Source organism: Aethalodelphis obliquidens, unplaced genomic scaffold, assembly GCF_003676395.1.
Source record: "Aethalodelphis obliquidens isolate GAN/ISIS:26980383/991018 unplaced genomic scaffold, ASM367639v1 scaffold37, whole genome shotgun sequence".
In the NCBI taxonomy this organism is placed as follows: Eukaryota; Metazoa; Chordata; class Mammalia; order Artiodactyla; family Delphinidae; genus Aethalodelphis; species Aethalodelphis obliquidens.
This window is the reverse complement of record NW_020837981.1, coordinates 15,168,495-15,240,052: the sequence shown is the minus strand read 5'-3', so window position 1 is coordinate 15,240,052 and position 71,558 is coordinate 15,168,495. Positions and strand designations below refer to the sequence as shown.

The following is a 71,558-nucleotide window of genomic DNA, read 5'->3' as shown; positions in this document are numbered from 1 at the left end:
GTCCCTTTTGCTGGGGCTTTTTAGCATGATTGCATTTTGCTGAAATGGTTTGTTGGTGTTCCTTGGGACTTTACGGGCCAATGAGCTCTGGGAGGACTGTGGCTGGTGGCCCCTGGGCCCCGATGCTCTCAGCACAGGACCTGGGTGGAAGAGGTGCTCCACAGGCAGTGCTGAGTCCATGAACACTGCACTGTTTTCCACAAATCCAAGAAGAAAAAAAAAGTGGAAGTCCAACAATAGGGGAATAGTTTATAATTCTGGCACAGGAAGCAGGATAGAACAGTATGTAGCTTTTTGAAAGGGATAATCATGAAAACTAGGCAGGAATATATAAGAATATAAATGGTGGAAAAATATTATCTGGTAATTCTGTTGTGATTGCCTCTGCTCTAAAACATGATGTGTATGTTATGGTTAGGAACTGAAAGGAAAGACAAATGGAAATAGTTGTGCTAAGACAGTGAGATTATGCACAGTGACTATTCAAGGTTTTTCTTAAATTTTAACTGTTGCATCATTATTATAATATAAAAACCAAACCTCTGTGGGAGTGTTCTATGGTAGGCATAACCAGGACTTGGGAGGCCAAAGTCCTTTGCTTGTCCTGGCTAGATGGAACTCCTCCAGGAAGGGTCTGTGTTGTTCATGCCTCACCCTCATGGCCCCGCATCTCGCACACAGTAGGTGCTTGATAAATACTTGCTGAACTAGTGGCTCAGTGGGCAGCTTATTCTAAAGGTTTGGGTTTTTTTTGAAGGTATCCAGAGGTATTTTTTTGGTTGTGCCGGGTCTTAGTTGCAGCAGGCAGGCTCCTTAGTTGCAACATGTGGGCTCCTTAGGTGGGGCAGGCGGGCTCCTTAGTTGCAGCATGTGAACTCTTAGTTGCAGCATGCATATGAGACCTAGTTCCCTGACCAGGGATCGAACCCAGGCCCACCTGCATTGGGAGCGTGGAGTCTTAACCACTGCACCACCGGGGAAGTCCCACCCAGAGGTATTTTGATTGGAGGAGAAAAAGACCTGGGGAAAGAATCACATCTGATCCATACACCACCAATCAAAGGAAGTTTAAGTACTGTAACCTCTTGTTTAGATTGCATGTAAGTTGGTTCTTTTCAGTTAAAATGGTTTAGTAAGCAAATAACCAACTAATTTAATTTTCTTAAACTTTAAGCTTTTTTGTGTATGAATAAAATCACAAAAAGGAGGGAAAAACCCCTTGTCCACATGGGAGCTCATTCTGGCTTCAGAGAACAGCAAGGTGAAAAAGGCCAGCCCTCAGGGAGGAGCGGCTGCCTGACCTCTCCTTTTCACCCAGAACTCGGAGTTGAGAACTGCAAGTTGACCTCCCTCTTGCTCCGAGTGTGGGCCTCTGTGAAGTTGGGAGGTGGGCATTTGCTGCCATTTTCCCTTCCTGAGTCCTGGTGCATATAGGTCCACGACTCTGCCAGCCTCGTTGGGGCCGTCGTGTCAGCACGTTGGGGAGGACTTGGCCTGGGGACAAGGAACTAGTAGGGTGTTTTTGGTTTGGCTTGGCATTTGCTAACTGGTAAAGGTCCTGCCTCTGAATAATCCCTCACTAACCACCCTTGGCTGAAATACAACCACTAATTCATTCTTGAGGGTCGGGTTTTGAGGGCTTCTGCTCAGGCACAGGTCTGGAAATGGAGCCTCTCTGAGCCATTTCTCCAATGGAAAAAGTATGACTAGGTGGCTCAACAGTGGGGGAAATTAACCACTGAATCCAATTGGCGGATATTGGGAGCTATTCATGATGTGACCCCAGCAAGGGAGGCCCAGAGAAATTCTATCTTTTCCAGAGAGTCTATCTGGACTACTAATTTTTTTAAAAATAAATTTATTTATTTATTTTTGGCTGCATTGGGTCTTCGGTGTTGCACATGGGCTTTCTCTAGTTGCGGCGAGCCGGGACAAGTGGGGCTACTCTCCGTTGTGGTAGGCGGGCTTCTCACTGTGATGGCTTCTCGTGTTGCAGAGCACGGGCTCTGGGTGGCACTCAGGCTTCCAACGCGTGGGCTTCAGTAGTTGTGGCACACAGGCTCAGTAGCTGTGGCTCGCAGGCTTTAGAGCGCAGGCTCAGTTGTTGTGGCGCACGGGCTTAGTTGCTCCGTGGCATGTGGGATCTGCCCGGACCAGGGCTCGAACCCATGTCCCCTGCATTGGCAGGCAGATTCTTAACCACTGCACCACCAGGGAAGTCCAATATTTTCTTTTTTAAATATTTATTTATTTATTTATTTTGGCTGTGCCAGGTCTTAGTTGCGGCATGCTGGATCTTCATTGCGGCACGTGGGATCTTTAGTTGGGACATGCGAACTCTTAGTTGTGGCATGTGAACTCTTAGTTGCGGCATGCATGTGGGATCTAGTTCCCTCACCAGGGATCAAACCCGGGCCCCCTGCATTGGGAGTGTGGAGTCTTACCCACTGGACCACCAGGGAAGTTCCGTGGACTACTAATATTAATTAATATATCCAGCCAGTTGGTTACTCAACTAGCAAGACCCTCAAAGAATGGAACACAGCACAGTAAATGACTCACTTCTTACCCATTGTTTTCCAAGCAGTGTACTAAACCCTCTACACATGACAATCTCAATCTTCCCAACAACCCTGTGAGGTGGTTAATATCACTACTCTATAGGAAAAAAAACCAAGGCTCAGAGATGTGATTTGCCCAGTATCATGCAGCTAAATATAGTAATACTAATTAGTAGCTAACAACCATTGAGCACTTACTACTAGAGGGCTTCCTTCTTCAACTCACTTAATCCTCATAATGTCCTTGTGAAGGAGGTAGTAATCCCCCATTTTTAACCAGTGCAGAAGCTGGAGTTCAGGAAGGTTAAAGGCTCCCCAAGGCATTCAGCTAGCAGATGTCAGAGCAGGGATGTGAACACAGGCAGCTCGGCTCAGCTGTGCTCTGAACCCCCATGCTGTGTACAGTTATGTGTTGGATTCAGCTGTGTCTGGTCCACAAAAATATCCTGAGAGCCTGCTCTGTGCCACGCACATATGGCTACCCATATCAGACCCAGTCCCTGCCCTCACCAGCTTCCATGCTGGTGTCATTGCACCCAGATGGTGTGAAGACAGGCCAGAGTGGGGAAAGGGTTGGGACAGCCAGGAGTAGGGCATCCAGAGGACACTGGGCCCAGGCAGAGGGGGGCCCTGCCTCCCGTCTCCCCCTGCTTGCAGAAGGCAATCAGGGGTGACCCTAGCCTCATCCTGTGTGGCTGCCCTGAGATAATAATTATCCTTTTTGGGGGACTGAAGCAAGAGGTTCAGGACCTGCTTATCTCCAGGACTTGGACTTAGTGGGGTCTTGCCTCACACGTCCATCGTTAGTTTTTCCCTATCTCTGCTTCACGTACACACTGCAGAACAGGAGGTGCTGCAGATGGATCCTATCAGAGAAAGCTCCTTCTAATGAGATTTTGAGGCCAGGATTACGAGGCCTTAAACTGCAGTTTCTGAGAGGGAGAAATTGTGCTTGACTAGGTGGTTCTGCCTTGGGAAGGTCTGGAGGGGTGTGACGTGATGTGATTTGTATTGTAACAAGCTGGCTCTGGCCACTGGGTGGTAACAGGATAGCGGGGCCTGTGTCTGGACTCTCTCTCCTCTAAGGTCAGCCCTCTGGGAACCCAACTCAGCCTGGGCTCTGGAAGCCTGCCCTGGATTGGAGGGGTCCCCTCCGTTCTACACCTCTGGACCTCAGCCCCAGCTGATCAAATTCTGTCCTCAGCTTCCTCACCAGAACAATCCTCAGTGGACTGTGACAGAATTAAATGCGTTGATATGTAAAAAGTGCTGAGAGCAATGCCTGCTCATCTTTCACATGTGAGTGATGGTTACTGTAATTACACGTGGCCTGTGACTAGATATGGACAGAAGCCTCAGTCCATCCCAGCTCCCTCCCCTTTACCAGCCAGCCTTGAGCCTCAAGTCTCATCTGTGGGGTGGGGCTGGTCAGGCCAACCTGGCAGAGTTGTGTGAAGATCAGATCTCACACCCACACCCTGCCTGGCACGAGTAGGCCCCACCTCACCCAAGATTTTAAGAAATGGGTTTAAGATTTCTCAGGAAGGTTTTGCTCCTGCTGTTTTTCCTTCCGGAGTTCCCAATTGTCCACCCCTCTCACTGCCACCAACCCCCAAGCTTCCCATCGTCTAGTTCCCAGACCTAGTGTGTCTCCTTGTAGCTTCTGTCTCCACTAAGATTCCCCGCTGTTCCCTATTCCAGTTCTCCACCTCTACCTTTAAGGACTACTACTTCACTCACCACACCCGTATGGTAAGAACGCCTGCTTACTGGGCACTGGCTGGGTGCCTGCCTGGCTTTGTTCTTTATTGCCAGGTGCCAGGTCTTCACATGAATTCAAATGTGCTTGTCTGATCCTTGGTGTTCCTTGGAGGTTGGTGCTATTATCACCCCATTTAAAACGTAGAAAAATTGAGGCACAAGTGACTTAACAACTTGCCTGGATCACAGCTAGGATGTGTCAGGTTTAAACCCAAGCAGTCTCAGTCTAAGCCCCAGCTCCCAACCACTCCATTTTCTTGCCACTGTATGACCCTAATGTTTAGAATCCAGAAGAACTGGGAAAAGGAGCATCATTTTTCTCCTGTGAATGTCAGAGTTTTATTTGTTTGCTTTTTTTTTTTTTTTTGCGATACGCTGGCCTCTCACTGTTGTGGCCTCTCCCGTTGCAGAGCACAGGCGCCGGACACGCAGGCTCGGCGGCCATGGCTCACGGGCCCAGCCGCTCCGCGGCATGTGGGATCCTCCCAGACGGGGGCACGAACCCGTGTCTCCTGCATCGGCAGGCAGACTCTCAACCACTGCACCACCAGGGAAGCCCTGTTTGCTTTTTTTTTTTAATCAAAATTTCTTTCACTCCAGAGTTGGACGTCTCAAATTTCCCCTGGTTATATTCTGCTGGTGTTTCATCTCCTTCTGAGGAGGGTATTCTCTAAATCTCATTGAACACTCTTATACTCAGAAATTGGCATATTTTCTCTTGCTCTGTCACCTGTAGAGATGGAAAACTGCTGATCAGCATGTTCTTTCTCATGCTTGAAAATAGTCTTATGATGTCTCAAAATCTCTCTGAGCAAGAGGGACCTGGCCCCTTTTCCAATGGGCTGGTTTCCTGTCCCCGGCCCTGAGAAAAGTGTTCAGAGTTTACAGCCTCTCCTTCCACTGGTTACGTGCTGAGGGTCACACCTAGGGTGCACATGGGGTCCTCAGAATTTTGTTTTAGCTTAATTTGTTATTTCCATATTCCAGAACATTCAGACAGGAAATAAACGTGGAAAGAAGTAGTGGAAAGAAGTTATCTCTAAGACCTACTCTCCTGTCATTTTTGTACAGATTAGAATTTATTTTGAACCCAAGGGCCTGCCTGTGTGCCGGGCACAGCCCTCACCCTGCGGTTCTTACCGTCTGAGCTGGTGAGCATCAGGAACGGTTTTGAACACTTTCCATTTCACCCAGTATTTGCTGAGCATCTGCTGTGACCAGGGGTTCTTGTGCACACTTGGGGTACATCAGCGAACAAAGATCCCTGTCCCCGTGGAGCTTACATTCTAGTGGAGAAGGCAATTAGTTGATAAATGCTATAGAAAAAAGAAAAGGAAGGGGGCTGGGGTGCAGGGTGTGGGTGAGGAGGCTGCAGTACTGTATTAGATGGGAATCAGGGCCTCCTAAGAAGGTCAGATATGAGTCAAGACTTGAAAAAGGGATTTATCCATGAGGGTATCTGGGAATCCAACATTTCAGGCAGTGGAAATAGCTAAAGCCTCAAAGAAAAAATCTAACACAAACATCAGGAAGGGCCCAACTGAAAGATAAGGAATCTGAGAAAAGGCCAAGGGGAGGGAGGAAGGAGGCCATGCATGCCTATGCTAATTGCACTGTGGCTGCCCCACTGGGTGGGATGATTTACCTGACCCAGGGGACCAGGCTCTGCCCAAACCTCTGGGCCAAGGGAAGTTAGCCTCGATCCAGGCTCTTTCACAACTAGGCCATGGCCTTGAGTAAATCGCATACTCCCTGGGCCTCAGTGGCCACATCTGTCAAAGAAGACAGGCAACATCTAGCGGCTCCCTGGTTTCCTGCTCACCAATCTCCTGAGTGCACTTTATAGTAATAATAGTAATAACAATAATAGTTACAATAATAATGATAATAATAATAAAGTTACAAGATGGCAGTTGCAGCATTTTTCCGGGGTGAATAAGAGAATTATTCTTATTTTTGAGACTTTTTAAAATCAAAAGCAAAACCATCTAACTTCTGTGGTTTCTGAGGAAAAGAAAGGCAAGAGTATGGCCTTTGGTCAGGAAAAAAAATGAGGTGAAAGAGGCAAAAGGCTTCCTCTCACCAGCATTTAACGGTCATCCCTTTGTGGGAAATGGGCTCTGAGGCCCTCTGGGCTGCTCCCTGAGAATATTTCCTTAGCTGAGCTTCAGAACATCCGCAAGCAGCCAACCGTCAGTTTGGGAAGGTTTGGAAAGTATTATGTAAGGTGAAAAAACGGTCTTTGACAAATTAAAAAAAGATAAAACCTGGCAAAGTTTCCTAGCCTTTAGGCTGCAAGGTCTAGAAATGCAAAATTGTGTTCTCACAATTTACTGAGTTGCTAAGAGGGGTTTGAGAACACCGTATTTCCAGACACTTGGTTTTACCCAAACTCCAGGATTCAGGGCCCAGTGTGGGGCTTTCCCTACCCATGACAGACAGGAGTGTTTGGTTTTTTAGTGCTAGGACAGAGTCGGGGTGGAGCTGCTGGGGAAATAGCACTAACAAGGAAAATTCCCCCCAGAAAGTACAGCCGGAGAGCTTATATGAGGGGTCACATAACCGGTACAAGTCAGGGTCTGAAGTCTGATGGCCAAAAGTCAAATCCCGCCTGCATTTATACCTCTCTGTGCCTCAGTTTCATCATCTATATAATAGGTGTAAAAATGATGCCTACTGCACAGGGCAATTATGATGATCAAGTGAATTAACACGATGAAGTCTTTAGAATTATACATATGTCCTAAAGAAAAAGCCAACAGTGGGTGCTTTTTCTTTGGGTTACATAGGTTCTTCCTAACCAACGTCTGAGTGATTTTCATCGAGAACTCCTATTTAGGGACATTTTTGGTGCAAGCACACTGTAGGTCATGCAGCTCTCTCTCTCTCTTTTGTTTTTTTAAATTTTTTTTACAGAAATATTTTATTTTTTTTATTGAATATAGTTGATTTACAATGTTGTGTTAATTACTGCTGTACATCAAAGTGATTCAGATATATATATATATATATATATATATATATATATATATATATATACACACTCTATTTTAAAAATATTCTTTTCCGTTATGGTTTATCATAGTATATTGAATATAGGTTTCTGTGCCTCTCTTCTTTCTAACCAATATTTTTGTTAATCTTAAAAGGGCCTCCATTTTCAAGGCCAGCACTGTCTAATAGAAATATAATGCAAGCCACAAATGCAGGCCACCATATATGATTTCAAGTTTTCTGGTAGCCCCATTTAAAAAAGTGAATGAAACAGGTGAAATTAATTTTAATAATACATTTTAACCTAATATATCTAATATTATTTCAACATATAATATAGAAATTATTAATGAGATTTTATATTCTTTTTCTTAACTATATCTTTGAAATCCAATGTATATTTTACAAATACAGCACATCTCAATTCAGACTAGTCACATTTCAAACACTTAATAGCCACATGTGGCTACCATGATGGACAGTACAGTTCTAAATGACAGGAGGATGGTTCTTGGCAGTGAGCTTGGATGGACTAGTCATTCTGGGCCCTGACTCTCTTCCAGTCACCACTATGATAACCAGAAAGGCCTCTGGGAGGGGTGGTCTTCTGGTCATATGGAACAAGGAGGTTCTTGATGCAAGCCCTAAAAGCCCAACAGTGTGGTTTGAACTGAGATCTATTGAGCAAGCTCTTGCTTGCCCCTAACGGTCTTTTCCTCCCACCCCATTAACCCCATCTTCCACCTCCACCGGTCTTGAGGATTAAAATCTAAAATAAGTTTATTAATGGTTATCATCCTCTATTAAGATGCAAATGTTGGGATAATACCTTCATTGAGTATCACTTGAGACTAAAGTAGTTGAGATAGAGATGAGGATGGGAAGTAGAATGTCTTTTTGGGTTCTGTTTGGAAGCTCTGGCAAGTAGCATCATAGGAAAGCCAGCAATGATAGGAAAGCCTTGCAGAACTAATTCTGCAGGGTCTTGGCCTTTAATGAGCTCTTCCATCATGAGTCACTTAGCTCTAATGGGAACCTCATTAACCAAAGGCAGCAGCTATGAGAGTGAGAGCAGAAACCAGCATTCTGAGCACCTTGGGTTGATATTTTTCTAGGTGAATGAATCCGAATATAAAAACGACATCAGGAGTCCCTTAACATAGGAATTTTGCAAACTTGTTCTGCTCATCCATTCCTAGCATCCCAGAAGAAGGAGAGACCACTCCTTCTCCCCATGGGGAAATGCTCTTTGATTCCATTCAAGGAGATTTCAGTTTTGTCTTTAAAGTAGGATGTGCCTTGGGAAAGGCTGGCTTGATTTCTCTCTTCATCTCTCCCTCTCCCCATTCTTTTGTTTTAGGGTGAATTTGCACATCTTTCCTCCAATCCATTATTATAAGTTTGTTTGAAGGTGGTCTCATTCTCCTATTTCCAAGTTCTTGGAAAGAGTGAAAGGGACCTCACTTCCACCCCCATTAGCCAGTAGTATTATTATCTCTGTGGATATTCTAAAGTCTGAAAAGAAACTCTATTCTTTTTTCATCTGTGATGAGATTGGACTATCTACGTAACCCACAAATGTCCTTTCCCTTCAGCTTTCCTGACTGCTACTTTTCCCCAACATATAGTATTCCCAGCTACGTTGTCTTGAGGAAAATTACTTTTATCAGGCAGTTCCTGAGTGCTGATCACTGACCCAACTTCTTTAGTCTCATTGTGTCCCAACGGAGGTTATCCAAATAATGCTCTCCATTAAAAGTTTTTTTTTAAGTTAACTTTTATCAACAATCAAAATATTTTTATTGGCACTTCCCTGGTGGTGCAGTGGTTAAGAATCTGCCTGTCAATGCAGGGGACACAGGTTCGATCCCTTGTCTGGGAAGATCCCACATGCCGCGGAGGAGCTAAGCCTGTGTGCCACAGCTACTGAGCCTGTACTCTAGACCCCGTGAGCCACAACTACTGAGCCTGCGTGCCTAGAGCCCGTGCTCTGCAACAAGAGAAGCCACTGCAATGAGAAGCCCGCACACTACAGTGAAGAGCAGCCTCCGCTTGCCGCAACTAGAGAAAGCCCGTGCACAGCAACGAAGACCCAATGCAGCCAAACATAACTAACTAACTAACTAAATAATATATATTTTTATTGTTTTTTCCTTGATTACTAATATGATACATAATTGTATTCTACAAAATTTGGCATTGTCTTGAAATGATAAAGGAGAAACATTTGTCATCCTACTGTCTAGAAAGCACCACTGTTAACTTTTTGGAAAGCAACAGTTATTTGAGCTCATTATATTCTATACCAGTCAAAACTATATCCTTGGAATAATCTAGGTGTGAAGATAAGACTAGCACATACAACAAAATAGAAGTATTCAATACAGATTTCATTCATTTATCCATTCATTCATTGCCTTATGGGAATGTACAGAAACATGCTAACCTCATCTAGAAGTTTAGTCCATTTGGAGATGTCATCAAACAAAAGTCATCAAATGTAGAGTATATCACTGATGTCAGAAGAGCAACTGATTCCAGCAGTGGATTCTATCTCTTTGGATGGAGAGTAGGCAGTATCTTTTCATTCTTTAGTGGGGGTTAAAATTTAAGATTCCCAAAAAAAAAAAAAAAAAAAAAAAAAAGTTAAGATTCCCATGGGAAAAATGTTCACTACTTCAATGTAATAACTGTGACCAAATGGTGAAGCTTCTAAAAAGCATTTAACTAAGAGATTTTGTTCATTTTTCATGTTTGTTACCGAGGGCCACCTCCCACCCCACCCCACTCCCGACCCCAGCCAAAAAAAAAGGAACCTAGAGTCTGGCAAAAAATAAGAACCAACTAAAGTGTAGTAACTTAATTGGTAAATGTGGTCCGCCTCAGAAGATTGAAATCAATAGGCCGTTGAAGATCTGGTTGATGTTCTGTGGTTACAAATTAAGGGGCAAGAACTTCTCTCTTCCTTAGTAACCAATAACCTTAAATATAATTGTAGGTAAGTGAGTGGAATTTCGGTATGTGTGTGTTTTGGGGAGTAGGAGTGAAGTTGGTTGTGAAGCCTAGGAAATACCGAGTTTGGGAACTTGGATCGTTTGCTAGTCTGCAGAGGGAGCTCAGAGTCTTCGGGTGGTGAATTGATGGGTGGGTTATAGAATTGGCTGGAATCAACAACAAAGTTAGTTCTGGGGACCCTCGTGGGGCCAGGTAGTGCCACAGGGTAAGGTGTAAAATAAAAGCTGTAAGAGGAGATGAACGGGATCCCAGTGTGCAAGCAAGAGGTATGTGCTACCTGAATTACCAAAGGCAGGACATGGCAGTGCTAATCTCTGGATGGAAGGTGGTAAGGGATTTGTACTTTCCTTTAAGTCCTCTTGCCATCCCTCAACTACCCACTTTTCCATAGTAAACATTTATTAATTTTTAATACAAAATATAATTTAATAAATATATGAAAAATAATTTAGAATAGTATTGATAGATAGAATCTTAGGAAATAGATAAGACTTCAGAAGTCAAATAAGGAAACTCCTTTCCTGATTCATTTTCAGATAATCTTATTCCCCCTAATCATGTGTCTGCTCCCATTCCCTCATGTCTGAAATGTTTCTTAAGAGATTTATTTCCAGTATTTTTGATCCCTGTGAAAATATTCCCAAGAAAAGTAACACATCCCCCTGTTCCCAGTTATTTATATCAATAATATTCAGCAAGTTCCATTGCAACTTTTGGTTCTTCAAAGCCCTATAATTTTGGAATTGGAATGTCATATTCTACTAGACTGTAGTTAGTATTTGAGAAGTTCTTTTATGCCTCTTTTTAAAAATAGAATTTATTTTTTAGAGCATTTTTACGTTCACAGCAAAGTTGAGCAGAAGGTACAGAGATTTCCTACATACCCACTGCCCCTTGTTTTTCTTCTTGTCAAATTGTAGATCCAAACTATGGGAGGAGGGGTGTCCTTCCCCTCCCCTATCTCCAGTCCAAGACTAAAACACTCAAGTTCCCAAACTTTTTTTTAATAAATTTATTTATTTTATTATTTTATTTAATTTATTTATTGTTTCTGCCTGCGTTGGGTCTTTGTTGCTGCGTGTGGGCTTTCTCTAGTTGCAGCAAGCAGGGGCTACTCTTCCTTGTGGTGCGCAGGCTCCTCATTGCGGTGCTTCTCTCGTTGCGGAGCACGGGCTCTAGGCGCACGGGCTTCAGTAGCTGTGGCACGTGGGCTCAGTAGTTGTGGCTCGCGGGCTTTAGAGCACAGGCTCAGTAGTTGTGGCCCATGGGCTTAGTTGCTCTGCAGCATGCGGGATCTTCCCGGACCAGCGATCGAACCCGTGTCCCCTGCATTGGCAGGCGATTCTCAACCACTGCACCACCAGGGAAGCCCCAAGTTCCCAAACTTTTATGTACTTGGCAACACCTGGAGCGGCTTCTGGAGTAGGACTGTGGAAACCTTCAACAAGGGGCACCTGCTCCTGGGAAACTGGATATGCGGCTACAGTGATGAGAAGGGTAGATCAAGGAAAAGAGCTGCTGGGGATGTCTGTGAGCCTGTGCCCTCTCCCAGGGCACTCATCCTATGGGTACCCATCCACTGATACTTGGTGAGAGGTCTAAGAACACAGTGGTAGCTGTTCTCATTGTACCAAAAGCATCAAGATACTTTTATGTCTTAGATACTGTCTTCCCATGCACTGAAGGGAGGGGTGGTAGGAATGAGAGTAGAACCGAAAGAATGGGAAACTCAAAGGATGACTGAGATCCAAGAATAAAGAAGTGGGTTTTTAAAGAAAAGAATTTTTTTTTTCCTGGACTTTCCTTAAAAGTCCTCTTTTAAGTCAGGAGATGTTTTCTTATTTATATGGACTCCAAATAAGATAAACATACCTTTTTAAAAGGTTGATTTTTTAAAGTGTCTTATTATGGAAATTCCAAAAAATATATTAAGGTAGGGAGGCTAGTATAATGAGCCCCCACTTTTCCCATTGTTCAGCTTCAGCAATCAGCAGCCCACTGCTATACCTCTCTCATAGCCCCCTCCTCAAACTGCATTATTCTGAAGCAAATTCCAGTCATTTTATCATTCTAAACAGGAATATTTCAGTACATACCTCTAAAGACCAAAAAGACTAAAAGGAAGACTTCTGATGATTACAAAGCTTAATCTTGTTTCTTCCTCATTCTTCCTCTGTCACTGGACTTTGAACTACGAAACCTGAGTTCTAGACCTGGTTTTGCCACTCACCAGCTGTGGGACCAGCTGCAAGTCCTGTAACCTTTCTGGACTTCTTCTTTTCCCACCTGAGTGGGTGAGGTAGATGATTTCTAAGGTCTCTTCCAGTTCTAGAAATAAAAAAATCATTGGAAAATTCATTCTTTTAGCCTCCAGAGACATGATATAGATTTGGTACAGGATCTATTTCCTGTTTGTTTGGGGTTTTTTGTGCAATGCCCAGCTCAGAGTTAAGACCTTCTCAGTGAGCAGCCAAGAAAGCCTCAGAGGCTGCTGAGTGGCAGAATCTTTAACTGGGAGCTTTAAAAAAGAACTGAGCCTTGGAGCCATCCCTTGGAGTAGTTTTGTGCTGCCCTCAGTATCTCCTCTGACAACCTCAATTTGTCTTAAAAACTGTTCTGCTGACTCGTGATTCTGGGAAGGTTCAAGTGCTCCAAACAGATCCCCCGTTTCCAAAGGCCACCCTGAGACCAATAGCAGGTGAAAGGCAACGTTTACATTGCTTTGGGGCAGGGGGGTAGTTACACTTTTAGGCAACAAGGAACTGATTTCTGTCCTGTTCCAGGATGACCGTTAAGGCTTAAGGATACCCATTTTACAGGCAAATCAACCGAGTGTGAAGTAAAGTAGGTGCATTTAAGGTTGCCTGGTGAATGAAGGACTAAGTCTAGAATGGAATTTGTCTTTTAAAAATACTGAAAACTTGTTGTAGAGAGGCTGAGGTTTAGGGATACATCCTGCTCCTCCACAGTTTGAAGAGGACTAGGGAAATGAAGCTGGAGGAAGACTGTTTGGAAAAAGAAACTTGGTTGTCAGTGTAGCGGAAGCAGAGTAAATGCTTATGAATGTTGCAAATGTTTTTTTAAAAATCACCACGACCAGAGAATTAAAAAAATAAAGTACTCAAATGGGAAGAGCCTCCAAAATTACCATTTTAAAGCACAAACTCTAATCAGATCTGAGACGTTGCAGCAGCCTTGTTGAAGCTATTGACAGGGATTATTGTTTTGGTGCCAGGGTTTTAAATTGGGGGATAGGATTAAAAGGGACCAAAGATGAGGGTTGTTATTTCAAGCTGAAACCAATATTCCATGGTGGGGAACTCACTGGGTTTGTGAGTTTGGGAGTTGGTTACTGCACTTGGAGGAGTCCCCGGACACACGTCCAGCTGGTTCTGAGGAGGGTCAAAATGTGCATTCTTTGTAGCCTTTGTGGACTTGTACCACAGCTACTCAGCGATTAGATCCTGAGGCCCGTCCTTAGCAGGAAATGGTAAAGGAATCAGCAGGAAGGCTAGAACAAGGGAAGGGAAACTCCTCCCTCCTGTCAAAGGACAGGCCAGAGTGAGGATGAAAATGGAAAGTGGGCATTGTAGGGTTAGACGTGTTGAAATGGAGAGAGGTTGAATCTTGACTGGAAGTAAGGGAAAAGTACATGCCCCAAGGACAAGGGCGTGTGATAAACTGTGTTTATTATGTGACTTTAATAAGGAGCCTCTACCTCGTGTTCCTCGGGCCTCAGTCAGCACACAATCCCCAGGACATGGGGAAAATGCTGTTCCTTTACTTTGTTGTTTTGTATTTTCTGAGGTCCAGCAGCCCACTGACAGGACAACCTCCCCTTGTTTTTGATTTCCGGCTTATTCAAGGCCAGAAGACCAAAAGTCAAGTTGAAAAGTTTTACCAGGAGAAAAACATGAAAGTATTTCTTATGAAATCATAAGAAATACTCGGTGTGAAGGAGCAGAGGACTGCAAAATCATTTTTCTGTTTTACCCAGTTCTTTGTAACCAAAAATCCTCACTAGATTCTTGAGGCAGGGGGAAAGCTGGTGAGCCAGTGGGAGAAACTGAGTCCAATTAGAAGAAACTGCTCATTTGAAATCTGACAACACTTTCTTGTAGATTAAAACTCAGTTTTGAAGTTTCACTTCTTGAGCTTGGCTCAGTGAGTTATGCTACTCCTGATGAAAAAGAAAATTAAGAATATTTTATGTTGAAGGGCATCAGTGATGAAAAGGCAGCATGGCAGCATCTAGCTCCCTTATCTCATCAACTGTGCAGCGGGCTCTTAATGTTAGCAATCTCGTGTTTAGATTGTTACCTGAAGAAAGAAAAAACAAAGTGTCCTGAATGCTGATTCTACTCAGCAAGTGGCAAACAACAAAACTTTTGAAAAAGCAGACCTGGGGAGAGTCCACTGCAGTTTCATAATGGGTATGAATAGTTATTTTTCTGCCTTTTTTTTTTTTTTCTAAATCTTTCTGGGGTTTGATGTGGATTTCTTTCTATTTGTTCAGGAAACTGTGACGTGTGTTCTGGGCAGGGTTTGAGGTTTTGGAACCTTTTCTAAAAGGGACAGAGAGCACTCTGCTACACTTCCCTGTCGTGAGGTTGGCGTGCAGACGGTGGAGCTGAAGCAAGTTGGTCATCATGCAGGTGCTCCTCCAGTGCAGTAGGCTTGTCCTGGCTCTCGCCTTCATCCTGATTTTGGGTTCTTCAGTTCAAGGTAAGACCCAGGAATCTTGTCCCCCTATAATCTTCCTTGTAAGTCCTGGGGTCCACACAAATGTTTATATTTGCTTTAAGGTATGGAATGTATTATACTGTGGGAAAGGAGGCCAAAAAAAGAAAAAAAAAAAAAAAAAAAAGGATTTGGGGTAGCTGAACTCCTTGGTGTGAGATTGGTTAAGTTTGGTACCAAAAAAAGTTAAACTCTGAGGGAGGTGTGGCCTTATAAGTTCTTAAAATGATTGAAATGTACTATTTTATTGTCAGATGAAAATTGTTTATAAATTTTTCAACGCTTAAGAAAGGAATATAGAAAATGACCTACCCCTAAGTGTCTACATCAATCCCAAGTTTTAACATAATATGGTAGTGTCATAATTATTGTGACACTGGGAAATACTATTTTTAAAATCAGAGTAAATTTGCGTGTATTTTTTCTCCTTTTTAAAACTTGGTTCTTAGTGAAAATTCAATTATGTTTAGACATAGTTAATGAAAACCATCTCAGATTTTAAAGAGAGGCCAAAGAATTTTAGTAATTGTTTTGTTGCTCAGAGAAACATCACATTGGGAAATTTCTTATTAGGTCTATCATTTAGGGTTGTTTAGTCAGAATGAAACAACTTAAAACCTTTAATGACTAAGAAAATGAAAACAATCAGTTTGTAGGAAAAATACAATTTCTTCTCCTTTGGTAAATATGCGATCATGTCTGAATAAGGCAGAAAGTCATGGCCTGATAAGTAGATGGGAGAATTTATAGTAGAAAAACTAGAGTTCCTCCAAACGGTAAAGGAAATATTGAGTCATGGTGATTGCACATATCCTGGATTTGTTTCTTCGAAGTTACTTCTAGTTGTCTTGTTTTTACTTCTGGTGGAAATGAAATTGTACACATGATCTCAGATACATTCATTATGTATTGGAAATTTATAAAATCACTTTCTTCTTGTTATGCAATTATTGAAGAAAAAACCAGCAAATAATGTTGCTGAAATTTTCCATTCGTCTATTTATTTTTTAAGGTATAAAACATTGTTGAATGTAAGGAACAGGCTTTACTTGGATCTTTTAGGGAAAACCTTCAGCTTGATGAAATAATTCCCTCATGTGCTCTGACAAGATCCAAGCACTCAGGTCCATGTTTGTAGCACAGACTTGAGTGACCTGTTGGTGCTGGGTCTACCCTGACCAGAGCTCTGTGAGTCTTTACATCTTCAAAATTTCCCAGAAATGTCACATTCCCCACTAAGGTTCTATAGGGAAAACTAAAATGAAAACAAAGGCATTCTTTATGTAATAGGTATTCTTCAGAATGTAGTGAAGAAACTATTATAACATTTTATAAAGTACTAGTATTTATGTCATCACCAGGTAGGTTTAGCTCTTTGTTGGGAAAGGAACTAAAAAAGAGAGAATGAATGGACTGAAAAACTAGGGAGTTTCCAAAGGAGAAGTGCAGTTGGTATTGGAATCAAGGGTTAGTGTTCACATCTGAATAAGAAGGGAAATAGATGTCCACCCACAGCTGCGTGTGTGAGTGACATCAGCTCAAGGCTGCAGAGAGGTCACTATTTCATCATACTTCTATGTGATGCCAGATATGATTCTGTAGCATTCTTTCCCCACTTAAAAAAATTTTTTTTCTTAACCCATTGATTTGACTGAACTGATCAACTGCACTAGGCTTTTGGCTTGTTTTTACTGAAACAAAACATCTTAGGTTATTGTATTAGTTTGCTAAGGCTGCCATAACAAAGTACCACAGACTGGGTGGCTTAAACAACAGGAATTTATTTCCTCACAGTTCTGGAGGCTAGAAGTTCAAGATCAAGGTGTCAGCAGGGTTAGTTTCATTCTGAAGCTTCTCTCCTCAGCGTGTAGATGGCCGTCTTGTCTCTGTCTTTACATGGTTCTTTGTGTGTGTCTATGTCCCCATCTCCTCTTCTTGTAAGGAAACCAGTCATACTGGATTAGGGCTCATCTGCATGACCTCATTATGTCTTAATTATCTCTTTCAAGGCCCTGTCTCCAAATACAGTCCCATTCTGAGGTACTGGGGGTTAGAACTTCAACATATTGAATTGGAGGGACACAATTCAGCCCATGTCAGTGACTATAAGTGAAGCTGAAGTAAAGACATGCTGTAAAAGTATGTCTACCAAGTGCAAAGAGATGGAAGTTTGGCAATGTGTGGGAGACCCTGGAGAGGACAGATGGCTAATCAATTTAATGTAGAGCTCCAGGGGATTATTGATGGGGCCTTACTCATCAATTGATGAGGTGACTCTTACTCTTTTATTGCCTCTCTTTCTAAAAGATGCCCATAAAGAGGGAAAATGGAAAATCCATGAGCAGGTGTGGCCAAGGGGGTCATTGCCAGACTATGTTTCCACTCTACACTGCCTCTGAGATCACGATAATGATATTGAGTCCACCTATGTGCGCTGCTGTTTGATTGTAAAGTGATTCACATCCATTCTCGGGTAAAGGATCATCACATTCCCTAGGAGGAGGAATTAACACCAATTTATAGAGGGGAAAATTGGATCTTACATTCATCATTTCATTTGCTCTTTACATCAACCTCTTGCAAAAAATTTATGAGATTTGCCCAAGGCCCATTACAACTAATTAATGGCAGAGCTAGTCATCTGATTTCAAGTTCAGAGTTAACTTTCTACTGCAATTTAGCTGTATTCTAGGTGGATTAGAGATTTTCTTTATTTAAAACAACCTTGCTTTGACTCTAGCCCTTGCTACAAAAACCACTGAGTTGAGGGACAGAGAAGGAGAAATTGAAAGTAAACTTGGAACTTTTTATAGCTTGTCAAACCATACAAGGGTGGGGGAACTTTATTCATCTTGTGGAATTGATTGGCCTGTAGGAAGCAGCTCCAGCTTAGATGGTGACTTCTGTTTGAATGCCACCAAACAATGAATGAGATGGTCTCCCTCCCCCCCTCCCCACAACATGGCAGTTTCCGCTTAAATTTTTCTAGCACACTTGTAGCAAGTCTCCATTAAGAATAGGAAATTAGTAAATTGAGATGATGTTGGAGAAAAATTGATATTACAATACGATATTACTGGGGTAAGTTATTTGCTCTGGTAATGTTTACTTATAGAAAGTATTTGCTAAAGCAAGACTAGTGACTCTGTGTGTATGTGTGAAAGAAATAGGGGCAAAGACAGAGACAGAGAGAGACAAAGACAGACCGAGAAAGGGCGGGGGTAGGCAGTGAGGGAAGTGATTGTAAATAAAAAACATTCTTCTCCCTTGAATCCACCACAAAATTAACCAGGAGATCTGTAAGTGGGGCCTCTTAGGAAGATAATTTTTCTGTCCATGAGCATATTCCCTTTTATTTTTTAAATTACGGTAATCTTAAGATTTCTCTCAAGCAAGACAGAATCAAGATACTCCCACACATCGGGGGCTGGAACTGTTGAATTTTCACATTCTGCCAACACCCTTGAATAAATATGTCAGGAACTTGTTATCTGTAACCGTGTTCTTTATTTTAAAGCAGATTTAAAATCCCCAGTGTGTTGATCATTTTATAATATATAGCAATACAGGACCACTATGTTATGCACCTGAAACTAACATAGTATATTAGGTCAACTATACTTAAAAAAGAAAAACCACCTCGGGACTTCCCTGGTGGTCCAGCGGTTAAGAATCCGCCTTCCAATGCAGAGGAGGTGGGTTCAATCCCTGGTGGGGGAACTAAGATCCCACATGCCGTGGAGCAACTAAGCCCACACACTCTGGAGCCTGCCCACCACAACTAGAGAGAAGCCCGTGTGCCGCAATGAAAGATCCTGTGTGCCGCAGCTAAGTCCCGACACAGCCAAAAATAAAAAAATAAATATTAAGAAAACACCTAAAAAAAAAAAAAAAAGAAAACACCTAATATGATTTTATTTACATGAAACATCCAACTTGCTTAAAAATATAGAGATAAAAAGTAGAGTGATTAGTGGTTACTTAGGGATGAGAAGCATGAGATACAGGAGCTGGCTAGCTAAAGGATAGGGGATTTCTCTGTGATGATAAAATTGTTCTAAATTTGTGGTGATAGTTGCACATACCTATGAATATGCTAAAAACCACTGAATTTTACATTTTAGAAGAGTGATTGTGTGCTATGTTACATACATACCAATAAAACTTTTTTTAATTAAAAAAATAAAATCACCAGTCCCAAACTAGATAAACATTTCTGTGGGGGAGGTGGACTTCTATCTTTGATTTCTTTATCAATTTTGGAATAGCTTTACTGAGATAGATTTCATATACCATACAATTCACCCATTTAAAGTGTACATCGATGGTTTTTTAGTATATTCACAGATACGTGCAACCATCACCATAGTCTATTTTAGAACATTTTCGTCACCCAAAAAAAGAAACCCCTCTTTATAAATTTTAAAAGCTGAGATTCTAAACTCTAGAGGGAATTTGTATTTTAGAAGTTTTCTAATTTACCAGAGTTGTGTTTCTTACACCAGTGAAAAGATGAGATCTTTCACTGAGATGCTTCCTCATTAAACTATTAGTTTTACTTTTCTGTTTAACTTCCTATCTATGCAAGCACTTACTTTGTTTGATATTCAGCCATCCACGACAGTAGAGAAGAATGTCTAGACCTGCTCTGTCTGAAATGGTAGCCACGGGCTTCTTGTGGCTACTAAGCACTTGAAATGTGTGAAATGTGGCGAGTCCAAAATGAGGTATTGTGTAAGTGCAAAATACACACCAGATTTGAAATCTTAGGATGAAAAAAAGTGTAAAATATCCATTAATAACTTATATTGATTATGTTGTGACAATATTTGAATATATTTAAGTAAAATATGTTCAAATTAATGTCACCTCTTTTTTACTTTTTAAAATATGGCTGTTGTAACATCCATACGTGTACGGATGGTTTCTCTTGTTTCTATTGGACCGCGCTGGTCTAGACGGCATGCGGTGTGAAGACATTGCCCTCTGCTGGAGCAGATGTTGAATTTTTACCTGACTCACAATGATGACGCTTCTAAATAACAATTCAGTAGATGCCAAGCTTAAGCTTCTTCAGGAAAGAATCAGAGGAGAAGGAGCTAAAATGTATTAAATACCTACCATGTGCAAAGGCTTGTGCTAGACGTTTCAGATACTTTTATCTTGTTTAAACAGGAACTCTTTGGGATTCTATTATGGGATACTGTGGTGGAACAGAAGTTTAAATTTGGTCTCTCTACAAGCTGTTCACTATCAGAGATAGGTCAATAGGTCATTCTCATTCTCCTCCTCAGCAGAGAAACTAGCATTTAAAGAACTCTGACGGGACTTTCCTGGTGGTCCACCGGTTAAGACTCCGTGCTCCCAATGCAGGGGGCCCGGGATCGATCCCTGGTTGGGGAACTAGATCTCCTATGCCTGTGTCAACTAAGAGTTCACATGCCGCAACTAAGAAGTCCGCATGCTGCAACAAAGATCCCGCATGGCACAATGAAGATCCTTCGTGCTGAAACCAAGACCCAGTGCAGCCAAAATAAATAAACAAATAAATGTTAAAAAAGAAAAGAAAAGAAAAGGGAGAGATTAATTTAAATAAATAAAGAGCTCTGGGCTTCCCTGGTGGCTCAGTGTCCGCCTGCCGATGCAGGGGACGCGGGTTCGTGCCCCGGTCCGGGAAGATCCCACATGCCGCAGAGCAGCTGGGCCTGTGAGCCATGGCCGCCGAGCCTGTGCGTCCGGAGCCTGTGCTCCGCAATGGGAGAGGCCACAACAGTGAGAGGCCCGCGTACCGCAAAAAAAAAAAAAAAAAAAAAAAAGAGCTCTGACCATGGTGCTAGGTACTATTCTACGAGCCTAATATTTATATCTCATTATTAGAGCTACTACTGTCCCCATTTTATGGATGAAGAAATTGAGGTACAGGGAGGTTAAGGTTACACAGCTAGTAAGGGGGAGACATTGTGATGTCAACTTGACATCACAAGTTGATGTCAAGCCTTACCTCCAGCCTCCAAGCAGTGACAAAGCTAACCCATTCTGGATGAGTAGCGTCCCAGACCAGAAACTGTAAGCTATATTCAGGAACTATGGGGAAGATTGTGATAGAATAGTAGTTCTAAAAGAAAGAATGAATGAAAGTAAGACAGACAGAAAGAAAGAAGGAAAACAATGGGAGAACATTTACTTTCTACATTAGAGTCTTTGTTTTGTTTATATTTTTAAAAGAATATTGTTTATTACAGCAATTTAGAAAACAAAGTGAGAAAAAAATCACCAGTCTACCACTATAGTTATTTCTGTGTATTTCCTCCCATTCCTCACGCCCCCCGATATCTATATATGTAGTTGCATTAACAACTGTTATGAATAGAGTGGTATTCTGCTTTTTAAAAAATATTTATTTATTTATTTTTGGCTGTATCAGGTTTTAGTTGCAGCACACAGGATCTTTCGTGTGGCACACGGACTCCTCTCTAGTGGTGGCGCAAAGGCTCCAGCACATGCAGGCTCAGTAGTTGTGGCGCAAGGGCTCTCTAGTTATGGCTTGTGGGCTCATAGTTGCGGCACACGGGCTTAGTTGCCCTGCAGCTCATGGGATCTTAGTTCCCTGACCAGGGATAGAACTTGAGTCCTCTGCATTGGAAGTCCCCTGGACCACGAGGGAAGTCCCCTCTGGACCATGAGGGAAGTCCCCTCTGCTTTTTTTAAACTAATTTTTGAACATAGATTTTCCTATGATGCTATATAGTCTTTTCCATAACTACTGCTTTTTTCCCATTTGTTTAATAGTCTCTCATATGAATGCCTCATAATTAATCTGAGTATTTTCTCTTGTTTTGATTATTTAGTTATTTCCTGTTTCCCTATTTTAAATAATACTAAGGTGAACAGCATCATGAATTCTTTATATATTTTCTCTCTCTTTCTCTCCATATATATGTATATAATGTATATCTTAATGATGTTATTAATAAATTAGCAATGCTGTATTTATAAAATTAATCAGAAATATTAGCTAGGACAAAGTTGAGTGTAAACAGACATAATAGAGTTTCATGAGGAAAGAGGACATTTTGCAAAAGTTCTGTGGTTCTGCAATCTTTTAAGAACAAAGTCCTTGGCCATCCCATTAAGATGTAAAGTGAATTTGACCTCAGTAGAGGCTTCACTTTTCAACCTCTGATAGTTGAGAATAGGACACAACTTGTGCATACTCTCCTAGAAATACAGATACCCAGAGGGAAAAAAAGCAAAACTCCAGGACTTATGGTCTTTGGGAGGGCTGGGTAATGAGATTAGGAGTAAATTTTTTTGTATGTTGGTTTGCTACATTTTTCAAAATTTTCTATAATGAACATACATTCCTTTTCTAAGATAAATTTTATTAAAAATTGCAACAAAAGCAGTCTAGATGTAAGGAATATCTAAATAAACTCTCCATTTCTAGGAGAGCGTACTATAAAAGGTAGAGAGCCCTCTAGAACCTGATTTAAAGTCAGGAAACCATTGACAAGTTGCTGTATGTATCCATTTACATAAAATTCTAGAAAATGCAAACTAATTTATAATGACAGTAAGTAGATTGATGGTTGAGGGGGGCTGGGGGGAGTCAGGAGGAGGGAGGGAGAAGAGCAGGATCACAAAGGGGCACAAGGAAACTCTGGGGGATGTTGAATATGTTCATACCCTTGATTGTGGTGATGGTTCCATTGTGTATCCATTTGTCGAAACAAATTGTGCACTTTAAATATGCACAGCTTATTGAATGTCAAGTCCACCTTAAGAAAGCTGTCAAAAAATAAAAATAATTTTGAATAGATAATACATACGTATGGCTCAAAAATCTAATGATTCAAAAGGATATGCAGTGAAAAGTCAATGCTCTTCCTTCCACTGTCTTCCAGCCACCAATTCCCTCCACAAAGATGATCAGTTTGCTGTGTATCTTTTCAGAGATGTTCTGTGCATATAAGCATATATGTAAATATAATGTGAAAAAACACAAACACACACAAATGGTAACAAACAATTCATAGTGTTCTTTACTTTTTTTAACTTAATAACATACCTTGGAGGGAATTCCCTGGCGGTCCAGTAGTTAGGACTCCAGGCTTTCACTGCCGAGGGATTTTTGAAATCTCTGACTAGATGTGAGGGCAAAGAAAGAGGCCAAGTTTTTAACCTACTTTTCATTCCCAAGAATACCCAAGAATTTCTTTTCAATACCCAAGAATGGCCCTAAAGAACTAGGGCTCTGTAGTATCTCGGGTACCAATTGGTACATGCCTTAACCTTTCTGAGCATGATTCGACTCATCTCTACCAGAACAGGCAGGATTCAGGGTCAGATACAGGTTTGAATCCTGGGTCTTTTACTTAGTACCTGTGCAGCCTCAGTTTTCCTTTGTATAAAATGGAAATAATAGTACAAAGATAATGATAGTTAATATTTTCAAGTGTTTACTGTGTACCTGGCACTATGTTAAGATCTTTACATGCATTTTCTCATTTAATTTTTGTGACCAGCTTATGAAAGAGAGACACTCTTAGTACCTCAGTTTTCTGGTGGGGGCTTGGGGAAGTTAAGGTTTCACAGCTCACCAGTAGCAGAGCTGAGACTTCACTCCAGGCAGCTAATTGCCAAAGCCTGTTCTAACCTTAAACTCTAGGCTACTTTAGAGGGGTGTTGTGAGAAGGACAAATGGTGTGCATAAAGGGCTAGCAAATAGTCGGTGCTCCTGTGATATTAATGATCATAAAACCTGTCCACACCTTACCTACCAAATTTAGAATCTATTTAATTAAAAATTTCTTAGGGACAGAGTGATTAGAAGCTGTGTAAGAGACATTTATTGACCACGTGGGTTCCATGTTTGGGCAGGTTCTCCTGTGCGGAAAGCCAGATACCAGTGGGTACGCTGCAATCCTGACAGCAATTCTGCAAACTGCATTGATGAAAAGGGACCAGAGTTCGATCTACTTCCAGGTGAATACAACAGAATCCTACCTCCAAGGACTGACCCTTTTTCGTAAGTGGACTTTCTTGATTTTACTTTCACCATCCGCTGCTGAGATCCTGGCATGGAGGTGGGAGGGTTGCCAAGAGTGTTTTTCTTCAGGCTCTTGCTTCCATGGTTAGGTTCCATGGTTAGGTTTTCACTGCACAGTACAGGGTAAAACTGTACTGTCTTTACTGGTATATGAGATGCACAAGAATACATGATTCACCTACCTTTTTAAGAATTTTATTTATTTTTTAAAATTTATTTATTTTTGGCTGAGTTGGGTCTTTGTTGCTGCGTGCGGGCTTTCTCTAGTTGCTGAGAGCAGGGGCTACTCTTCGTTGCGGTGCACGGGCTTCTCATTGTGGTGGTTTCTTTTGTTGCGGAGCATGGGCTCTAGGCATGCGGGCTGAGTAGTTGCGGAGTGCGGGCTTAGCTGCTCTGCGGCATGTGGGATCTTTCCAGACCAGAGATAGAACCTGTGTCTCCTGCACTGGCAGGCAGATTCTTAACCACTGCGCCACCAGGGAGGTCCCTATTCACCTACACATTTGCAAGGTCTTTTTCTTGCGGCAGAAACAAAAATTGAATACTTTTCACCAATAGGTATTGAAAATGATTGAACATTATTTTATTAATGTAAATAGAGCACATTGTATATTTATATTAAAATCCAATAGGAGTCTATCACCTGAATGGATAAACAAAATGTGGTACATCCCTTAAGTAGAATATTATTTGGCCATAAGAAAGAAGGAGTTATTGATAAATGCTACAACATGGATGAATCCTGAAAACATTATGCAAAGTGAAGGAAACCAGACACAAAAAGCCACATATTGTATGATTCCATTTATGTGAAATGTCCAGAATAGGCAAATCCATAGAGACAGAAATAGAGTAGTGGTTGCCAGGGGCTGTGAGGGAGGGAGGAATAAAGAGTGACTGCTATTAGGTGCAAGATTTTTGAGGGGTGACAAAAATGTTCCGTTTAGATGGTAGTGATAAAAAAAAAAAAGAAGAAATTAGGGAAAGGAAGAATAAGTGACCACGACTCATAAAAAAGAAAGTCAAAACTCTTCTTTTTTTTAAATTAAATTAAATTAATTTACGTTTTATACAGCAGGTTCTTATTATCTATTTTATACATATTAGTGTATAAATGTCAACCGCAATCTCCCAATTCATCCCCCACCCCACTTCCTCCCTTGGTGTCCATACATCCAAAACTCTTCTTGATCAAATAAAACCTGCCTTATACTTGCAAAAAAGATCCAATAGGAATTCATAAGTAACAAAAATTGAATTGTATTAAAACCCATTATTTCAATGAATATCAAAATTATATGTAGCAAAGATACATTATGAAAAGAATTATCATAAAAGTTTTAATCTTCAGGCTTAAATAGAAAATCACTCCCCTGAAAGCCACGTAAATCATCATGCCCAAACCACGTAAGTCTATCATCACTTTGGGGATCCTGGTAACCCCCTTCATCACTGAAATTATATCACCACCATCCTCAAAATGCAACTCTGCAACCCTGCGCTTTTAGGTCCACGGCATAAAGCTTGAACGTGATATTACAGCATCCTCCATTATTTTAAGTCACGGATTTCAACAGTGATTCATTTAAATCTAAGATATTAGAGGAACAACGCAAGTCCTCCAAAACAAATATTTACACTATTTCTTCCCTCCTCAAATCTGTATGATCTTCCACACTCTTTGACATAAATTGTAGCAATAATTTTTTGGATCCGTGTCCTAAGGCAAAGGAAACAAAAGCAAAAATAAACAAATGGGACCTAATTAAACTTAAAAGCTTTTGCACAGCAAGGGAAACCATCGACAAACAAAAGGACAACCTACTGAATGGGAGAAAATATTTGCAAGTGATATGACTAATAAGGGGTTAATATCTAAAGTATATAAACAGCTCATACAACTCAACATCAAAAAAACAAACATCCCGATTAAAAACTGGGCAGAAGATCTGAATAGACATTTTTCCAAAGAACACATCCAGTTAGACAACAGGCACATGAAAAGATGCTCAACATCGCTAATCTCCAGAGAAATGCAAATTAAAACCACAATGAATATCACCTCCCACCTGTCAGAATGGCTGTCATCAAAAAGATCACAAATAATAAATTGCTGGCGAGGATGTAGAGAAAAGGGGACTCTTGTACCTTGTTAATGGGAATGTATATTGGTGCAACCACTGTACAAAACAGTGTGGAGGTTCCTCAGAAAACTAAAAATAGAGTTACCATATGATCCTGCAACTGTACTCCTGGGTATATATCCAAAGAAAATGAAAACACTAATTTGAAAAGATATATGTACCCCAATGTTCATAGCAGCATTATTTATAATAGCCAAGATATGGAAGCAATCTAAGTGTCCATCAGTAGATGAATGGATAAAGAAGATGTGATACACACACACACACTGGAATACTACTCAGCCATAAAAAAGAACGAAATTTTGCCATTTGCAGCAACACGGATGGGCTTGGAGGGTATTATGCTTAGTGAAATAAGTCAGACAGAGAAGACAAATACTGTATGATATCACTTATACGTGGAATCTAAAAAATAAAACAAACTTGTGAATATAACAAAAAAGAAACAGACACACAGATATAGAGAACAAACCAGTGGTTACCAGTGGGGAGAAGGAAGGGGGAGGGGCAAGCTAGGGGCAGGGGATTAAGAGGTACAAACTACTGTGAATAAAATAAATAATCGGGCTTTCCTGGTGGCTCAGTGGTTCAGAATCCGCCTGCCAATGCAGGGGACGCGGGTTCAAGCCCTGGTCCGGGAAGATCCCACATGCTGCAGAGCAACTAAGCCCGTGTGCCACAACTACTGAGCCTGTGCACCTAGAGCCCGTGCTCTGCAACAAGAGAAGCCACCGCAATGAGAAGCCCGCGCACCGCAACGAAGAGTAGCCGCGGCTTGCGCCAACTACAGAAAGTCCACGCACAGCAAGGAAGACCCATCGCAGCCAAAAATAAATAAATAAAAATAAATAAATAATCTACATGGATGTATTGTACAACACAGGGAATATAGCCAATATTTTATAATAACTATAAATGGAATATAACCTTTAAAATTGTGAATCACTGTTGTACACCTGAAATGTATATAATATTGTAAATCAACTCTACCTCAACTAAAAATAATAAGTAAAAAAAAATCTCTAGGATCTTCCCTTTCCTCAGCCAGCAACTTTCCTTCTTGCTCTGACACTCCTGTTAATATGGATGCACAGCCCCTGCTTCTGTGACGGTCTTGGACACTCTTGCTCTCAGATCCATTTCTTCTCCTTCCATCTCCCTGCTCTCCGTTGGGTGAGGGTGGTGAGGGCTGATCCCTATGGTTTGCATTTCTCAGGCTCCCAGATCTGTGGCTGAGTTTGGCCAGTGGGATGCCTGACAGGGAGACTGGTCAGCGTGGGCGGCAAGAAGAGACAAGGATGTTTCTTCTCATTCCTGCCTTGGGTGGCACCTCTGGCAGGGCTGTGTCTCATCCATGGCTTCAGCTTCCACCAGATGCTCTTGGTCCCTGGGCTCAGGTAGTACCACCTCCTCCACTGTCCCTCTAGCCCAGGGAGGGAAATATTTTCTTGCTGTTCCTCATCTCTGGGTTTCCTTATTATTCCCTATTTGGCTTTGCTTCTCTTCCATCTCATGTGTTAGCAATTCCCTGTCTTAAATATTTAGGTAAGTTTCTTGACTGTACTATGACTGTGGCAGCTTCTAAGGCCACCCCTCCTTGTGCTGGGCATCCTATCCCCATGCACCTTCTCCAGGACTTTAATTCTGCAGTTAACCCTCTGAACCCAGCATCTTCTTCTCATCAGTATGCAGACATTCTCTAGTATCTCCTACATTTAGGTAAAATCCCCTCTTTGACTCTGCATCCTTTCCAGCTGTTGCCCCATTCTCTGCTCCTCTTCATAGTAACACTTCCTGATAGGGTTGCTGATGCTTACTATCTCCTCAACCCCTTCTGGTTCTACCTTCACCCAGAGAGCTTGGTAGAAGCACTTACTTTTTTTTTGCGGTACGCGGGCCTCTCACTGCTGTGGCCTCTCCCGTTGCGGAGCACAGGTTCCTGATGCGCAGGCTCAGAGGCCATGGCTCACGGGCCCAGCTGCTCCGCGGCATGTGGGATCCTCCCGGACCGGGGCACGAAACCGTGTCCCCTGCATCGGCAGGCGGACTCTCAACCACTGCGCCACCAGGGAAGCCTACTTTTTTTTTTTTTAATTTAAGTTCTTTTTTTTTTTAATTGAACCTGGGCCCTCGGCAGTGAAAGCGTGGAGTCCTAACCACTGGACTGCCAGGGAATTCCCAATTTAAGTTCTTTTTTATTTTCCTCCACACTGGTAAAAGTTCCAAGGGAGCTTAAAGTTTTTTAAACATTTTAACTATTCCTCTTTCCCACTCCCGACTTCTGAATTTACAAAGCAAAGGAGAGCAGGAGTCCCAATTTTTAATGGTTCCCCATCTCCTCATGTTATTTGATCCAAAAACTATATACAAGTTTGTAGCAGTCATAGTTATTGTACATGTTTAGGAGGGAGGGAGGCAAGAAGGGATAGGGAGGTCTTCCCTAGTGGCGCAGTGGTTGAGAGTCCGTCTGCCGATGCAGGGGACATGGGTTCGTGCCCTGGTCCGGGAAGATCCCACATGCCGCGGAGCGGCTGGGCCCGTGAGCCACGGTCGCTGAACCTGCGCGTCCAGAGCCTGTGTTCTGCAACGCGAGAGGCCACAACAGTGAGAGGCCCGCGTACCGCAAAAAAAAAAAAAAAAGGGATAGGGAGAATGGTGATCCAAAAGAATAAAAACAGCAACCAAATAGGTCACAATTACTTCCTGTTGACACATCTGCTGGTTACTTCTCTATGTTTAGCTAACTTGACTTCTCTCTCTCTCTTTTTTTTTTCCTGCGCCACATGCCTTGTGGGATCTTAGTTCCGGGCTAAGGATTGAGCCTGCGCCCTTGGCACTGAAGTGCAGAGTCCTAACCACTGAACCGCCAGGGAATTCCCACTTGACTTGTCAGTTGTTTTCAAAAACAGTTGACCACCCTTCCTCTGAAATACTTTTTTCTCTGGGCTTCCATGGCCCCACCTTGTCTTGGGTTTCCTTCTACTTCCCTGGCTGTTCTTTCTCCTTTGATTAATATTTAATATGTTGGGGTGGCCCTAGCTCTGTCGTGGGCTGCTTTTGTATCTGCATGCCTTTTTTGGGTGACTTCATCCTGTTCCATGGCTTTAAATACTATGTGTGTGTGTGTGTGTGTGTGTGTGTGTGTGTGTGTGTGAGAGAGAGAGAGAGAGAGAGAGAGAGAGAGAGAGAGAGAGAGAGAGAGAGAGAAAGGGAGAGGGAGAGGGAGAGGGAGAGGAAGAGGGAGAAACTACCAAATCTGTTTCCAGCTCTGATTCCTTTTCCTAACCAGCTGACCAACTATCCAGCAGGTCACCCTCTATTACATTATTCCACTTTGTTTCTCTGCATAACATTTAGCCCCACCTAATATTTTCCTGATTTGCTTATTCACTTTTTATTGTCTGTCTCCCCGCCAAAGTTATAAACCTCTGAGCAGGGACCTCATCTGTCAGTCCCCATTCTATCCCAGGCCCTCAGAACAGGGATCAGATATTCAATATTTATCGAATGTAGGCATGAAGGAAACTCTAATCTGTTGTATGGCCTGTGGTTTATTATTTTCATGTAGAAAATGACCCATAGGCTGTGAAACTCAACTTTTGTCTCTGATGCTTTGTTGCCTTATTCTGCCACTGATGGGTGGCATCATTGCTCCGGTCCTTTGGTGCTGAGTGGATTTCAAACTACCCCACTGAACCCAGTTGAATGAATGCACTTATTTGCGGGGAGGAGATTGAATGTTAACATGCTGGCAAATATAATGCTTGACTTGTTGCAAAGAATTTCTTAAGCGTGAGCTTTGTTGAAGCCCTGTGAAGTTATTAGAGATTTTGCAGAATTTTTAAAATAGGAAAAATATATATCTAGTCTAATTTACTTGTGTGTCCTTTCTTCAGTGGGAGAAAGTGTAAAAATGGGATCTTTTCTGTAAAAAATAAATGACCCGTTAAGTATATTCTAAATATAGGATTGCTATGTTAGTGATAAGAAAATTAGCATTTTTATATGCATCTGCAATGAGTAGATGTGAAGCTGATAAAGGCAACGAGTTAGATACAGTAAGTATTGTAAATATGTGGAAAGGTCTGACTTATTTTTTGTTTTAAAACATTAAATAACTGGGAAACTTTTAACTTAAAATTTGAGCAACGGAGTGGCTACATTTACTTTCATATCTTAAAAAATTTATTATGATTATCTTTTCATGTCTCAAACTTTAATGTTTCTTTTCCACTTTTCTGTCATGCTTCAGAATGATGAAATCCAGGAACTTGAATGATGTCTTCCCTCTTTCTGAGGACTTTTCAGGATCAGGCTCTGGAAGTGGCTCTGGAAGTGGCTTCCTACGTGAAATCGAACAGGAATACCAACCACTAGAAGAAAACGATGCTTTTTATTACAACTTTAGGTCTCTGGAGAGAAATTTGCCCTCAGACAACCAGGACTTGGGTCAGAATGGACCAGAAGAGGATTTTACTATATAAAAGAGAGGGTTTCCCAGCTTGACACCAGGCAATGTATTTGTGTACCATGGTTAAATGATTAATTTGAGGACAAAAAGCTTTATAGAAAATTTAAAACATCTGAAAAGGAAGTTTAAGTTTTATTATCTTTTTTTTCTCATGAATTCTTAAAGCCTCCTTTTTCTATCCTAATGTCCTGGAAAATACCTGCATTTGTTTTGTATTGTATTCAACAACATCACTATGAAGTTAACTAGACTCCACATATGTATAAAATTGCTTTAAAGAATAAATTATACTGTTCTTAAAACATTTAGTTTGAGAAACAAATTGACAGGCATTATTTCATATCTAAATCTTCAGGAAGCTGACTCTGATTATGAAATCTAGATATGCCTCTTTTTTTGTGAAAAAACACAGATGAAACATACAGTGAATTGGGTATTTGACATGTTTGGGTTTGACATGTTTTACAGTGTGAAGTTAACTGCTTTAATAGTACCACTGGAGGTGTTTGCAGAGCTAGTGGACAGCGTTTGCTTAGAAGTGTGATTGCTGTCACAATTAGAAACTTAACACCCAGATTAAAGCACAATTGTGCTCTCAATACCTTATACTGCTTTACTTTTTTTCCTGGATATCTATGTATTTTCAAACATTACTCTGTTAAAGCATAAGTATAATCAAAGGGTCAAGCTGTCTGGGCTCTCTTGTTCATGAAGTAATTATTTGTTCAAATGTTTCTAGATTCTCATCAACAAAATATCTGTAAAGTTATTTTACAGTGAGACCAAATTTTGTAACTGGAATCAAATCCTGTTAACTAGCAGATGAAGAAAACAATCATGCTACAGAGAGGGTTACTCTTGTCCAAACAATTCCTCTTCTTTAGGGCTATACTATACTCATCTCTGTTCCCCTTAATTCTGAAAAGCCTGTCAGCATCATTGTCATGGATCCTGTTCTGTACCATGTAGATCCCCTCTTCAGAACTGAGGACTTATTCAAATTAACCTCTGTGGAAGAGAGACACCTTGTTCAAGGGCACACCTCTTCCCATGGCAGCCTGCACCCAATGCCTGGTTGATGTGAACATATGAGTGCCAGACCCCTCCCCTGAACTTGGAACAATTCAGCAGGGCAATCACAGATTCAGAGCTCCCTGAGGAGTCATCTGAGGCTTTGTTGGGACTGTTTTGCAGCTCAGTTTCTTCCTTTACTTAGTCTTGCTTCCTTCCATTCCCCCCTGAGAGAGCTCCCTTAAGAACTTTCTGCACACTAGTTTTCATCTCAGAGTTTGCTCTATGGGGAATCCAACCTGTGAAAGTTGGTGCCAGGATGGGTAGAAAGCAGATGCTAAAATGGGATTTTGGAGCTGGATCACCTACTGTCTGGCTGGCAATGAGGACCCCGTCACTGGCTGTAGATGCAGAACAACCACAAGAGAGCACTGCAATCGTTCAAACTTTCACTGATGATGAACTGGGATGGTGTACCAGTGGAAGGAAGTGCACCAGGGTGCGGTATATGAGGCATCTGAGAAATATGGGGAAGTAGTAATTATAGAGACAATGACACTGGATGGCTCTTGCTGGAGGCAATTAATGAAACACCAAGGATGATTAATTAAAGACTAAATGTGAAAACTAATGGACCTCCTCAGCAGCATATTAAGAAACTCTCTTCTGCAGTGGAAGGGCAGGAAAAGCTGAGGCTCAGGCCCAGGATATAATCAGAAGAATAGCAGAGTTCAAGAATGTTAAGTTGCCAAGTTAGCCAAGTCTGTTATACAACATCAGGGCCCTGACTGGGAAAATACTGGACCCTCAGAAATGAAGACCTCTGAGTAGAAACGTATCTGGGTTGATAGATTCAGAATTCAAATCCCCAGACTTCCTCAAACCCTCTGAATCTATAGAAGAGGCCCACTCCTTAAGAATTAATGCTTTCCTCTGGCTTGAAGATGATTAAGAAGCCTCTGACCTTTAAGACCACATGCACACTCCCTCTAGGTCTGCCTTGCCACCCCACCTAGCCACCAGATCCATAACTAAAGTTACAATATAAACCAACAGGAAAGTGTTGGGGCTGCTAAGGAGGAAAGGTGAAGGTTTCTGCAGAGCTTAGCTGACATGCACCTCAGAAGCCTAGAAAGTGTCTATGTGCCTTAACTCTAAGAGTGCTAGATCAAGGGATGGAGGAAAAACAAAGTTGGATAAGGAAGTGTTTATCAATATGGAAGTGTTAGGGGAACCACTGACCAAAACAACCTGCCCTGGCCAGGCATGAGAGTAACCACTTGCATGAGTTATCTTACAACAGGAGGTCCTGTTAAGGAAGGACCTTACCACTGACAAGCTACCACTGACTGGAAGAATTCGGGAAAGGCCAAAGGAGAGAGGTGACGCCAGTCCATATGTCCCAGTATCCTTCTTGCTGGAACCCATCTTGGCTGAGCAATGTGCGCACCACCATGAAGGACCCTGAGTCAGAATGATTGGCCAGAGACAACCTGGAAACTAACCCCATTACCCCTGAGACTATGGGCTGCGTGGCAGAGCAGTTCTCCTGGGTTCCCTTACCCAGCTGCTCTCTGCCTGGGTGCCCCTTCCCAATAAAGTCTCTTGCTTTGTCAGCACGTGTATCTCCTCAGACAATTCACTTCTGAGTGTTAGACAAGAGCCCACTCTCGGGCCCTGGAAGGGGTTCCCATTCCTGCAACAGAAGTACTCTTCTGGGATAAAGGTTTTATCACTCTGGCAAGAACTCCAGGAGAAGGTGTTGACATGCTTCTAGAATGGCTCTTAGAAGCTTGGAAAAAGTGACAGCTCCTCTTAAGTAGAAATGCTAGAACTACCATGGCAGGCAGTGGAAAAGGGGTCAAAAAGTTTAAGGAAGTTAGCATGCTAGAATGGACAGTTTGTGTAAGCCCTAAAAACCTACCAAATGACTTTGTTCCGAAGGAAGGCCAAAGCAATGAAGAATATGCTGGTAAGAGGGGCAGCATCTCTGAGCTATCAGTGGTAGCTCTCCTCTAAAGGGCAGAGGTGATGGTAGAATGTTGTTACAGAATTGGGTTCACAAATAGCAATGGGAATGATGGGGTGGGGGAAATCCCAAAATAATAGCGGACAGGTGGAGGTGTTCAGCCATCAGACGCCAGGTGGTACAATTATCATAATGAGGAAGGTCAGAGTGGAATGCAGGGCAAAGTTATAGAGTGGCATCTTCAGAGGTAAGATAGTTGGTAACAGTTCTGCACCCAATTCCATTGTGTGTTGGAGGGGTGGGGTTGGCAGGGTAGGGGTGAGGAATTTCCCCACACCAACCAGAAAGTTTCTGACATCAGCTGGGTGTCCTACAATTCAATTCAATTCTGACACTATCTACCTGGAGCTAGCATCAGATTCTACAGGTTAAAGGCTCAGTGCCACAAGGCTTCCCTCCACTTCAGATGCCAATCGCAAACCTAGGTTGTTACCTGTGCTTCTGATCGACTGGCTGTACACTGGAGCTTCCAATGACCACCTCTTCAGGTTCAGTTAATTTGCTAGAGCAATTCTCAGAACTCAGAGAAACATTTCACTTACCTGATCACCAATTTATTATAAAAGGGTGTAAATCCAGCTAGATGAACCGATACACAAGGTGAGGTCCTGAACAAAGGAGTCTCTGTCCTCTTGGAGTTTGGGGCCTGGCACGGTGGCACATGGAAGCTTCTGGTTCCCCAACCTAGAAGCTCTCTGAACCCTGTCCTTTGTGGGTTTTTTGAAGTCTTCATTACTTAGGTATGATTGATTAAATCATTGGCCACTGGTAATTGAACTTAATCTCTAGCCCCTCTCCCATCTCCCTTGCCTGGAGGTCAGGGGTGGGACTGAAAGTTGCAACCCTTTAATCAAACAGTTGGCTCCAGTATCCTTACCTGAGCCAGTTTTCAGACCTGGAACCCACTGACTAAAAGAGAGGTTAGGTGCTCTGGAATAAGACCCTGTGACACCATGGCAAGTATATACAGCACTGATTCCTCTAATGTTTACCCAAAGGGACTGATGGCCATTAACTCAGGTACTATAACCTGGGGAAAGGAGAGTATTCAGACATCTCAAAGACAATCAGTTACAGGGTCTAATTAACTTTGATACATGGAGATCCAAAGCATCATCATGGCCTCCCTGTTAGTGGGGCATTAGGTGATCAGGTATTAAGTGGAATCTTGACCCAGCTCACAGTGGTCATTTTTCCAGTCCCTAAATGTGTAATTAGAATGGACATAATTGGTAGCACAACACCACATTGATTTCTTGACCTGTGTGATAGGAGCTATTGCAATGGGGAAGACCAGGTGGAGACTTCTAAAGCTACCCACCCCCATCTGTCAACAAATCAAAAACATTTCATCCTGGGGGGAATGTCAGAGATTAGTAGTACCTTTAAAAACCTGAAGAATGCAGGGATACTAGTCCCCAGTGTATCTCCATTTAATTGACCAGTCTGGATCTTGCAAAAACCAGATGGATTCTGGGGGGTGACAGTAGAGTATCACAAATTCCACGAAGTAGTAGTTGTACTTGCAGCAGCTATGCCAGATATAGTACTTTTGCTGGAGCAGAGTTACACAGCTTCAGGTATGTGGTAGGCAGGCATTAAGCTGGAAAATGCTTTCATTTCCATCCCTATCAAAAAGGAGAGAAAAAAATAAAAATTAAAAAAAAAAAAGGAGAATCAGAAACAGGTTATGTTCTCTTGGAACGGATAACAGTATATATTTAGTCTATTCTCAGGGCTATGTTAAATCTTCTGCCCTCTGCCATAATATAATCTGAAGACACTTGGACTAACTGGACATCTCACAGAATATCACAGTGGTCCACTGTATCGATGGATCATGAGCCTGCATCCAGACCCCCATGTCATGTGCCACTGATGAACTGACATCTCTCCCTCAGCTCAAAACTATGGCCATATGGTGGGGGTAGAGAGTGTTCTTTATGACTGACAAAGCAGGAATAAGATCAAGCTGGGTTCATAGGTGAATTGGCCTCTTATATAGGTTCAAGTCAAAAATGGATGACAGGTGCACTGAAGTGCCAATTAGGGGTAGCCTTGAAAATAGCTGTGAGAGGAAATCCAATGAGCAGAGCTTCAGGTGGCGAACCTGGTCATTTACCCTGTGTAGAAAGAGAAGGAGCCCAAGGTTAGGATATACACAGTTCCATGGGTAGTGGTAAATGTTTTGGTAAGTTGATAAGGGGCCTAAAATAGAAAATATCGCAAGATTGGGGAGTAAGAAGTCTGGGGTAAAGGCACATGAATGGACCAATGAGAGAAGATGCAAAGTGTGAAAATCTTTGGGTCAAACGCCAAGGCCAATCAGAAAGCATCCAGTACAGAAGAAGCACTAACAACCAGGTAGATTAAATGACTGGCAGGTATTAGTCAGCCTCTGTCACGGGCTACCCTAATGAGAGCACAATGAACTAATGGAGGAGTAGCTATAATGGCAGAGAGGGAGACTATGCATGGGTTCCCACTGGCCAAGACTACTTTAGCTACTGATGTTGCCAAATGTCCCATATGCTAGCAACAGAGCTCACTGCTGTGCCACTGATATGGCACCATTCTTCAAGGAGACTTTGGTGGCAGGTTGACTATATTAGGCCCCTTCCATTCTGGATGGGCCAGAGATTTGTTCTAACAGGAATAGACATGTATTCTAGGTATGTATTTGTCTTTCCTACCCACGGGGCCTCCAGCAACATCAATATCTAAGGGCTTACAGAATATTTGATCCACCAACATAACTTCGTATATAACATTGCATCAGACCAAAGGACCCACTTTATAGCAAGGAGATTCAGCAGTGGCACATGACGATGGGATCCACTGTTGACCCTAGGTGCCACCAACATGATAGAATGATAGAAGGGTCTATCGAAGGCACAGCTGAGGTACAAGCTTGGATATGATATATCGAGGTTGGCACACCAACTGCCAGGATGCAGTATACATGCTAAATCAGTAACTTCTATATTGTACTGTGCCCTTAATACGTGGAGAATATATGGGTCCAGGAACCAATGAGTGGAAGTAGGCTAGGACACACTTAACATCAAGCCTACTTGGGGAATTTGTGCTTCCTATCCCTACAATTGTGTTCTGCAGATTTAGATGTTATGGTACCCTTGGGGAAATGTTTCCACCAGGGGACACAGTAAGAATCCTATTGAACTTAAAGCTATGGTTCTCATCATTCAGGCACTTTAAGCTCTTTGTGCCAAGGGATGAACAGTCAATAAGAAGTAATCATCTAGGTGGGGGAAATGGACCTGATCATCAGGAGGAGAGAGGGCTGTTGCTACACAATGGGGACAGGGAGGACTATCTTTGAAATCCAGGTGACCTACTGAGGCTTCTCTTAGTACTTCCTTATCCAGTTTTGATGGTAAATGGATAAAGTTAGCAGTTAGGCCCGAGAAGTGCATGGTAACCGGGGGCTCAGATCCTCATGGTTGAAGATCTGGGTCAATCCTCCAACTAAGCCATCTAGACCAGTAGTGGTGTTAGCTACGGATGAGAGAAAACTACATTGATAACAAAGGAGGAATTTGATGAGTTTTGATTATATCTTGCTACCAGTTGCAGCAGAAGCAGCTGCAGTTCATTCCACTGACCCTCCCCTCATAAGTTTTCCCTAAGAACCCTCCAGTGTCCTGAAAAAGCTGCTTCCAGAATGTATATGAAGCAAATGGATCTAAGAGGCACAAAGGTGGACTGTTATGGATGCTGTGCTGTACTGTGTTGCCCAGATTCCCCCTTTAGAACTGGAGGACTTATTCCTCCAGCTACTGGGAAGGTTGGCTGATAGCTACAACTTAGATGAAGAAGCCACATCATCTAAGGTCATGCTCCTTTCCCAGGACAGCTCACAGCCAAAGACTCATGTATGTGGGGGTATAAAGGTTCAGACCTCATGCTCCACGTGGGACAACTCTGAAGGGACAACTGCTTCAGAACTCTCTATGGTGTCACACGAAGACACCATATTGTGATTCCATTGCAGCTCGGTTTATTCCTGTCTAATCCTGCTTCCTTCCAATCCTCCACAGGCATTAATCCGAAGGACACTCCCTGATAAATTTCCTCTATGGGTTTGCGTCTCATAGGACACAACTCATAGGAATTATCTTTATAGCATTTTACTTCTGGTGATAGTTGTTAAGTTATACCCTAATCTTTCCATTAATAAATCTATCTGTGATTATTTAACAGGAACTTTGTGAGTTTTTATGCCCAGTAGGACATTACTGTCATGAGACCTATCTTTTGGGTACCCAAAAATACATAGCAGAAAAAATAAGGCATGGTTTAGAAAAATATACATACTATTTTGCATTTTCTAGTTAAGTGATAAGTTTTACACATTTGAAGAAGGGGTAGATAGTCTAGGCTAATTTTTATCAAAAAATGACACTTTTTTTTACTACGAAAGATCTTAAACTTGCCACAAAGAAAATGTAGAATATTTCTATTTTTAGAGAGGTAATTAGACTAATTTAAAAAAGTACGAGCTTTAGAATTTCAAAGTCCTGGCTTAAATACCAATTTCACTCTTTATTAGCTTTGTAACTTAAGGCAAGTTACTTAATTTTGCTAACATTGTCTATGGAGGGCAATGTTGTGAAGGGGTTAATTGTGTGGTCTCTGAAGCAAGATCACCTGGGTTCAAAGCTGTCACTTACTAACTAGGTAACATCAGATGAGTTAACTCATTTAACCTCTCTGTACCTCAGTTTCCTCCTCTTTAAAATGAAGATGATGATAGTGACTACCTTATAAGTTTGTTGAGATTAAATAAATTAATGTATGTAAAGTGCTTAGAACAATGTCATTGAGTGATGAATAAACTTACAAGCTGTTATTGTTATCTGTACTATAGGTTAACAATATTTGCCCATAGTGTTGTGGTAAAGATTAAATGAGGCAATACATGTGATACGATTAGCTCAAAGCCCCTAAACAATTGTAATCGTGAACATGTGTTATAGCTACTTCATAAGATTGTTTTAAAGATTCCTGGCATGGCCAGGTACTGTGCTAGGCATTGAAGATACAAATGGGAACAAAGACATACCAGACAGCCTTTGTGCTTGAGCTTAGAGCCTTAACAGGGATCAAGTGAGAGTGAATGTAATATGTTAGTCTTGCCTGGCACAAAGGAAGGTAGATAGATAGAAGTAAATATTCTTAGGCACATAGGGGAAATAGTATATAACCCATGTTCTTTCTCACTCTTACTCTTTTACCTTTTGGGTTCTATTTATCAATCATTTGCCATAATTATAGAGTTTGAGGGAAGGGAAGGGGTTGGGCTTCTTTCAATTTGTACTTTTTGTACCTCTCTAACTCACAGTCACTTTTTCTCATATTATACAATCAACAAAAACCTACTAAGGACCAAGACACCAGGAATAAACAGTTAAGACTACTCACGATGTGGGGGGGGGAAACAAATAAATAACTGTAATACATTACATTATAGATTTTTTTTCCAATTTACAATAGTTATAAACAAAATGCTAAGGCAGCAAAGAGAAAGGGATGATTGATTTTGCAGAAGCTTTTTGTCTCCATTCCCTCAGCACGTAGTCTGTTTTACCACTCAAATCACTGCTTAAAATATTAATACGATTGATCTTTCAGAATTCTGTTTGTCTTCTTAGGTTTATACTAAACCAGGGTTTCTCAGCCTTGTCATTATTGACATTTTGGACAGGATATTTCTTTGTTGTAAGGGGCTGTCCTGTGCATTGTAGGATGCTTAGCAGCATTTCTGATCTTAGTAGCACTCACCCAGACTTGACAATCAAAAGTGTCTCCAGACGTTGCCAAATGTCCATTGCCCCTCTGAGAACCACTGCACTAAATCAATGATTATTTGTGGACTACAGTCTTATTAGTTATGTTCTCACCTTATAATGGAATAGTAATTATTTATCATTTATCATTGGTACATAGGAACTAGAGACTTTACTATCATGATCATTCAGCCACTTAATATGTGATTTGATATAAAGGAAATTACGTCAGTGATTTATGCACAAATCTACATTTTTAGATGTTTATATGTTGATTACTGGATCTTTTGTTTCTTTATCTTCACAAGGACAACATGATATTAAAATGGGACTGTCAGAGAATAAGAAAGAGCTCTTGGAAATCAAAAATATAATAGCATCTAATGGTTATCTATTGCTGTGTGATAAATTACCTCAAAACTTAGTGGCTTAAAACAAGAATAAACATGTATTATTTCAAATAGAGTTGCCATATGATCCAGCAATCCCATTCCTGGGCTTATATCCAGAAAAAAACTATAATTCCAAAAGATACATGCACCCCTATGTTCATAGCAGCACTATTCACAATAGCCAAGACATGGAAATAACCTAAATGTCCATCGACAGAGGAATGGATAAAAAAGATGTGGTACATATATAAATGGAATATTACTCAGCCATTAAAAAAAGAATGAAATAATGCCATTTGCAGCAACATGGAAGGACCTAGAGATTATCATACTAAGTAAGTCAGACAGAGAAAGAAATATCATATGATATCACTTATATATCAAATTTAAAATGTGACACAAATGAACTTATCTATGAAACAGAAAGAGACTCACAGATATAGAGAACAGACTTGTGGTTGTCAAAGTACGGGGTAGGGGAGGGATGGACTGGGAGTTTGGGATTAGCAGATGCAAATTATTATGTATAGAATGGATAAACAACAAGGTCCTACTGTATAGCACAGGGAACTATATTTAATATCCTGTAATAAACCATAATGGGAAAAAATATGAAAAGAATATACATATATGCATAACTAAATCACTTTGCTGTACAGCAGAAATGAACACAACTTGTAAATTAACTATACTGCAATAAAATAAATTTTAAAAAATAACATGTATTATTTCATAGTTTCTATGGATCAGAAATTTGGAAGTGGATTACCTAGGTGGTTGTGGGGGGGTCCCTCATAAGATTGCAGTTAGAATGTTAGCTGGGGCTGCAGTCATCTGAAGACTTGACTGGGGTGGGAGGGTCACCTTTCTAAGATGGCTCAAACACCTGGCTGGCAAGTTAGTGTTGGCTGTTTACAGGAGGCCTCAGCTCATTATGTGGGCCTCTCCATTGGATTACATGACATGGCTGCTGACTTCTCTCAGAGTAATTGATCCAGAAAAGAGCAAGTCAGAAGCAAGCTTATTAAGTCATACATCATCACTTCCACCTTACTCTGTTGGTCATACAGACCAACCTTGATAGAATTTGAGAAGGGAGTACACAGAGATATGGATCGTTGGAGAGCATCTTAGAAGCTGTTTACCATAACACAGTAATAAAAAAAGTTCTAAGAGCTGTAACATAAAATCAGGGAAAATCACCTAGAAAGGAGAACCAAAACACAAGTAGATGGAAAATAGGAAAGAAAAAGTAAGAAAATGACAAAATCAATCGGGAAGCCCCAATATGACTAATAGAAGACTCAGGAAAAGAGGAGAGAAAAGAGAAGGGAGGACATTATCAAAGAAATTTAACAAGGTTGTAAGTTATAAAGTCAACATAGAAAGGCAATCTCTCTCTCTCTCTCTCTCTCTCTCTCTCACACACACACACACACACACACACACACACATTCAAGCATTGAACAACTGGAAAATGAAATTTTAAAATTCCATTTACAATATTATTAAAAATATAAATGCTTAGGAATAAATTTAACAAAAGATGTGTAAGCTTTCTACACTGAAAATTACAAAGCATTGCTGACAGAAATTTAAAAAGACCTTAATAAATAGAGAAATATACCATGTTCATGGATTGCAAAGCTCAGTATTGTTAAGATGTCAATTTTCCTCAAATAGAGCTCAATCAATTCCAATAAAGATCACAGCAGCTTAAAAAAAAGTGGATTAACAATTCAAAAATTTATATGGAAACACAAAAATCTTAGAACCAAAACATTCTTGAAAAAGAACTAATTTGGAGTAACTACACTTCCTTACTTTCAAGGCTTACTATAAATCTATAGTAATCATGACAATGTGGTTTGTATAAAGATAGACAAACAGATCAATGAGACAGAATTAAAAGTCCAGAAATAAATCCATAATTATATAGTCAATAGATTTTTGACAAAGGCTCCAAAGCAATTTAATGGGGAAAGGAAATTATTTTCAACAAATGGTGCTGGAACCATGTGGACAAAAATAAGCCCTCAAATCTCACCTCACATTATTTGCAAAATTTAAATCAAGATGAATCACATGCCTAAATGTAAAAGCCAAAATTCTCAGGTCATCCAAAAACATTATTAAGAGAATAAATAGTGAAGCTACACACTGGGAAAAATATTTGCAATTAATATATGATACAGGACTTGTATCCAAAATATTAATAAACTCAATAATAAGACAAACATCCTAATGAAAAATGGAAAAGTATTTCCACTTTTTCCTGTTTGTTGAAGTACAATTGACTTACAGTATTAGTTTCACGTAAAGAACATAGTGATTTCTTATTTTTATATATTTTATCTATACATTATAATGCTGACCTGAGCATCAGCAATAATAGAGATAAACTTTAAAACATGTATAAAGATGTTGTCCCACGTACACAAAAAAGCACATTTAACCATAGTGTAGGGCTAATCCACAGATCACTGTTTTCACAGCAATTTCTGCTTTATAAACTTTAGGATTTTTTTGTTTTCCTTCCTTCTACTTTCTTAGAGTTTAATTTGCTTTGTGTGTGTGGGGTAACAAAACACATAAAATATACCATTTTAACAATTTTTAAGTATACAGCTCAGCAGTGTTAACTATTTTCACAGTGCTGTAAAACAGACCTCCAGAACGTTTTCATCTTGCAATCTGAAACTCTGTTTCAGCAACTCCCCTTTCTCCTCCCCTCAAATCTCTAGTAACCGGCATCCTATTTTCTGTTTTATGAATTTGACTACTTTAGGTAACTCATATAAGTAGAATCATACAGTATTTGTCTTTTTGTGACTGGTTTATTTCTTTTTTTGGCTCCACCATGAGGCATGCAGGATCTTTTTTCCCTGACCAGGTATCAAACTCGTGTCCCCTGCAGTGGAAGTGTGGAGTCCTAACCTCTGGGCCACCAAGGAAGTCCTGTGACTGGTTTATTTCACTTAGCATAATGTCCTCAAGTTTCATCTATGTTGTATGACAGGATTCATCTATGCATATGACAGGATTTTCCTCCTTTCAAAGATTAAAATTCATCTGTCCATGAACACTTGTGTTGCTTCTATCTCTTGACTATTATGAACGAACAGGAACATTCATATGTGCTGTGAACGTGAGTATGCAAATACCTCTTTGAGACCCTACTCTCAATTCTTTTGGATATTCACCCAGAACTGGGATTGCTATATCATGCGGTAGTCCCATTCTCACTTTTTTGAAGAACCTCCATACTGCTTTCCACAGGGGCTGTACCATTTTGCAATCTCACCAACGGTGCATAAGGGTTCTGATTTCTCCACATCTTCACCTACACTTGTTATTTTCTTTTTTCCAAATATTAACCATCCTAATGAGTGTGAGTCGACATCTTGTGGTTTTGACGTGCAGTTCTCTGATGATTAGTGATGCTGAGTATCTTTCCATATGCTTGTTGGACTGTTTAATCAGTTTGATTTTTTTGTTACTGAGTTGTAAGAGTTCTTTAGATATTCTGGGTATCTTATCACATATATGATTTGCAAATATTTTCTCCATTCCATAGGCTGCCTTTTCACTCTGCTGTGTCCTTTGATGCACAAAAGTTTTTTTTATTTTTTATTTTTGGCTGCACAGTGGGGCATGTGGGACTCTTAGTTCCCTGTGCCCCCTGCAATGGAAGTTTTTAAGTTTGATGTAGCCCCATTTGTCTATCTTTGCTTTTGTTGCCTGTGCTTTTGGTGTCATAAACAAGAAATCATTACCAAGAGCAATGACCTGAAGATTTTCCCCTATGTTTTCTTCTAGGAGTTTTATAGTTTTAGGTCTGATGTTTAAGTCTTTAATCCATTTTGAGTTAATTTTTGTATATGGTATAAGATAATGGTCCAAATTCATTCTTTTGCACATAGATACCCAGTTTTCCCAAAACCATTTGTTGAAGAGGCTGTCCTTTCCCCATTGAGTCATCATTGCACCTTTGCCAAAGATCATTTGACCATGTATGTGAGCGCTTTTTATTTTTTAAATAGACTTTATTTTTCAGAGCAGTTTTAGGTTCATAGCAAGTACAGAATTCCCATGTATCCTCTGCTCCCCTCCACATGCTAAATATGCTTTTAACTTCCCGAGGCGAACACAGATTGCAGATTTTAAACCTTTCTTCTTTTCAAATACATGCATTTAATGCTACAGATCTCCCTCTAAACACTGCTCACTGCATCCCATTAATTCTACTATGTTGTATTTTCATTATCCTTTAGTTCAAACTATATAAAAATTCCCACTGAAATATTCTTTGACATAGAGGTTTAGAATTATGTTGCTCACCTTCCAAACATTTGTGGATTTTCTGGCTTTTTGTTATTTCTAGTTCAATTCTAATGTGGTTAGAGACCAAACTCTAATTTCAAGCCTTTTAAATTTGAGACTCGCTTTAAGACCTTGCCTCACAAACTTGATGCTGTTTTGTTATGATGGGAAAACCGGTAGGTTCAGACTCATTTTTTTCTGCTTTGGTTATGTATAGTCTACTGCGGTGGCTCAACGCTAAGTTTTGAGATCTTAAAACAGTATTCCTAACACACCACTGTAAAGCAATTATACTCCAATAAAGGTGTTAAAAAAAAAGAAAAAAAAAAAACAGTATTCCATTCAGGGGCCCGTCCTCTAGGCTTACACCACAGTGATTAGGCTGCGGTTAAAGACAGAGTACTTTTTTTTTTTTTTTGCGGTACGCGGGCCTCTCACCGTTGTGGCCTCTCCCGTCGCGGAGCACAGGCTCCGCACGCGCAGGCTCAGCGGCCATGGCTCACGGGCCCAGCCGCTCTGTGGCATGTGGGATCTTCCCGGACCGAGGCACGGCGGACTCTCAACCACTACGCCACCAGGGAAGCCCAAGACAGAGTATTTCTGAGCAGCATCATTGCGCTTTTCAGGAACGCCTTCCACCCCTCACGGAATGGCAGGGCGGTACAAGTGATTTCTCAGTCCTCCACAGCTAAGGGGTGGATAGCTCAGGAACTATCTGTGTACTTTACGAGGCAACGGATACAGTACCCTTTTTTGTTTTTGGTCTCCTCATAGGTGACAAAGCTTCTGAGTTCTCAAATCTCAGAAGCTGAGGGAAAGAAAGGAAGTTGGGTAGAGTTCGAGAATGGTGGCAGAATGCCTCATCCCCGAATTGAGAGAGCACGTCTCTCGCGAGGCCTAACGAATCAGGGCCTCGGGTAACAGCGGCCCTTCAACTCCTCGGCCTAGTAACCCACCCGCAGAGATGGCCTCCCGCACGAACCTTTTCTTTCCTCCTTTCTTCTTTCCCAGCTGTTCAAACTTCCACTAGAAGTGGAACTGGGTGTGGCAAAAAGCCCGTCAGCGAACCGCCGGTCAGCGAACCGCCCCTCACGTGACAGACAAGAGGGCGCGGCGGACCTGGGGAACCTACGTCCGCCCTGGCCCCACCCACTTGACGCCACTCAGTGACCCCACCCCTCCGCCGTGGGGTGGAGCACGAGGCCCCGCCTCCAAACGGCCTCTCCTCGGAGCGCCAGGCTGACCAGTGGGGCGGGGCTAGAGGCCCGGAGGGGGCCAGTGCTGGGCGAAGGGGAGGAAGGGAAGGGAGGGGTCACGTGCGGCGAGCTGCCCGAAGTCACGTGACGAAGACGCTGGGCGGAGGGAGCCGGGGCTGGGAGTTCTCCTGAGGGAAGAGGAGTGAAGTGTGGGGCACGCGGCGGCGGCGATGACAATGGTGAGTGCGCGGCGGCCAGCGCGCTCGCTTGCAGCCCTCGCCCCGGAGCGCGCGGTGGGACGGCCAACGGCGGGCCAGATGTCGCGAGAGGGGCTGCGGGGAGCGGCTGGAGGGGGCAGGCGGGCAGGGCGGGGGGGCCGGGTTAGGCCTGTTTGGCCGCCGCGGGGTCGGAGACTATTGGGCTGCGCCGCCCTTTCCCGGTCTCGGCGATGCCCGAGCACCTGCGGGTGGCGGCGCGTTCTCCTGGCCATGTCGGAGCCTCTACCCGAGTTCCTCGATCGGCTGTGGGGGCCCTGGCTGGGTACTCGGACCCCGCCTCCGCGGGGGCCCGCCTCCCCCTCCCCTTCCAAGGTAGCCAGCCCCTCTGCTCCTCCCGGGAAGCCTCGCTTCCTTTCAGGTGGGGTGACCCAAGAATCCCCCAGTTCCGGACTCGGGGGGACTTGGTCACTCTCTTCCAGTGTTGATCGGGAGCTTGATAAACTCCGTGATTTTTTTAGCCTGCATACGGTGATATTCTGCGATTTCCTGACCCCAGTTCAGCCTTGATGTTGACAGTTATAGAATGGGAGAGAAAAAGAGAAGGACGTTGGAGGGGAGGACGTTTTTAATGCAAAAGGCAGTAGTTTCTTGCGCGCTGTTTTAAGCGTTAGGTCTCGTTTCCCTCACCAAGCCATTCTGGAAACTTACCGCTTTGGGATGTTGAAATGGCCTAGGGAGCAGAGGAGGGAGGGAAATCTGAGTACTCTCACCACAGTTAGTGGGAAGCACCAGCGTGGGCGCGATGGCGTTTAGCTTTGTGTGTGTTGGCGATCTTCTCTAGATTTGATCTCACTTGGCTCATTTTATGGTAGTATTCATTTACTCGTTTCACTTAGCAAGCTTATGTTGAGCGCCTACTGTGTGCTCTCCTTAATAGTACCTGCTTTCCCAAAGCTCACCCGGTTCCGTAAACTGCTTGAGACTTTTGGCTTATAGACCAAGCTAGGTTTATTTAAAAAAAAAAAAAAAAAGTTACTTTGAATAAATACATTTAAAGTCAGAAATCGAGTTGTTTTAATTTATAAAAGAGAGGACAGACATGTTCATTCTTAAACTTGGAACCTTTTCCTCTTTCTTTTAAACAAATAATTACAATACTTAGGTGCTCCCAGGGGCCCTGAGCAAGACTGAAACAGCCCTTGCTCTCTTGTAGCTTGCAATCCAGAGGGAGATAAACATTTATTTGTGTAATTATTTCTTTAACGTGGAAACAAATAATTACAGTTGTGATAAGAAGGAAGTATTGGGGGACCTTGCCTTGTCAGGGAGTTAAAGAAGGCTTCTTTAGTTGAATATAATTTGCAAAGAAAACTTAAAAGGCCCTCCTATCTTTTGCTTACATTTAAAATTATTACTTTTAATGAGCTTTTGAATTATGTTCAAGAGCAATTTTTATTTTCAAGTTACTCTTGAAACAAACACAATTGTAAAGCTTTATAACACTGAAATGGGCACAAGTGTAATAATATATGTATGAAAATTTGCTGTTTCATTGTTCGTGTATGCCCTAAGTGAATAAATTTTGAGAGCCTCTCTTCTGCCTCACCTTGAGTTGCATTTCTTTACAGCCACTGGATGTAGTGAAATTTCTTCAGTGAGGGCTAAAAAGTTTGTATTTTAACATATACACGTGTAATTTTGCTAGATGGTAATGCTCAGTGTTAGGTTTACAAATTATGTGAAAAATCTTAAATTAAGCTAAATTCAGTGATATGTAGTTTACGCTACGATTGGAAAACTGTGAGAACAATTGCTCTAATATTTAAGTAGTCATATATATTGCCCTCTAGTTATTTAAAGGCCACCTAAGAGTTTGAACCTGTATATTGTCTAGTATTGCTGCTGAAAATCCCCTATTTTGAATGCTCACTTGAAGATATCTTTTCTAAAAGAACTTGGTAGTCTTTCTCGTAAATGATTTCAAAACTGCCTTCTGTAATTTCAGCAGAAGTATATGTTAATATATCCTCACCCTCTTTACAGCTTTTATTCCTTTTCCTTCTTCTGGTCTTCACCATTCTGACCATTTTTTTCCTCTTTATATATCAGAAGTATTATAATTTGATTGTGAATAATTTTAAGAAGATTTTAATTTTGTGACTTTTTGTTTGAAATACAGAAGATGCACATCTTGAAATAAAAACTTCATTTATTTATTTGGCCACACCATGCGGCTTGTGGAATCTTAGACCAGAAATTGAACCCACGCCCTCAGCAGTGACAGCGCAGAGCCCTAACCACTGGACCGCCAGGGAAATCCCTTCCGTTTTTTTTTTTAGAAATAAAAACTCTAGAAGACTTTGGGTAGAGAATCTTTCTTTCAACTCCTTCTAGAAGGAAAACAAGACAAACTTTTTTCTCAGATATTTTTCTCTCTGTTATCTACATGCACAATTTTCTGGAGGCTTTTACCAAGACTAGTTCATTTTTGATGTGTCCTGGTGTAAAAAACTGGATGTTAACCCAATGCTAAATTCTCATGGCCTCATTAACTTAACCGTGTTAAAGTGCTGTAGTTTATCATCAACCTTTTGTTTTTCTGCATATGCTACACTAGGCTTTTTTTATTCCTTCTGATCTCTCCCAATCTTAGTGTTTTGATTGTGTTGAAAAGTAAGTCCATTTTTAATTTTTAGTTATGAAATACTTCATGCATACAGAAAATAATAGAGGATAACACATAATTTTTACATATTTTTAATGCCTAAGACTTACATTTTTACATAGTGTCAAAATAAAACTTATTGTTTACAATTACTAATTGTTGTTAATTGTGAAGTTTTATGTGACTTTTAAGTCTGTTTTATACCATTTTAATTAGTGGCAATTTTGATTTTATTTTATTTTTGATTATTTGATCTTTTAATATCAACTTTCAAATCCCAGTTCAGCTGTATGTGTTAAGTATATGTATGTGGGAAAAGTTACCATAATATTTCCTTTCATTTGTAAAACAATTTTTATAGTTTTCACATCTCATTTTCCTGCAACCAGCTCTAAGAATATTAAGGGGGAATGAGAAAATTAAATTTTATTTTCCTGCTTCTATTTTATAACCCAAATTTTGGACTGTCATGTTCTACCCTTTCATAATTGCTCCTCCCACAGCAGGCCCCCCCCCCAGCTTTGCTGGCTCAGTGCTTTGCACATACTTGATAAATAGTAACTGAATTTCAGCTGCTATACATTCTCATATTTGTAACTCTCACGAGAATGTATACCATTTTGAGCAAGTTTTGAATTTAAAACTTGGGGTATGAAAGCTAACTAGGAAGGGACAGTGCACATGCCCTATCATTGATGTTTTTCATTCTAAGTTCATAATAGTTTTCTAAGTAAAATTGTTTGTCATTTATAATATTGCCAGGAAAGATTAAAACATCTTGCCAAAAGGAAAATTTGCTGGTTATGTCTTTGGAGTATGTCATAAGTACTAATCTGGCCATTCTTTGAGTTGATTTCATGAAATTATAATCCTTTTGTTAATAAAGGATTAATAAAAATAAAGAAGTGGGAATTCCCTGGCTGTCCAGTGGTTAGGACTCTGAGCGTTCACTGCTGAGGGCCCGAGTTCTATAACTAAGATCCCACAAGCTGCGTGGCACTGCCAAAAAAACAAAGAAGCAAGCTCAGAATTTAGGAAAACACTATCTCCTTTGATCATAGTATCATCCTATGACCCACATAGCCTTAGCAGGATCATTAGCTTGTTTGCTGTCCTCCTGAGGACAGAACTGAGCCTTAACGCAAGTTCCTTGCTCTAGATTTTGCTACTGCACCAATACTAACTTCCTGCGGGAGGGCTGGTCTTACCAAACATGCCTAGTTTTAGCTCACTTCTTTTGGGTATTCACAAAATTTGCAGAAATTTAATTAGTCTCCTCCATTAGAGCCAGTTTTATTCTAAGGGCTTACACAGTGTAACACATGCTGTTCAGACCTATATAGCAGTAGATTTTACCATAACTAGTACATTGTAATAACTCATGAGTAATTGGGATTGTATGAGTTTAATTATAGCAGTATAATGAAAGAACCTCATAGATATATTACTAAAGGTAACCTTTCAAATCCAGATGTTAGGATTAATTTTTTAGCCCCGCGGCATGCATGCAGAACTTCCCCAACCAGGGATTGAACCTGTATCCCCTGTAGTGGAAGTGGGGAGTCTTAACCACTGGACCACTGGGGTAGTCCTTTTAGATCTTTGGTATATGTTACTATTTGATTATTTATAGTGGTTACCTATGGAAATGATTGAAATTATAGCGTGTTTAAATTTGTTTTCTTTTTTGTCTTTTAATTTTATTGTGGTAGAAAACATATAACAAATATATCCTCAGCAAAATTTTAAGCATACAGTACAGCATTAACTGTATGCATATTGTATGAAATTTTAGTTTTGATGTAGTATTTGATATAAGTTGTTATTTCCTTGTGAATTCATAGATTAACTGTAGGTTATAGGTAATTAAATTTGAATTTAGAAATGTAGTGACTGACAAAACGTAATTATGAACATTTTCCTTTTATTTCAGAGTTTTCTTGGAGGATTTTTTGGTCCCATTTGTGAGATCGATGTTGTCCTTAATGATGGGGAAACCAGGAAAATGGCAGAAATGAAAACTGAGGATGGCAAAGTAGAAAAACACTATCTTTTCTATGATGGAGAATCTGTTTCAGGGAAGGTAAATATTTTGTTTGGAGAATTACCTAGTTGTAACGTATTAGAATTAGTCATGAGAATGGCTTGTGCTGTATCTAAATTTGAATGATTTTATTAGAGATGGAAAATTTTTTTCAGAAGGTCAGTTAAATCCTTGATTCAATAGAACATTTACAGGAAAGATTCTTAAACTGGAAGGGTTACAGGGGCAGAGTCTAAATTAAACTGTGTGGAAAATTTTGTGTGTTTGTGACTATGTGCATCTGTTTAACTTCAGACACTTTCTACAGTGGGGCTGTGATCCCCTCAAAGTTTGTTTCTCCTTTAACATAAAGTTGAGTTGTGGAGATTGGGGATAATTCTCTAGTATACCTTTCTAAAAGTTTCTTTCTCATTCTTTATAGCTTATCTGTCTGTACTACTGTCATTGTGTCTGTTGATCTCATTTCTTGATACTCTGTAGAGGACTTAAGTACATTTGGAACGTGTCCATGCATGGCCAGATACATTTATGATACCTTCTGTGGTTTAACTTTTTCCTCCTTTTCCTTACCAAGTGATGTATAAGATTATTCTTATACCTTATGGAACATGATTAGTACTCATTAGTTTGTGATACTGAAGAATGGTAATATCCTAGATAAAATCAAGTCATAAAACATTTGAAATAATTTTTCAATTATTTTCAATATTTTTGAAATATTAAGAGTTTCTCTCCCCTGCTTGTTAAGGTGATACATACACATGGTAGATAGTTTGGGAAATAAAATAATTATCTATATTCCCATCATATGGAAATAATTCACTGTTAAAATTTGAATGTGTTTCCTCCTAGTCTCTCTGCATTAGTTAATGTATGTATAATATATTAAGCATAACTTTTCCCTATTATTGGATATTTAAATAGTTTCTACTGTATTTTTCAGACTGCTTGTAGTATATCACTGTATCTTTAGTAATACAGGCATGTTTTTAGTAATAAAACTTTAGTACATAAGTTTTTCTCCAAATTTCTGTAGGATAAGATTACTTCCTTAGAATGAATTCCTGGAAGTGAGTTGCTGGACCAAAAGACATGAATATTTGAAGGGTATCAATACATATTAACCTGGAGAATTTGCATCAAATCACATGTTCATTTAATGCCTTGTTTCACTCAGGGTAGTACTGAATATGGTCACTTTTTAATCTTTGCTATTTCTATAGGCAAAAATGATATTATTCTTTGATAGCATTTCTTTGGTTACTAGATAGGTTGAACTTAGGTTTATTAGCTATTTTACTGCATCGTCTATTCTGGTCCTTTGCCAGTTTACTTACTGATGTCTTAGTGTTATATTTGAAATAAATTTTTTGCTTTTCTACTTTACTCTCCCTTTAAAATGATGGGGAGAAAGAGAAGAGGCCTGGAAGAGAGCAGACAAAATCATTAAAAGGATGGAACATGTCAAACGAGTAAAGGAAAGGAAATAGTGTTGGTTCTGTAAGAAACTGCCAAACTATTTTCCAAAGTAGCACTACCATTTTCAGCAATGAATGAGAGTTCCTGTTGTACCACATTCTAGCTAGCATTTGATGATGTCAGTGTTCTAGATTTTGCCCATTCTAATAGTTTTGTAGTGGTATCTCATTGTTTTAATTTGCAGTTCCCTAATAATATGATGTTGAACATCTTTTCATATGTTTATCTTCAAATATATATCTTTTTTGGTGAAGTGCTTGTTCAAATCTTTTGCCTAATTTTCATTCGGGTTGTTTGTTTTCTTCTTATTGAGTTTTAAGAGTTGGAAACAGCCCTTTTTGGAAAACAGCCCTTTCTCAGATGTGGCTTCTGCAAATATTTTCTCCCAGTTTATGGCTTGTCGTCTTAGCTTCTCATTTTCTCGCTACATGTGTAAATTTCCATTTCCCTGACATCTAATGAGGTTGAGTGACTGTTCATCTATTTATTGGCTATTTGATGTCCTTTGTGAAATGCCTATTCGAGGCTTTGGGTTTTGGTGGGGAGTTTTTTGGGCTCATTTTTATACTCAGTTGACTTTTTTTCTTATTGATGTGTAGGATTTTTTTTTTTTTTTGGTATGTTCTTGATACGTGCTTCTCAATATAGAGTCCTTTGCATATGTATTATAAATATCTTTCTGGCTGGATTTTTCTCTATCTTAATGGTATCGTTGGATGAACAGGAGTTCTTAATTTTAATACTCTACAAATGTTAGTGCTTTTTGTAACCTGTTTAAGATATCTTTGCCTACCGTATGGGCATGAAGATGTTCTCCTGTTTTTCCTATAATTTAAAACAATTTTACATTTCACATTTAGATCTTCAGTTTTTTGGAATTGATTTTGTCTTTGTGATATAGGAGTCAAGGCTACTTGTTTGTTTGTTTGTTTTTTCCCCACATGGATATCTTATTAACCCAGGACATTTATTGAAAAAGCCATCCTTTCCCCCACTACACTGCAGCATCACCTTTGTCATCAGCCAGAGGTTGTATGAGTCTGTTTCAACATCTCTGTTCTGTTCCATTGGTTTATTTGTGACATATACTTTCATTTTTTATTTTTTTCATTTTTTTTAAAGATAGCTTTATTGAGTTGTAATTCACATACCATAAAATTCACCCTACTAAAGTGTACAGTTCAGAGGTTTTTACTGTATTTGCAGAGTTGTGCAACTGTCACCACTATCTAATTCCATAATGTTTTCATCACCCCAGAAGAAACACCATACCATTAGCAGTAACTCCCTTGGTGCCATAAACTGAATGTTTGTGTCCTTATAAGATTCATGTGTTGAAACCTAATCCCCAGTGTGATATATTGGGGGGGTGGGGCTGGGGGGGGGGTTGGGAGATGATTAGGTCATGAGGGCAGAGCCCTCATGAATGGGATTAGTGTCCTCAGAGAAATCCCATGTGCACCTTCTGACATGTGAGGACATAGTGAAAAGACAGCCGTCTGTGAACCAGAAAGCAAGCCCTCCCCGGACACCAAATCTCCTGGCGCTTTGATCTTGAACTTCACAGCCTCCAGAAGTGTAAGCAATAAATTTATGTTGTTTTTAAGCCACCTAGTCTATGGTATTTTGTCATAGCAGCCCGAATGGACTAAGACACCTGGCATCCACTAATCTATAAATGTGCTTTCTTTCTCTGTGGATTTGCCTATTCTGGACATTTCATATAAATGGAATCATAAAATATGTGGCCTTTTGTGTTTGGCTGCTTTTACTCAGCGTGATGTCTTCAAGGTTTATTCCTTTTTAAAAAAATTTTGGTAAAAAATATATATAATAAAAAAAAAACAAAAAAAACAAAACAAACAAAAATATATATATATATAATAAAATTTACCATATTAACCATTTTTATGTGTCTAATTCAGTGGCATTAATCACATTCACAGTGTTGTGTAATCATCACCATTATTTTTTTTTATAAATTTATTTTATTTATTTATTTTTGGCTGTATTGGGTCTTCGTTGCTGTGCTCAGGCTCTCTCTAGTTGTGGAGCAGGGCCTCCTTTTCGATGCAGTGCATGGCCTTCTCATTGCAGCGGCTTCTCTTGTGGCAGAGCAAGGGCTCTAGGGCGCATGGGCTTCAGTAGTTGTAGCACTTCAGTAGTTGTAGCACGTGGGCTCAGTAGTTGTGGCTCCCGGACTCTAGAGCGCAGGCTCAGTAGTTGTGGCACACGGGCTTAGTTGCTCCGCGGCACGTGGGATCTTCCTGGACCAGGGCTCATACCCGTGTCCCCTGCATTGGCAGGTGGATTCTCAACCACTGTGCCACCAGGGAAGCCCCCATCACCACTATTTTAAAAATTTGTTCATCACCCCAAACAGAAACTTTGTACCCATCAAGCAATAACTACTCTTTTCCCTTTTCTCCCAGTCCATGGATACCTCTAGCCTACTTTTTTTAAAAAAATAAGTTTATTTATTTATTTTTGGCTGCGTTGGGTCTTCATTGCTGCTCACAGGCTTTCTGTAGTTGCGGCGAGGGGGGGCTACTCTCTGTTGCTGTGCGTGGGCTTCTCATTGTGGTGGCTTCTTTTTTTTTTTTTTTTGTGGTGGCTTCTCTTGTGGTGCACGGGCTCTAGGTGCATGGACTTCAGTAGTTGTGGCATGCAGGCTCAGTAGTTGTGGCTCACGGGCTCTAGAGTGCAGGCTCAGTAGTTGTGGCACACGGGGTTGCTGCGTGCATGTGGGATCTTCCTGGACCAGGGCTCAAACTGGTGTCTCCTGCATTGGCAGGCGGATTCTTAACCACTGCTCCACCAGGGAAGTAAGTCCCTCTAGTCTACTTTTTTTCCTATAAATTTGCCTGTTCTAAAAAAAAAAAAAAAAAAAAAATCTAAATTTGCCTGTTCTGGGCCTGTTCTATTTCATATAAGTGGTCATATAAGATTTGTCTTTTTGTGTCTGCCTCATTTCATGTAGCATAATGTTTTCAAGGTTCATTCATGTTGCAGCATGTATCAAAACACCATTCTTTTCTATAGCGGAATAATATTTCAGTATATATCTGTGTAGTATATGGATGTACCACACTTCATCCATTCATCAGTTGAGGACATTTCAGTTGAGGATATTTGGGTTTCTATTTGTTGACTGTTATGAATATTGCTGTACATTTGTGTGTTAAGTTTTTGTGTGACTGTGTGTTTTCATTTCTCTGGTGTGTATACTTAGGAATGGAATTGCTGGGTCATACGTTAACTCTATGTTTAACTTTTAAGGGAACTGCCAGGCTTTTCCAATGCAGCTGCACCATTTTATATTCTCTTCAGCAATGTATGAGGGTTCCAGTTTCTTCACATTCTTGGCAATACTTATTATTGTCTGTATTTTTATTGCCATCTTAGTGGGTGAGAAGTGGTCATAATGGTTTTGATATGCATTTCCCCTAATGATGAATAATATTGAGCATCTTTTCATGTGCTTATTGCTGTTTGTATAACTCTTTTGGAGAAAAGTCTGTATATATCCTTTGACCATTTTTAATCGGGTTATTTGTCTTTTGATTGTTGAGTTGTAAGAGTTCTTTATATACTCTAGATACAAGTCTTTTGTCAGTTATGTTTTGCAAATATTTTCTCTATTTCTGTGAGTTGTCTTTTCACTTTCTTGGTGGTGTCTTGAAGTACTAAAATTTTCTATTTGATGATGTCCAGTTTATCTTTTTTAAAATTTCATTTCTCATGCTTTTGGTGTCATCTGAGAAACAGTTGCCTATCCAAGATAATGAAGATTTACACCTATGTTTTCTTCTAAGAGTTTTGTAACTGTAGCTCTTACATTTAGGTCTTTTATCCATTTTGAGTTAATATTTGTATATGGTGCAAGGTAGGGATCCAATTTCATTTTTTTGTATGTTGAGATTGAGTTGTTCCAGCATTATTTGTTGAAAAGAATATTCTTTCCCCATTGAATTGTCTTGGGACTCCTGAAGCATATACTTTTTAAAGTTAAATTTAATTGCCGTCTGTCAAAAAAAGCTACAGAGAAGGAAACAAAATTACCCATAAGCATACATTCCAGAAGTAACTCCTGTTAAGAGTTTTTTCTGTAGTTTAAAAAATATAATTGGCATTATACTTGTATACAGTTTGACCATGCTTCCTTCATGTGACATACCATGCACATCTTCCCACATCATTAAATATTCTTTGACCTTATTATTTTTATACTTTAATTATACTCCATCATATGATGTACTGCAATTTGTTTAATTATTTACTTGTTTTTCTGTGATATTAATTTGGAAGGCAAGTAACTAACTCATCCTGGTCACAGATATATGGAAGATATAGAAGCATGAATATTTTAATTATGTAGTTTACAGACAGAAGTAACTGAACTTCGGTTTTTATTGGTCCTTAATTTCTGTTGTCTTTTGAAAACACTATTTGGAAGAAAAGCTTTTAAGAGTCATGCTGCCCATATTTTTTATAGTAAAGAATAAATCCGGAAGTGTGCTTTTTGGTATGTTAGCTAATCCTTAAATGTTTTGAGTTTTGTTTTTAATATGTATGTACTTTATAGATATTTTGTCAAATTAAAATGTTTAAAATTAAGGTTTCCATTTGGCACATATGAATTTAGGGATTTTAGATTATATATTTAATTTGAAAAGTACGTAAGATAATCATACTCAAAATTTAAATCTTTAGACATTCTGTTTTTAGGATGAGTAGCAGACTCAGGGCAATAAGCATTGCTTTTAAGATCAGGAATTATAACAATATATTGTTGGTTATAAAAGGCTGAAAGTGATCTTTAAGATCAGTTCTTGGAATTAGTAATAACCTTACATTAAAATGCTGTTGTAGAATTTTTTAACTATTTGACCTGAAAACATATTTGAATAGTTGAAAGTTTTCCCTTTTATTGAGTCTTTATAGTTCTCCAGCTGTAAAGAAGGATTCCTTACTAACAAAGAGGATGCTTTAAGTGTACGTATAAGTAAGAGGTTCATTACTGATTGTATATGAGTAGGTTTTACCTTCTCTGGCGCTATAAGGTCTAGGTAGGATCTAGGTATGTGGTGGTGTCTCAGACTTCAGAAATGAATACCTGAAATATTTATACATTGTATTCATCTGGAAGCAATCTGCTAGTAGGCCCGCAAAGGATTGTTAACATCTCTTACAATTTCATGTTTTGGCAGGTAAACATAGCCTTTAAGCAATCTGGAAAGAGGCTAGAGCACCAAGGAATTAGAATTGAATTTGTAGGTCAAATTGGTGAGTTTTAAAATAGTATTACTTTTTTTTTCTTTGATAACTGAGTTTGAAGAGAGTTTGATTTGGCACTTTGCTTTATGGAAAGAAGGAATTGATTTTGCGTAATAAAAGAGGATTTATTTTATAAACATTAAATCATGTTTCTTTTAATTGTATTAAATGATATTTGACTAATCCTGCCTTTATTTGTGATTAAACTTAATTACTAAAAGTGAAAGGATTTATGTAAGCTACCAGCCTTGAAAAATAATTCAAGTAAATTAGTTTACTCACTGAAATTTCCATCTGCCTACATTTTTCACCAGGTTTATTCACAATTAGCAGTGTCACCTTCATCCTTCTTTCTAATTACCCATGCCATTTGTCTTCCTAACTTAGTGTGTACCTGTAGCCAGACTCACTTGTCAATAGAAAATTCCATGTGAAAAGGAAAAGTGTAATTTCTTTTTGACTTAGATCAACTTGTGTATGTTTCCATTTGTGTATTTCAGAGACATTCTTGATTTAGTAGGAGTTAAACTGTATAAATCTTTTGGTACTGCAGATTCGGAAAAGAGAAAAGAAAATAGGTTCTAGCTTTCTAAGTTTTACTGTACATTTTTAAAGTATCAAAATTGGAATGGGTGGATATTTATTTACATGTCTATTTTGGATGAGATTATATTTAAGGGGCAAATTATAGTAATTAACTGATAGTTGATTTTAGTCTTTTGCGTATTATAGTTTTATCAAGGTAATATATTTGCCTAACTAAAGCAAAACAAGACAATACATTTTTTGCCTAGAAGGGAGGAAGTTCAAATAATTGCTGGAAATATGTCTGTTAAAACAGCTTCATACTGGGCAAACCCTAAATGCATTAAAGGAATGAATTCATTTTTTTATAATTGAAATTTTCATTTTGCTATGCTGCTTGAATTTTTTTATGCCTAAGGGGAGCATAATAGTGAGAAAGATAATGGAATTCAGATCATAGCTCTAGTATTTAAAGTGGAGACAAATCCAACTAATTCTTTTTGTAAAAATCATTTGCTTTGGAAGTAGAAGTTTGAGTTTTAATGAGATGGGTATTAAATATAATTGGTCTTTTTGCTTTTTAAAATTTCTTAGAACTTTTCAATGACAAGAGTAATACTCACGAATTTGTAAACCTAGTGAAAGAACTAGCCTTACCTGGAGAACTGACTCAGAGCAGAAGTTATGATTTTGAATTTATGCAAGTTGAAAAGCCATATGAATCTTACATCGGTGCCAATGTCCGTTTAAGGTATGAACGTGTATCAGAAACTGTAGACAGAATCAAAACCAGAAAGTAATGACTACTATTGAATGTCTTATTAGAACTTCTAATTATAATTTTGGACTGGAAGGCTTAAGATTTTTTAAATTCTGTCAAATTTTTTTTTTTTTTCTGGCTAATGCTCATCTGATGTAGTAAGAGCCTTCTGTAGTTTTAGAGAATCCTATTATGAGAAGTTTTAGTCATACACTTCCCTGTATGAATCGTTCTTAGGTACTTCATTTGTCCTGTAAATGGAATTACTCTCTAAATCCATTAGTTTCCCAATGAATCTCATTTAGTGTATGGTTAAGAAGTGATCTAGAAAAAAAGAAAAAACAAACAAAAAGCAGTGATCTAGAGAGATGTCCTCAAGTAGGCTTGATGATGGTGCTTCAAATTGATCTAAAAAGTATGTACACTATTCTTAAAATGGAACTTTGTATTTTTTCTATGGTGGGGGCATTTATTTAAAAATTAAAACTTCTTCATGAAGTAAATGGAGTAAATTGATCCCTAAGGAGTTCCAGCAAGGAGAAAGCAGAGTTGCAGTTAATGTTTGCTTATTTAAAACACTGAGATATATCACAGGAGATTTAACTTGTCCTCTCCATTAATTTTGTAGGTATTTCCTTAAAGTGACGATAGTAAGAAGACTGACAGACTTGGTAAAAGAATATGATCTTATTGTTCACCAGCTTGCTACCTATCCTGATGTCAACAATTCTATTAAGATGGAAGTGGGCATTGAAGATTGTCTACACATAGAATTTGAATATAATAAATCAAAGTAAGTACCTTTCACAAACAGATAACATAAATGTTCAGGGAAAATTAAGAAATAAACCTTTTATGTCTTTGTAAATTGGTCAAGGTAAGGATAGACTCAACATTAATCTGATGTTAACAGACCAACAGAATCTCTGAGCTGAAAGAAACTTTAGGAATTTAGTTTTGTTTCTGACTCAGCGCAGATGTCTTTATTATTCTATTCCTGGTAATTGACCATTTTTTATAGAGGATCTCACCATCTCAGAAGGCATCTAATCCTATGTCTCAAAAAATTTATCTTCTTGTCTTGAGATCATTTTAGCTGGTCATCTCTTTAAAAATAAGCAAAAATGCTCTTTTTCTGACTACATGAGCAATACATTTTTATTATTAAAAAAATTGACAATGTAGAAAAGTCGAAGTAAAAATACCACATATTTTCACCATTACTACTTAACCACTATTAAATCCTCATGTATATCTTTCCATGGGTGGGGGTATATATGTTTATATATGTTGTGCATTTTCAGAAATGGGCTCTTATTTTATTTATTAATGCCTTTTAAAGCTTTATTATGGAAAATTTCAAACATATACCAAAGTATATATCTAACAATATTAATAATTTCTTAACCTCGTCACATATTTAGTCAGTGTTCACTTTTCCCTAATTTACTCATAAATGTTTTGTCGCCATATGGTTTGTTCAAATCAGTATCCAAACAAGACTTGCTCAAATCCAGTGGATCCAAACACACTACATTTGTTTTTTTATTCTTAAATCTCTTTTAATTTATAGGTTTTCTCTTTTATTTATTTATTTTTCACTAAAGTTTATTGTTGAAGAAATGGATGTTCATTCTTTTGTCCCCTTCCTGTGCACTCTTCTGTTACATCATTTTTATTACTTGTCATGTCTCAGTTTATATCACTGAAATTGTGATACACACGTGTTCAGGGTCTTAAATTATATTGTTGATAAAATTATTAGATAGTTTAGGACCTAAAACTTGTCACTGGAAGCCTCCTTTCAGACTAACATAATTGCATTAATCAACTCTTGGGATATTATTTTGAGATCAAACCTGGGAGAAGTTTAAAAAAAAAAAACCCTCTGGGAATTACAGGAATTCCTAGGTTTGCTACCATATTATTTCAAGGTCCCTGGAAAAGTCTTTGATTAGTAGGTATTACAGCAACAAACTCAATTTATGGAGTCTCTCTTTGTGGCCAGGTGATTTGTTAGCTGCACTATTCTAGCACTTGGAGTAGTACTGACACTAAACCCATGTGTAGAGTTTTTAATGTTCAAAACATCTTCATACACCAAATAAAAATTTTCAGGCATAAAAATCTTAATTTTCCATGCTTAAGTTCTTTGGAAACTAAGTTAACCTCTACGTAGGGACCAACAATTAATCAGGCTAATTCTTCCCTCTGAGGTGTATCGATGGTCAAGTAAACTTTGCTTCCTTATTTTTATAGTAAAATGATGAGTACTTTTTTCAAAAAAGAACATTAAACACATGAATGGTCAGAATGGTATTCTTAAATAGTAATTATCCTACAGATATCTAATAAAGCCTTTCAGGACATATTTCACTCTTTTTGTTTGTTTTGTAAACTGATATTTAGTAAGTGACAAATACTCTTTCCCCAAAGGTATCATTTAAAGGATGTGATTGTTGGAAAAATTTACTTCTTATTAGTAAGAATAAAAATCCAACATATGGAGTTACAACTGATCAAAAAAGAGATCACGGGAATTGGTAAGTTGAAGAGTATTTGAACTGAAATTCATTTTAGTTGAAATTTTGAAATCTTAAAATATTGTTTAAACTTAAAATAAATATCCACCTTGGAGACTAACTTTGATACTTAATATTGCTGGCAGTGAGTTACTCATTTATGTTTTTAAAAAAATTAATTTTTGAATACATAATAAATTCACATGGTTCAAAAATAAAGTGTGAACGATTATACAGTAAAAAGTGTCCTGTTTATGTACTCCAGCTACTCATAGGTGATATGTTTGTAAGTTTTAAAATCCTTTAAGTATTTATCCATATACCTGCAAGTGCCTCTACATTACACCCTCCCCCTTTTTTTAGTTAAGTGGTTATATACAATACATACTTTAGAGTTCTTTACATATCAATGTGTGGAACACTTCCTCATCTTTCTTACAGTATTCCATTCAATGGGTGTACTAGCTATTGGTGGACATAACAGGTTGTTTCTAGTCTTTTGCTATTATAAACGATGTTTTAGTTAATAATATCATTTCACATATGTGTTGGTTTGTGTGCAAGATAAAATCTTAGAAGTGGAATTGCTGTTTCCAAGGGTATATTCATTTGTAATTTCAATTCTTATCAGTTTCTCCTCTTTATGGACTGTACCAGTTTGCATTACTACCAGCAATGAATGTAGGAGGGTGCCTCTTTCTCCCTGTATTCTCATAAGCATGATGTTATAAAACTTTTAGCTGATCTCATGGGTAGGGGAAAAAGTTTAATTCATTTTTCTCATCTGAGTGAGGGTGAGCATCTTTTCATGTGTATAAAAGCCATTTGTATTTCTTTTCTGTAAACCACCTATCCATATCCTTTGCCCCATCTCTATTGGATTATTAGTCTTTTCCTTTTGATGTGTAGAAACTCTTTATATATTAGGAAAATCAATCCCTTTTTCTTCTTTTTTTTTTCTTTTTTGGCTGCATTGGGTCTTCGCTGCTGCGTGCAGGCTTTCTCTAGTTGCCGCGAGCGGGGGATACTCTTCATTGTGGTGCACAGGCTTTTCATTGTGGTGGCTTCTCTTGTTGCGGAGCATGGGCTCTAGGCACATGGGCTTCAGTAGTTGCAGCATGTGGGCTCAGTAGTTGTGGCTCGCGGGCTCTAGGGCGCAGGCTCAGTAGTTGTGCACGGGGTTAGTTGCTCCATGGCATGTGGGATCTTCCTGGACCAGGGATCGAACCCATGTCCTCTGCATTGACAGGCGGATTCTCAACCACTGCACCACCAGGGAAGTCCCCCTCTTTCTGTATTAAGAACAGCAAAATTTCCCCAGTTTGTCTTGCTTATGGTGGTTTTTGCCATCTAGAAGTTCTTGATGTTTATATAAGTCAGATTTATCAGTTTTTACTCTTATGGATTCTGGGTTTTATACCACAGTTAGAAAGGCCTTTTTTACACTGAGGTTCTAAAAATTTTCTGTGCTTGATTCTACTAAAGTAATACACTATAGTTTAGGAATTTTAATTAATTTAAATTAAATTAAATAATTAAACTTTTAATTCATTTGGAATTTGTCCTGATGTAAGAGATCAGCTATGGATCCAACTTTACTTTTCTCCAGATAGCTGACCAGTTGCCCCCAAATCTTCTATTGGTTCATAACTGCTTTTTTTTTTTTTTTTTTGTGGTACACGGGCCTCTCACTGTTGTGGCCTCTCCCGTTGTGGAGCACAGGCTCCGGACGCGCAGGCTCAGCGGCCATGGCTCACGGGCCCAGCTGCTCCGCGGCATGTGGGATCTTCCCGGACTGGGTCACGAACCCGTGTCCCCTGCATCGGCAGGTGGACTCTCAACCATTGCACCACCAGGGAAGCCCCATAACTGCTTTTTAATTTTAATTATTATTATTTTTTTGGCCACGCCATGTGGCTTGTGGGATCTTAGTTCTCTGACCAGGGATCAAACCTGTGCCCCCTGCAGCGGAAGTGCGAAGTCCTAAGCACTGGACCATCAGGGAATTCCCTGATTTTAATTAATATTTAGATTTAGTTTGTTCCCTTTAACTTTGCTGGTTTTCTGCTAAAAAGAATTTTAGGCAACACTTTTTAAGAATTTATAATTGGTAGTCATGATTTTAAATATCTGTAATTTCTTAATCTCCATTTTTCACCTGCTAATAAAAGTTAAAGTGATTAGGGACTTCCCTGGTGGCACAGTGGTTAAGAATCCTCCTGCCAACGCTCAGATGTGGGTTAGAGCTCTGGTCCTGGAAGATTCCACATGCCTCAGAGCCACTAAGCCCGTGCGCCACGACTACTGAGCCTGCATGCCACAACTACTGAAGCCTGCGCGCCTAGAGCCCGCACTCCCCAACAAGAGAAGCCACAGCAATGAGAAGCTTGCGCACCTCAATGAAGAGTAGCCCCCACTCGCCGCAATTAGAGAAGGCCCGTGCACAGCAACGAAGACCCAAGGCAGCCAAAAATAAAATTAATTAATTAATTAAAAAAAAAGAAAAATTGTCTATGGTTTAGAGAATAAAAAGACAAGCCACAGACTGGGAAAAAAATATTAAAAAAAAAAGTTAAAGTGATTTAAAGATATTAAAACCAAACTTCAGGTTCCCATTTGTTGTTTAAAAAGAAATTGTTTATTTAAACATTTTTTTCTAGTTATAAAAATTATATTCAGTTCTGGAAAATTTTAAATAAAAAATAATTTGTACTCATAATCCAGAACAGACCTTAGCCTTTGCATATTATATATTTTACAACATTGGGATCATTACTATGTTTTAGTGTACCTTTAAACTTATCTCATTGACTGTTTAAAAGAACTGTATGTATGTCAGGTATTCACTTTGATGTTTTGTCTATGTTAAAGTTAACAAGAGAAAACATTTTGGGTGTTGCAGAGAAAACTAGCATGTCAGTGCACTGCTATGCATTGATAGTTTCTATTTTAGCAGATATTAGAAATGATAGAAGGAAGTCTGTGAAGATTATTTCTGAACTGTATACAGTTGACCCTTGAATAACATGAGGTTTGAACTGCATGGGTCTACTTATAGCAGATTTTTTTCAGTAGTAAATATTACACTACTACATGATCTGCAGTTGGTTGAATCCACAGATAGGGAGGAACCGTGGATAGGGAGGAGTGGAGGATACCGAGAACGGACTATAAATTATACACACGTTTTCCTGTGTGTACGGTCAAGCGCCCCAGCCCCTGCAGTTTTTCAAGAGTCTACGGAATTACCTTTGGGAGGAAGGGAGTATGATCTTCAGTTGGGTGGTAAGTAAGTGTAGATCAAGAAATAGAAAAGAATGATCAACATTTTCACAAAAGGGGAAAGTAAATTAGTACTAAAATAATGTAGTCAGAATATAGGAAGAAGGTATAAGTCTGGAGATCATATTCTAGCAGTGTTTAAATTAATATCATTTACATTATTGCACTAGGACCCAGTACCACAACAGAAACAGAAACAATCGCTAAATATGAAATAATGGATGGTGCACCAGTAAAAGGTAATACACTTTTCATTTACTTTTAAGTTATAGGTAGTGCAGATAGCACTGTTCATGGCAGATTAGTTTGAAAGTATTTATTCAGTGTGAATATATCTGTGAATTCTTAAAATGATTTTTAAGATTATCTTTGTATAAATGCTGAGAAGACTATAGTAGTACTTTCTAGTTTGAAATAAGTTTTAATTTTTTACTCAGTTTAAATTTAGAATTTAGAAGAGACATTTATGGATATCTCTTCCCTAGTTCTGAATTTATAATATTTTAATTACCTTTTGTTACAGTAGTTTCTCTCTGTAAATCTTTTTTACTCATGCTGAACATAAGGTGCAGTATAATTGAGTATTCATTGTGGGATTTTGGAGTTCTTATATAGCCCTCAAGAAAATAAGCAGTTCCCTTAGTAGATAATTTTCAGTGTCTAAGACAATGAAGCCAGTATTTATCATTTTAAATTTATGTCTTTGGGTTTTTCTTACTCTGTTAGTAATTACTTCAAAGAGTAGTTACCATTTACTGAGTACCAACTATAGATGAGGCATTGTATTCTCAGGCGCTGTCAAGTTCCCTACCACACTTTGAGTTAGGTAGTGGTAACCCTTATTTTATACATGAAACTGAGATGTAGAGGTAAAAAACTTGTTACTGTAGGGGAGGCAGAACTTTCCTTCTACCCGTCTTAGATTTTCAGCTGGAATTCTTTAACAAAAAGATCAATAAGAGAAAAACAGTTGATTAATGCCTGCAGTACACATCACCCAGGAGAAACCTCAACAAAAAAGTAACTCAAAGCTGTGACTTAGAATTTCAGCCTATATAGCATCTTCAAAAGAACAATAAATTTGGAGAGAAATGACTGGGCAAAGGAAAGCAGTTTAGGCTTCCCAGGGTGGCAAACTACGGGCAGGTAAATATGTGGGAGAAAACCAATGGAGTAGGCTTGTTTGCAGATTCCTCTGGTGCCATCCCCGGCCTGAAAAAAGGCTGTCTTCAGTAAAAGGAGAATTTATATCCTGCCTTTAGGCAGAACAGGGGATTCTTTTCTGATTTTACTGCTGCTTAATTGCCTTCAGCTCAAAATAATCTGTATGTCAAAGAGGAATATTTTTCGGTGACATATTCTGGTTTCCTTCAATAGCTAGTCATTGCACAGTTGGAGTTTGAGTCCAGGGGTTTCTGACTCCAGGACTCTTGTGTGTGTACTCTTGTGTTATGCAACATAACTTTGTAAAATTCCAGCAGCCACAAATTTTTATGTAAAGTGATGGGTTGTACATCTTTAAGGAAATAGATATACATAAGAAAACTATTACATAAAAAGGATTCAAAGCAGAATATGCAAATAATTATTCTTAGAAAAAGAGAAGCCATGAGAATCTGAATAGCAATCTTTTTGCTATTGCTTCATTGCTAATGAAGGAATGTCATCATTCTGAACATGTTTGTTGCTTTGGGTGAATTAGTAATAAGTATTCAAGAATTTATACACATGATTAGAAATTATGGTACAGATGAAACAGATGGTTAAGTGACTTGGCTGGAGTTGGGATTCAAATCCAGGCATTTTGGCTCTAGAGCAGTGGTTCTCATCTAGGGGCAATTTTGGTCCCCCCTCCCCAGGGAAAATTTGGCAATGCCTGTAGACATTTTTGGTTATCATATTTGGGGACTGCTACTGGCATCTTGTGGGTAGAGGCCAGGAATGCTGCTGAACTTCATACAGTGCATAGGACCTTATCCATGACAAAGAATTATCGGGCCTAAAATGTCAATAGTGTCAAGGCTGAGAAACCCTTGTCTAAAGCTTTTGTTATGCTGCTGTCTTGTGAGGAACTGAAGCATTAATGTCTTCTCTATGATGCTTAGTTTTAGGTGTTATGTAACTATTGATATATTTAATCATCCTTTAGAATTAAATGGAAATTGCTTTTCTTTCAGGTGAATCAATTCCAATAAGACTGTTTTTAGCAGGCTATGACCCAACTCCAACAATGAGAGATGTGAACAAAAAATTTTCAGTAAGGTACTTTTTGAATCTAGTCCTTGTTGATGAGGAAGACAGGAGGTACTTCAAGCAGCAGGTATGGTGCCACCCAGATGTTATTTTGTTCTGTGGCAATTCCAAAAACACCTGGAAAGCAGCCACTTTTCTAAGCTTTATTGTACTGAGCAAGTGGGGGTTTCTAAGTAAGTGAAAACACTGACAGTATGTTATAGAAGTAAGCATGAATGGAACTATGTTGTAATCCATCTCTTCCCGGTCATTCTGCAGGACTCCAGAATGGGCTATAATTTGGCAGGGCTTTTGTTTTGTTTTGTTTTGTTTTAATTTAATTTTGTGGCATGAGGCATCTTAGTTCCCCTGCCAAGGATCGAACCCGTGGCCCCTGCAGTGGAAGTGACGAGTCTTAACCACTGGACCACCAGGGAGGTCCCTGGCAAGGCTTTTATTTTTCTCTTGAAACCTTTGTTTTTTATAAAAACAATACCTGCTATTTGTTTTAAAAAAAAAATCAGGCAATAAAAAACAATGAAGTAAAAGGTCAACAAAACTTCCACCACCATTGTGATTAGTTTTCTAGACAAATTTGTATATGTGCTTTTAGATCATTATTATGCATATTGATCTTTTTTTGCAGATCTTTTTTTTTTTTTTTTTTTTTTTTTTTTTGCGGTTCGCGGGCCCCTCACTGTTGTGGCCTCTCCCGTTGCGGAGCACAGGCTCCGGACGCGCAGGCTCAGCGACCATGGCTCACGGGCCCAGCCGCTCCGCGGCACGTGGGATCTTCCCGGACCGGGGGCACGAACCCGTGTCCCCTGCATCGGCAGGCGGACTCTTCAACCACTGCGCCACCAGGGAAACCCTGCATATTGATCTTTAATTTGTTTTTTCAGTCAATAGTATCTTGAATAGCTTTCCTTTATCAACAAAGATTTCCTTTATCACTTTTAATGACTGCATCAACTTGATGGATTTGGGGGTTTCCATTTTTCCATAATTAAACAATCTTCTTATAAATGTTTTTGAAATGACCCAAATCTAATACTTTTTCTTTAAATCTATGGCTGCGTTGGGTCTTTGTTGCTGTGTGCGGACTTTCTCTAGTTGTGGCAAGCAGGGGCTACTCTTCGTTGTGGTGCACGGGCTTCTCATTGCAGTGGCTTCTCTTCTTGCGGAGCACAGGCTCTAGGCGTGTGGACACCAGGCGTGTTGCGGCTCGTGGGCTCTAGAGCACAGGCTCAGTAGTTGTGGTTCACGGGCTTTAGTTGCTCCACGGCATGTGGTATCTTCCCGGACCAAGGATTGAACCCATGTCCCCTGCATTGGCAGGTGTATTCTTAACCACTGTGCCACCAGGGAAGTCCCTAATACTTTCTTTTTTGTTTGTTTTGTTTTTGCGGTACGCGGGACTCTCACGGTTGTGGCCTCTCCCGTTGCGGAGCACAGGCTCCGGACGCGCAGGCTCAGCGGCCATGGCTCACGGGCCCAGCTGCTCTGTGGCATGTGGGATCTTCCCGGACCGGGGCACAAACCCGCGTCCCCTGCATCGGCAGGCGGACTCTCAACCACTGCGCCACCAGGGAAGCCCGCCCCTAATACTTTTTAAATATAAGATGTTTATCATAAAACTTGTTCTCATTTTAAAATCAATTAAAAGCCTTTGGTGAATTTTGAATAAAAGATAGTGATTAGAATGGTCTTTTGTATTCGGAATCAGATTAATATTTGAATGTCAGTTGAGTGTTCAAAACTAAATTAGAAATTATTCTGGAAAAAAAAAGGAAATTATTCTGTGTTGAGTACTGTGATGAATACAAAAGCTACCTTTTTAAACATGGTTTGTCCTCAAGGCCCTCACATTGCGGATATGTGGAAAGAGAGAGTGTATAATTAACAGAAAACTTTAATAGTTTGACAGTAATTGGGAAAAGAGAAAAGTTACTCTGCTAATGCTGCCATAATGCTGTATAATTAAACATAGGTGATTTATAATTTCAAATTAGATTATATGAAATTTACAATTTCCAAATCAATTACATATTGTGGCCCTATTGAGTAAGTATATGCTTCCCACGGGCATTCATTTGGATGTTTAAATTCTGCTATGTTGGTTAAAAAACAAACAGCCTGCCATGACTTTATGAAGCAAGTAATTTTAAGAATTTAGAAGAGATCTGAGGATGTATTGGTTAGGGTAAGACTTAGATAGGCAGAGGAAGAGGGATTTGAAGAATATCAAGGGGAAGATGGAGGGAAAGTTTAATTTGAAGTGCGTTAGACGCAGAGAGTAACCCAGTTTGGCTGGTGGGGTACTGGGGTCTAGGTAGGGAAGAGAGTGATGTTGATAAATTGGATAAAGGTTATGGAGGGCTTGAATGCCGGGTTGGAGATTTATCCTGGAGGAACTGAGAACTATTGGAAGAGTCATCCAGGCAATGTTTTAGACTGATCTGGAAGTGATAGGAAGGATGGCTTAGAAAGGGGTATCAGGCAAGGGAGGGAGAGCCCATCTACCAGGAAGCTATTTTAGTATCTAAGGTTGAAGTGACAAGGGCTTGAATTTGGATAAGGGCAGTGGAACAACAAACAAAAGGTAGATTTTAGGAATTCTTTAAAGCAGTAATAGCTAGGACTTTGTGCCAGATTGGATTCATGGTGGTGGCATGCATGGGTGCTGGTGGGAGCAGAGTTGCCAGAAGGGGGGAGGCCCAAGATTAGAATTGGAAGAAGGTGAGTCAATAAGGAAAGAGGAGGGCTTTTGTAGGGAAGAAGTTAGTTTTGTTATGGTTAAAATTGAAGTGGCATTATTTCTATGGTGAAAATATAAGGAATAATATGAGGACATTAATTTGTTGTCTTGCATTTGTCTTCTAGGAGATAATTTTGTGGAGAAAAGCTCCTGAAAAACTGAGGAAACAGAGAACAAACTTTCACCAGCGATTTGAATCGCCAGAATCGCAGGCATCTGCTGAGCAGCCTGAAATGTGAACTGAATAGGAGGAAAAAAAAGAAAAAAACTCCTATATCTGTTGAGACTGAAGTTCGGCAGGTTAAAGATGGTCGCAGTGTGTAGGGCGGGGAAAAGGCCAAAACCCCATTTATGATAGTCTTCCTTTATCTTACAGTGCTGAGTTTATTTTATGACATAACTAAATGTTCTTCATGTATATACATTTAAAAAGTGCTTTCTTTGAAACACTGGAACTTTCTTAAACTGCCGTGTTGTTGTTTTTTTAACCACACACTTTCATTTAATGATAAGCACTCAGCTGTACATCAGCATAAACATTAAAGATTTTCATGTGAGTAGGTTGGTATTTGTAATTTTGCTTTCTTTCTGCATAATGTTGATTACAAATTCTTTTATTCTCCTTTTTCATGCTAATGATTACCTCTTATTCTCTACACGCAAAAAATTAAACATTTTGTGTTCAAATAAAATTAGAAAAACCTGAGTGGCCCTTAATCCTGCAAAGATTTAAAACATGGCATCTCAATATTTTTGAAAACTACATTTTTGTTTTTCCATACGTGTTTGAGAAATGCATATGAGTGTTTCGCTGTAGGTGCCTCTGAGTCTACCATTTCATGGCTTCCTGAATTTTGTTCTCTTTGAAGTCTTCTGTGGTGTGAATATTAAATTTTTTTCCATAAGAGATTATGTGGCATGTCATTGCAGCTTTTTTTTGGGGGGGGTACCATATTAAGTAACCATTTTGCTACTACTATCAGATAGGTACCACGGTATGTTTTCTGCAATGTGGAGTTGACTCTGTGTTGGCATTTTAGTTTGTTAAAACTATATAATTTTTCCATAAATACTTTGAAAAAAAATTTTTTTGATTTAAGGAATCTTTTTAGCACATATATGCAAACATAATTTTCTTGCAAATATTCTCTTCCCTTTTCAGGGGAAAATTTGAGGATGGGGGACTCAGGAGAACTGGTGAAGTATGTAGTTACCCAAATCTCGACAATTTCATGTTTGTTAAATTGGAAAGTTGACTAGTTCAAACTCAAATTTAAACCAGTTCATCCACTCTGTTTAAATTTTTTTAATATTAAATTCAAGTATTGTTCAAAGCCTCTGAAAAAGAAGGTTGTAGTCATCTGTTTTTATGCTATGCATGGGGTCTGATCGCAAATACACTAAATGTGGGGTGTAGGAACTAAAATGAAGCCTGTTGTGTGAAACTACTTTCACTTACGGTTCATTGGTTTTTGTACCAATATTTTTTTATACACTTCAGTGCAAGTCTTGTCAGTTAACCTTACTTTATGGGTAAGCTAAGTAACCCAAATTACATTTCTTTAAGCCTGTTTTACTACTATGGCACTTTGAAAAATGGTCAGTAACCAACTTCTTAACTGGCAAAAGGTTCCAGGTACCATGTGCTGGAGCATCTATTTTAAATGTGGATATCTGTGAATGGTAATGTTTTCCTTCATGTAAGTGCCTGTTCAGAGTTTCAGAATTTTAAAATGCCAAATATTTTCATGGTCACTTGCATGTAGTAATCTGGAAAATATTCAAAGAAAAATTGAAAAACAATTGTATTTAACCAGCCTCAAATTGTGCAACCATGATGTATAATAAAGAATTTGAAACATACTGAGCTTGCTATGTGAATGATTAAAATATTTATATTCTCAAATCTCTTCTCATTGTCATATTTATCTTTGGGGGCAGAATTGCTCAGTAGTTTAGGAAGCTATAATTGTGATGATTAGAAGTTTTTAAAAATATTCAATTTCAATTTTAAATATATAATGCTTTTAATTAGGTGGCTTAAAACACTGTCATAAATAGGACGCTTATTCACTTGGAATTTTGTTGCATAACCGATTTAAAAAATAAAAATTTGAACTCAGTATTTGGTGAACTGTAAAAAGTTGGCCAGTTAATTAGAAATGAACTGAAAAAGAAATTTGTGTCTTTAATAAAGAGTACAGTATCTAATCCAGTGGTTCTCAACCCTGGCTGCACATTCAAATCACTTTAGGAGTTTTTAAAAATAATCATGCCAGGTCCTATCCAGGCCAATAAAA

At 39.6% G+C, this 71,558-nt stretch overlaps 2 protein-coding genes and 2 long non-coding RNA genes across 7 annotated transcripts; 2 read left to right on the top strand and 2 right to left on the bottom strand.

Annotated features, from left to right (window-relative positions):
* The first annotated feature begins 14,908 nt into the window (after positions 1–14,908).
* On the top strand, positions 14,909–31,422 carry SRGN (serglycin). The gene is made up of 3 exons (XM_027130068.1): positions 14,909–15,056; positions 23,952–24,099; positions 30,517–31,422. Exons 1-3 carry the CDS (start codon positions 14,981–14,983, stop codon positions 30,746–30,748), a joined length of 456 nt encoding a protein of 151 aa, XP_026985869.1. The 5' UTR covers positions 14,909–14,980; the 3' UTR covers positions 30,749–31,422.
* LOC113632653 (uncharacterized) lies at positions 16,924–23,512 on the bottom strand. The gene is made up of 2 exons (XR_003437909.1): positions 22,758–23,512; positions 16,924–17,564 (listed from the first exon to the last, which is right to left on the bottom strand). It is a non-coding gene; the product is annotated as an uncharacterized LOC113632653 (long non-coding RNA).
* On the bottom strand, positions 25,398–45,451 carry LOC113632652 (uncharacterized). Its single transcript, XR_003437908.1, has 3 exons — positions 45,283–45,451; positions 35,159–35,403; positions 25,398–25,840 (listed from the first exon to the last, which is right to left on the bottom strand). It is a non-coding gene; the product is annotated as an uncharacterized LOC113632652 (long non-coding RNA).
* A 151-nt stretch (positions 45,452–45,602) lies between these two features.
* On the top strand, positions 45,603–71,164 carry VPS26A (VPS26 retromer complex component A). 4 transcript variants are annotated; one of them, XM_027130065.1, is made up of 10 exons: positions 45,614–45,735; positions 47,894–48,387; positions 50,313–50,462; positions 57,113–57,188; positions 58,299–58,455; positions 59,093–59,257; positions 60,901–61,007; positions 64,439–64,507; positions 66,446–66,588; positions 69,384–71,164. In XM_027130065.1, exons 3-10 carry the CDS (start codon positions 50,385–50,387, stop codon positions 69,495–69,497), a joined length of 909 nt encoding a protein of 302 aa, XP_026985866.1. In that variant the 5' UTR covers positions 45,614–45,735; positions 47,894–48,387; positions 50,313–50,384; the 3' UTR covers positions 69,498–71,164. The 4 variants fall into 4 exon arrangements, with proteins under 4 accessions (XP_026985865.1, XP_026985866.1, XP_026985864.1 ...); XM_027130064.1 differs by lacking the exon at positions 47,894–48,387 and having other exon boundaries at positions 45,603–45,735; XM_027130063.1 differs by lacking the exons at positions 45,614–45,735; positions 47,894–48,387 and adding an exon at positions 45,799–46,086.
* Positions 71,165–71,558: the final 394 nt, after the last annotated feature.

Coding starts and splice junctions, on each gene's coding strand:
- VPS26A (XM_027130063.1), top strand. CDS start 45,814: ATGTCGCGAGAGGGGCTGCGGGGAGCGGCTGGAGGGGGCAGGCGGGCA. Junction 57,189..58,298: donor TGAATTTGTAGGTCAAATTG/GTGAGTTTTAAA, acceptor AAAATTTCTTAG/AACTTTTCAATGACAAGAGT. Junction 66,589..69,383: donor GGAGGTACTTCAAGCAGCAG/GTATGGTGCCAC, acceptor TTTGTCTTCTAG/GAGATAATTTTGTGGAGAAA.
- SRGN (XM_027130068.1), top strand. CDS start 14,981: ATGCAGGTGCTCCTCCAGTGCAGTAGGCTTGTCCTGGCTCTCGCCTTC. Junction 15,057..23,951: donor TTTGGGTTCTTCAGTTCAAG/GTAAGACCCAGG, acceptor ATGTTTGGGCAG/GTTCTCCTGTGCGGAAAGCC. Junction 24,100..30,516: donor CCAAGGACTGACCCTTTTTC/GTAAGTGGACTT, acceptor GTCATGCTTCAG/AATGATGAAATCCAGGAACT.